The sequence below is a fragment of the Tasmannia lanceolata genome, unplaced genomic scaffold, assembly GCF_043159265.1.
Source record: "Tasmannia lanceolata isolate RefF3 unplaced genomic scaffold, GAP_Taslan_0.1 ptg000006l, whole genome shotgun sequence".
Taxonomy (NCBI): domain Eukaryota; kingdom Viridiplantae; phylum Streptophyta; class Magnoliopsida; order Canellales; family Winteraceae; genus Tasmannia; species Tasmannia lanceolata.
This window is the reverse complement of record NW_027518683.1, coordinates 30114468-30184487: the sequence shown is the minus strand read 5'-3', so window position 1 is coordinate 30184487 and position 70020 is coordinate 30114468. Positions and strand designations below refer to the sequence as shown.

The window sequence follows — 70020 nt, the reverse complement described above, 5'->3', positions numbered from 1 at the left end:
ATAAAACACCATTCACGTGTTGATGATGCCGAAATCCGCTCAACACGATCTAGCGGTGATAGAGTTAACCCGGTAAATAACTTACACTTACAGGGGACGTGTTAGCAAGCTTATAATCGGAAATCGGAATCACAAGTGAATTGAAAGGAAGGAGATTAGATTCAGAAGCGTTACCAACGAATATGAATGGGGAAGGATTGTGACTGAACTTGGTTGTTGCCAAGCTGCCTACATACCCCTTCTTTGACGATCAAGTCTAACGTAGTTCCATTATGAGTGCAAGGGTCCTTTTTTATAGAGAAAAGAATCCTCAATGGTTAGAATCTTACTGTTTTAGGAGTCTTTCCTAATTGGCCGACTTCCCCGGAAGATAAGCTTATATCTATTTTTTATACACATCTTATTTCCCTGAGCAAGCAAGTTGCTATTAATTGGACTCCTATTTAGGTGGAAAGCCACCGCCTCAAAGTACATTACCTCTTTGAGGGACGGTTTCCTAACCTAGGATGTTGCTATTTATAAGGAGAGTATAATATTTTGCCCTCTTTCCCGTAGGTCGGTTTCTGATTATTCGGAAGTACCACGTGTCGTTCATCAATGGTTAGTGCCGATTTTACCCCCAACATATTGCCCCCCACTTCCTTGAGCCATCTCTGGGTCGAGGAAGTAGTTTGGAGGCTCTTCCATTCTGTATGCGATTCACTCGGTACCGATAATTGTATGAACTCACTTTTGTAGTGACCAATCCGATCTTCAATATTGTCGGTTTTACGAGATGAGGTCGAGTCTCCTAAATGCGGGCTACATTCATTTTCTCATTCCTCGTCGCATATGGAACCGTCAAATCATTTTCGATATTTGAAACGACGGTTTTTATCATGATGACGCGACGGGAAGGGACTCCTTCATAATGGGCGTCGTTTTTGGGGCAAATGGCATTGTGTCATGTGGCAAGGAGGCAGGAAAATTCCAAAGGGCATTTAATTGTCTTTTCACCTCGTTTCGAATTCTATTTATAGGGGTTTTCCTCTATTTGGTCACCAAATCTTTGTGACAGTGACTTGCACCTTTCTCCTCCCATCTTCTTCTTCTTCTTTCTTCCCTTTTTATTCTCATCAACTGCTATGGATCAAGACTTGGATCTTTCCACTCCTGGGCTCTTTGAGGCCCAGATTGTAGATGTAGAAGCAATGCTATAGGCGGAGATCATCCTTACGCCTCCACCGGAGCCGCCAGTGGAGCCGATGGCCAAAAGAACAAGAAGAGCCTCTCTTGGAAAGGAGGTAGCGAAAGAAGAAGATGTGAAAGAGGAATGCGCTGCACTTCTCTCTCTTCCCCTGCCGGCGCCCAAGAAGAGGCCGACGAAGGTTGCTCCTCCATCTCCCGCCCCGTCACACGACGCTTGCGGGATGTATGACCTGAAGGGGCTTCGGCTGTTCGCCCGCAACTACAGACGCTCGGAGAGGCGTGCCAAGGATCGGAGTATAATGTTTGCGGCTCAATTCGTCAAACTATCGGGGGAGCTGTGCAATCTGGAGATGAAGGCGGCTCTTCTGGAGGAAGAGAACGCAGTGCTGAAAGCCTGCCTCGAGGATCTATCAGGCGACGCTGGTCCCTCGGGAGCTCCTTCCGAAGTGTACCCTACCGAGTGATCGCCTTTGGTACCCCCGAGTTCTGTTATAAAAAAAGGCAAGACATTGTTCTTTGCACTTCTCTTAGAGTCAGGGTGCAACTTCTTTTTGGTGGTGGCGTGGGAGTTCGGGCGATCTTCACCAACATTTTGATGATTTTCTATTCTGTTCTTTGTTTTTGGCCTTGAAGCCATCACATGTAAATGTTTGAACAGTTTAATGAAAACTTACTTTACTTGTATCTGCCAAGTAGTTTCTGTATAATCTTGTAATTCGTTCGCATAAGTTAGGATGCACATCCACCGAATCATGAGTTTTCTCACAGTGTCGCGCCTCGACTCTATTACCCGCATGCTAGGTTACTGTTAGGAGTATGGGTAAATGCATATGAGTCGGTTTCCATCCCAACATGGATCGTTACCGAAGCATACTCATACTCGGGGATACCTCTTTTAAAGCTTGCTCGATAAGAACCTATCTGTGAGAGGATAGAATCGGTACCGAGTCACATACTCGAATCTTTTTTGCAGTTATTTCCTTGGGAAACGATGCTTTTATGGTAACTGCCATCTTTTTCGGCGTAATGATAGGAGATGTGAAGCATCACCGTTTAGGGACGTGACATGTGTCTCCTTTTAAATGGTAACTTCGGTTTTTCCCGCCCAGCCTATTTATGAGGCTTTTTCGTTTTTTACTTTTTACAAAACCTTTTTAACTGTAGTTTTTGCTTCAAAGGTGATACTAAAACAACGGGATTTTTCTTATCTTGGGAAGGTTTACTCGATATCTTCATCCGTTCAAGAATCAGTAAGTTCTTCTCCATTTACTTTTACATTCATGTCCTTTAGACATGTCTGACTCTACAAACTCGCAAAACCTTTTTGGGGCACTGGCCATATGGGGAACTCAGAATCACCTCTTAGGGCTGATTCAAACGAAGAGGTTAGAGACGAAGCTAATGCCAGTGAGCCACCGGCTCCGGCGAAGTCTAATAAGAAAAGGAAATCCACTAGGAAGGAAAAAGCCCCAAAGACAACTAAGAAGACGAAAACCGACTCGGAAGCGACCGTTAGTGCCCATAGGCCCGAACAGATCCCTCCTAGTTTAATAATAAAAGAATCACTAGGGGAGCAACACATACTGTTGCTTAAAGAGTCGGCCGACTTTTTTGAGGCCATGGGAAAACCATAGATCATGACATTTTAGATGTCATTGAAGAGGGAATTTCTTTTTCAAGGAAATGCACTGAATGTGATTTAAAATTATTTTCCTTGAACTCAAAGGCAATTATTTTATTGAGTTGTGGTTTAACTCCAAACATATTTTACAATATTTCAAATTGCATCAATGCAAAAGATATTTGGACTTCATTAGAAAATATTTATGAGAAGAATAGTTGTCTCTCTTCAAATGATAAAATTTTTAGCGAAAAAGAGACTTCTCAAAAATCTTTTACAAAAGAAACTTCTTTCAAACATTCAATTTTCGAGTTGAAAATTCAAATTGAAAATTTTAAATCGGAAATAAGAGTATGTTTGAAAAGAATGAAAAATTAAGTCAGTTGAGCATATTTTTAATAAAGAAAAATGTTGACTCATTTCAATGATGCAATGCCTTTGAGAAAGAAATTAAAAGCCCTGAAAACACAAACATTGAATTTATTGAACAATATAAACATGTTTGTGAAAATGAAGAACAAGAAAATAAAAAAATCTCAATTAAGAATCAAAGACTTGAAGAAGAAAAAGATAAACATACTTCTAAGTCTTGTGATTCTAGTTATTCCACATCTACCAAAACATATTGCACTAATTGTGATAGATCTGGACATTACAAATTTGAGTTCAAACTTAGATTTGTAAAATCTGATAAGTTTGTTTGGATAAGAACATATACACTCCCACAAGCAAACTTGGATGGAACCAAAGAAATTTTGGGTTCCAAAGAATCTCATTTAAACTAATTAGTGAATGAGTTAGTTTACGGATTGTGCTAAAATGTTCATATCATTCACATTCATTCTAGATACCTCAACTCATTGATTCGTCTTTTGTATCTAGAATATATGAGCTTAATTGATATATCTTGTTATCCATGAATATAAATACTCATATGTGTGATGTTTTTAACTTGAAAGTATCTATATTCATTTTAGCTTAATAATCACATATTTTACCTGCTTTAGTCTAAATGTAATTCAATGCTATATTTGTGTTTAGATCATATTTTGTGCTTATTGAATATCTTTTTGAAAAATCCATCTAAGTGCAAAATTACATCACATTTGCACTTAGCATCCATAATTAGAAGGTCTTGCTTGTCAACTTTGCTAGACATATATTAGACACATGTCATAGGAATCTAGTATCATTATTGGGCATCTACCCATTATGATAGTTGACATACAATACATTGTGATGGAAACACTTATCTCCCTCACATTTTGGCTTTCTATTGATTCATTCACCTTTGTTATTTTATAGGTGATTTGTGAATGAAAACATAGTTGTTTGGACCATGGACCCTATGATTCATGTCATTTGGGTCCAAACTTTGTAGACTATTCATGGATGCTTAAAAATATCATATCTTACTCATGTTTACCCATAAGTGATAGACTATCATTTGCATGAGCCATGGATGTCTCTCTCAGACTTACTATTTACAGACTATTCATCCTTTGTTTGAGCTCTATAGATCTGTGCTAAATATATATATATATATATATATATATATATATATATAATCTATAGTTATTTTCCCTTGAATGGTATTAGCTCATGGTAAATATGGTAAACCTTATAGTTAAAAGCTACTCAATTGGTGCTTTTAGCCTTCTTACTAGGTAAGAGGGAGATTGTACCTTCATCTTAATTAAAACATCTAATTACTTTGGCCTCTAGCCACCATCTTAACCATGATAAGCCATATGTGCCTTGTATGTTATACTAATATATTATATGCACATATTTAAGGGGAGCATGGTTTGTTAGGTTGTCATATCTTTTAGTATCATATGACTACCTATAGCAAACATGCATTTGTAGCCCAAGGGTGGTTTGTCAATCATTCACCTTTAAATCCCTTGGCGCTTTTGTGTTAGGACAACCCTTTGGATTCATATCATTTATGAGTCTCTAACAAAGGGGGAGCTTTACATGTATATCTGTCCTTTCCATCTTATCATATGTAGGTTGATATGGGTATCACACTACATGTGATAAGCTCACCCATATGGAGCTTTATTGCTTCATATGTGTGGTAGTTGAGTCTTGTCATGTACTGTTACTCTGAGATCATCTCTCATTTATGACAAGTACCCTTAGCATGTGCCTTAATGATATATTCTTTTAGGCTTTATACTTATCTTGGATGAACTCATTTGATATCATCATTTCCAATGATAAGTATCATGTTCTAGAGTTTGAAAAATCTCTAGAACTCTTCCTCATAGGATCATACTTTTGTTGATCATCCTGTTTCCTATGAGTAATTTCTTATCATGTGTTTTTGAAGAAGAACATTTTTCATCGTGATAAGATTCAATGGCTATATATCTACAGACATATCTATAGCCATTGTGTATTGTCATGCCTTGTCATATAGGATTTATCTAAGGCCAATGACAATTGTTTGAGGGAGGGTTTATTCTTTGAGCTGGCAAAGTATCCTTCTTAATATCTTTGAGTTTGTCATGCCCCATTGCTCATCAGCTCGCTTGTCTGCAAAAGAAAAGACCAATTCATATAATTGGCTCTTCACAGCTTGTCTAAGGTACTTGGCTCTCTCCATCGTGCCAGATGTAATAAGATGGTTGATGTACACAATTTTTCTCTTTCCAATCATATATCTTTCCACAGTGAAGGATGAACATAGACTAAGAAAATTGATGATTCATAACTAAAGGCTGGCATGTGCATTTCCTGAATCCTCTTAAGGATTATGTTTTGATAAGAGAAAAAGATTTAAGTAACTTCGTCGGTCATTATTAGTAACTTCGTCCCTCAAATATTGGTGCGTGTTGTCTTGCCCTTGATTCGGATTTTCCGCGTTATTAGCCCTTTGAGTAACCTCGTTGTTCTGGGCCGGAATAGGCCTAAAGGTCAATTCCGGTGCCCGTCGGTCGTTTGCCTCCCCGTTCCCATGATTCAACCTGGGGCTAGTAATTGAAGCCAAAGGTCGATGATTTGCCGGCCTTCTGCTGCGAGGGTTTCTACCCTCAGGAGATTCATCTTGTTTTTCTTCTAGGGGTGGATTCCTCACCTCCGCAATCAAAGGGGGAATACTGACGTTTTGAACCATCGGTGGAGGAGGTGGTAAACGTCTTAATATTTCCTGAAGAACGACAGAAACGTCCCCAACTTGTGTCGCCAGTTGGTTAAACATAGTCATAGCGACTGGAGTTGTATCTTCATTGGTAGGCGTTTCCTCTGGAATAGGATTTCTTGGGATTGTGGCATGTGCTTGACTCCTGGTCATTACTCCTTCACCTTGTGGGTTGGCAATAACAGATTTCGAGACTATTGATCTCGAATTTGTCATTGTGATCCCACGGATGGCGACAATCTGATGATGCCGAAATCCGCTCCACAAGATCTAGCGGTGATAGAGTTAACCCTGTAAATAACTTACACTTACAGGGGACGTGTTAGCAAGCTTATAGTCAGAAATCATAATCACAAGTGAATTGAAAGGAATGAGATTAGATTTAGAAGCGTTACCAACGAATATGAATGGGGAAGGATTGTGACTGAACATGGTTGTTGTCAAGCTGCCTACATACCCCTTCCTTGAGGATCAAGTCTAACGTAGTTCCATTATGAGTGCAAGGGTAGAGAAACGAATCTTCAATGATTAGAATCTTACTATTTTAGGAGTCTTTCCTAATTGGTCGACTTCCTCGGGAGATAAGCTTATATCTATTTTTGATAGACATCCTATTTCGCTAAACAGGCAAGTTGCTATTACTTGGACTCCTATTTAGGTGGAAAGCCACCGCCTCAAAGTACATTACCTCTTTGAGGGACGGTTTCCTAACCTAGGATGTTGCTATTCGTAAGGAGAGGATAATATTTTGCCCTATTTCCTGTAGGTTGGTTTCTGATTATTCGGAAGTACCACGTGTCGTTCACCAAAAAAAAAAAAAAAAAATTTCTTCATCAATTATACATTAAATCCAATTCACCCCCCCCCCCCTCTCCAATACGTCATACATCGGCCTCTTTCGGAGCTCGGCTTTGGATTTCAAGAGATCATTTCCGATTAATAGGAATACCTTGTCTTTTTTCTTTATTTTGAAGAAAATACGAGGAAATGGGGTGGACGCTGAGAAAGGAGTCGGAAATATCATTTCCCATTTCTCACTGCATTCTGTTCGTGCATTGCGATGTCATTTTACATGGCCCACTTTAGACTTCAGAGTGGTGTGAAAGGGATACCGTAAGGTTTTCCCAAAATGAAAGAAGGGTAACATGTCATTTCACATAGCCCACAGTTTTATTTGAAGGCATTCCGGTTCACACGAGGAACATACCACTAAAATACGTGGAAACACAACTACTGAATCTTCTGAATTCCGGTACACACGTACGAACCAACCACCGAACCACTGAATCTTCTTGCTTCTGCCGCATCAGTTTCTCGCATTCATTTGATAACCGTCCACATGGGCACACGTACCTACGTGCCTTTAAAAGGCTCGGTAAAAGCATAAATCTCGTTTCCAGGAAAAAAACTATAAAGTAATCACGATATTTTCAATTTCTCGTGATCTTTTCCTTTATTTTTTCCAATCTTACTCCACCACTTGAAACACTAGAATAAGAAGACAATGACAGGCCCTAAACTGATTGTTAGTCCAAAACTGATTTTTGACCCAATATCATAAGTATTGCCACATGAGGATGGAACTGAGATCATGTTCATCAAGCTCATGATGATCTATAAGATGGTCTTGGTTTCACATACATGCTCCCATGTCTTGCCACATGGGGATGGGACCAAGATCATGTACATCAAGCTCATGATTATCTATAGGATGGTCTTGGTTTCACATACATGCTCCCATATGATCCTTTTAAATAAAAACAAACAAATATCTCTTGAGCTACTAATGGGACTTCAGTGTTTTAACACAAAATCCTGAAAAAGAACATACTGCCTAAGCAAATATTAATCGTACTTTTCAAGTAAAACAGACCCAAAATCATCATAGAACGATAACAATTATGCAACAAGCTTGCTTTCTTGGTAGCATCTCCAACCATTGTAGTGATCCCTTGTGGTCTCTACATTATTTTCCTTGGTTTGTCTTTTTCTTTGGTTAAGAAAAGACAAGCAAAAGGGGTGGAATGCTGAGACGGAAGGTGGAAATATCACTTTCCATTTCTCCCTACACTAATAAATTACGTTCTGTCACTTCACATGGCCTAGTTTAGAGTCATATGTGAAAGGGATAGAGCGAGGTTTCTAGTAAGGTAACCATGTCATTGCACACAGCCTTGTTTTATGGGAATGAATTTCGGTTCACACGAGGAACCAACCGGTAGCCACGTCAGTTTGGCACATTCATTTGATAACGGTCCACATGACACAAGTATCTACCCTTAAAATGCTCACGAAAAGCATGAATCTCGTTTCCATATGACCCACTAAAATAATTAAAAGGCAATGACCGGCCATAAAGAGGCAACCACATATAGTCCAAAACTGATTATTGGACTCGAAATTAAGGCCTTTTTTGTGTTGGGCTTTAAGAACCCATTGACTTATTATTGAGCTCAAAATTAAATATAGATTTAAGTCCAATAATCAGTTTCACGATTAACATGATCTAAAGAAAAATTAATAAATTAACCAGCTACTGTTTTGTTTAGCTTTTGCAGCCATTTCTTTCCCCCATGTAAAAAAGAAGTTTTTGCAAAAGAAGTCCTCTACTTTGTTTTATTTGCCAAAAGAGTCTTCCAGTTTCACAATTAGTTAACAGAGTCATCACATTTGAGCAAATTTTGAAACCATTAATTTGTGAGCAAAATACCCATGGTAGATTTTATTTTTTTTACTACCAAAATGTCCTTATATATATGAAAAGATGAAAATTACTATATAAAAAGACTAAAATACCCGCTATGCCCAGTGATAGGTTTTGATAGGGTGGGCCCATTTTTTTACACCCATGGATAGCATGGGCCAAAAATGCTAGTATCCATAGAAATTATATTCCCACACCCTTAATTCTAATGAATTCAGTCTGTCACATTCATTTGATAACGGTCCACATGGCACAAGTATCTACCTTTACAAAGCTCACGAAAAGCATGAATCTTGTTTCCGGAAAAAACTAGAACGTAATCACGACCTTTTCAATTTATGGTTATATTTTCCATTATTATTATTTTGCCTATTTTAGTCCACCACATGACCCACTCAAATTAAAAACAATGAAAGGCCATAGAGAGGCAACCCTGTTTATTTTGGATTTTGAAAATCGATTGTTAGTCCAAAACTGATTATTGGATTCAAAATTAAGGCCTTGTTTATTTTGGGTTTTGAGAACCCATTGTCAGTCCAAAACTGATTATTGGCCTGAAAAATCAGTTTGACTCACTATGGACATGGCCTAATGTAAATTTGAGGGCTCCATTTCAAAAAAAATGTAAATTTGAGGACAATGTCAGTTTTAGACTCACAATCAACTCAAGTCAACTAAGCTTTTGTCCCAAACTAGTTGGGGTTGGCTAATGAATCCTTTAGAAAAAATGTATGAAGAAGACGAAATGATCTACCCAGCTCAAACTGACTAAGTCTAATCTTGACACTAGTTGGGTTCGTCTACATAGATCATTTTCTTCCATTCTCTCCTATCCAAGGTCATGGTATCTGTTATGTTCCTACCCCTCAAGTCTTTCCTCATTGTTTCTATCCAAGTTGTTTTCAGCCCATACCTCTTTTTACTTCATCAACTTGGAGCGAGTAACTTCTTCTCACTGGAGCATCCAAAAAGCTAGGTTGGATATGTACAAAACATCTTAAGCGGTGCTCTCTCATCTTCTCCTCAATTTGGATCAATTCTCAAAATCCAAAACAAACAGGGACTTTATTTCGAGTCTAATAATCAATTTTGGATTCACAATTAATTCTCAAAATTCAAAACAAATATTTTCTAAAGAAAAATAAATAAATAAAATTATGCATTTTAATTTCATGGTACCTTCAAAATATAGCAAAAAAAAGGCCTCAAAACTGCAGCTCCACTAATGAATCAAATGCACCGAATGGGAGCCGATATTGACAGCCCCCTTTCTTCAGATATTTCCATCCTTCATTTTATTTTTTAACTTGTGAAATTGCTTCTTGAATATCACAATTACTGATACGGTGAAAATACGGTGAGGCCATTAGAACCTACCGCATGTCACCCTTACACCAAAGGAATCTAATTATGATTAAGCAAAATACTAAGACACGGCTGGGCTACGTGATCCCGCCACGTGTCATCTCCTCACCACAAAAAAACTTCATCATCACGATTATAGGCAAGATTACACAACAATGCCATGAGCGCCGTCGAACCAGGGGGATAACCCAATCCAACGAAAGAAGGTTTTCTCTCTAAAATGATGAAAGATCTACATGGCGCCCGCCCCGAGCGAAGAACCAAATTCTCCCTGAGAGCATCCGCCCTCATTAAGTCCCTAAAAAAAGGAGGAGACCAAAGGGGGGAACTACTCTATAAAATCAGGCATCATTAAAGGAAGCTCTAAACCGTTATTAAGACCGTTCGACCCTAAGTAAGAGAGGGAAAAAGGTGTTGGAAGCCCTATCCCTCCTCCTACCCTCTACCTCCAACTCATCCACCCAAATATCAGAGAAAGAACCCGTGCGTTGGTCCTGGTAAACCTGATTATACATCAGTCATTTCTTGTTGTTCATTATATTGTTGGCCCAGAATTTGACTTGAGTGTCGAAGTGGTCGTCCGGGACCCACCCCGGACCTCCCCGGCCCCTTTGTTTGTGATTGCAGAGGCCCTCTACCCACCGCGCAATCGCAAACCCAGATTCTGGCCCCATCAATTACCATAGAGGTTTAAAATAAATAGTGGGGTGACAATATCCAAACATAGGAGTGTGAATATTATATCTGCTGATGCGATTATAATAAGCACGCTCTAGTGTAGTAGATGCTTTTGGGCGATTTCTTGGACCCATGCAATATTTTGAAAAAAAAAAGAAAAAAAAGAGAGTTAGAGATTGGGTTTGTGCAACTAGACAGGTAGGGCTGCTTTTGAAAAACACCAGCTTCCATTTTCTGTAGCTATATGACCATTTCTTGCCCCATATAAAAAAGAGGTTTTTACAAAAGAAGTCTTCTACTATTTTTTATGAGGAATGCTAGACTTATAGGAGCCCTTGCAAAAAAAGTGTACAAGGGATTTCTCATTGGTCAATTTCCATTTATGTTGGCACAGAAAATTACAAACGTAACTGTCATAAATGAAAACTGACCAATGAGAGAGCCCTTGTACCTTCTTTTTTTTTTTTGCAAGGGCTCCAGTGAGTTTAGTATTCCTCTCGTGGTATTTGACAAAAGAGTCTTCTAGTTTCACAATTAGAAATTGAGCCATCAAATTTGAGTAAATTTTGCAACTATGAATTTTTGAGCTAAATACCAATGGTAGATTTTTTTTTACTCATAAAAGATCAAAATGTCCTTATATGAGAAAAGATGAAAATTACAAGACCAAAATACATGTGTGATATGTTTTGATAGGATGGGTCCCATCAACTCAACTCAAACCCATGCATCAGATCGAGCCCTTTATTTTGCCTTATGTTTTGATGGGATAGGTTCCACGATCTCCACACAAGCCCAGGTATATTGTGGCGCCCACAATTTTACACATCATGTTTTGATAGGGTCGGTCCATGTTTTTACCATCATGGGCCGAGAATGCTAATTCATATAGAAATGATATTGCCACACCCTTAATTCAAAACTTTTTTTTATGGGCTTTAATTAAAATTTTATGTCATGGGTATTTTTGGTATTTTACCTAAGATAATTTTTTTCTTCTCACGTGTAAGTACATTTTGATCTTTTTATGAATCCAACAAAAATTTACCAGGGGCATTTTGGTCACAAATTAAGAGATGGCCTCCTCTGTCAAACTAGAAGACTTCTTATGCGAAAGCCCCTTATAAAAAATTGCCGCTGTTGTCATCATCTGTACCATGCGAAAACGACATTGGACAAGACCCAGAAGTTCCCTTCTACCAGTGCAAATTGAACACGTGTAGAACCCATTTTTTTTTTTTAATGGAAACAGGGCGTGTGTACGGCTGGGATCATTCCAACGCTTTCTTAATGAAATAGGGAAGAGAGCCGTTTTAAACAGAAATTAAAACCGATTCCATTTCAAATTCCAAAAATAAACGGGGTTCCAAGATTCCATTACATAGAAAGCTCCGAAAATTGCAAAATAAAGACCCAAAGGGAGAAGAAGAAATTGCGGACGAAATGTTACAGTGAGAAGAAGAAAATAGGGAGAGATAGATCGATCTCCGATGCCGGAGACCCGATCGGATTCCGGCAATACGATGTCGGAGACAGAGATACTGTTAGGAAAATACGAGATCGGAAAGCTACTTGGATGCGGTGCATTCGCAAAGGTGTACCACGCGAGGAACATCCTAACAGCCCAATCTGTGGCAATCAAATCTATAAGCAAGAAAAAAATCATGAAAGGAGGTCTAATGGCGCACATTAAGAGGGAGATTTTTATCATGCACCGGTTGCATCACCAACACATCGTGAAACTCTTCGAGGTATTGGCTACGAGGTCAAAGATTTACTTCGTAATGGAATATGTTAAGGGAGGGGAGCTGTTTACTAAAATTTCCACCAAAGGTCGTTTTCCGGAAGATCTCTGCCGTAGATACTTCCAGCAGTTAATCTCCGCCGTCGGATTCTGCCACTCCCGTGGCGTCTTTCATCGCGACCTAAAGCCTGAAAACCTCCTCGTAGATGAGAATGGTGATCTCAAGGTGTCGGATTTCGGACTCAGTGCTGTATCGGAGCAGACCCGAAACGATGGGTTGTTCCACACATTATGTGGGACCCCGGCCTACGTGGCACCTGAAATACTAGCCAAAAAAGGCTATGATGCTGCTAAGGTGGATTTATGGTCATGCGGGGTAATTCTATTCTTGTTGAATGCGGGATATCTTCCATTTAATGATGCTAACCTCATGGTTATGTATCGGAAAATATATAAGGGAGAGTTTCGGTGTCCTAAGTGGACCCCGCCCGATATGCAGTGGATGATATTTCGTTTACTCGATACGAATCCCGATACGAGGATCACTGTTGATGAGATATGTCAGGATCCTTGGTTTAGAAAAGGATTTAAGGAGGTGAAATTCTACGAGGAAGATTTTGGTTACAAACATGATTTGGAGAAGGATGAAGAAGATCGGGATCTCAACGCGTTTGATATCATTTCATTCTCTTCGGGTTTTGATCTTTCCGGTTTTTTTGTCGATTCCGATAAATCGGGTCAAGATGGGGAACGGTTTGTATCGGGCGAACCGGCGGATAAGATAATGGAGAAGTTGGAGGAGGTGGCAAAGGGAGAGGGATTGGAGGTGAGGAAGAAGAAAGGGTGGAGGGTTGAGTTAGAGGGGCAAAATGGTAATTTTTCCACCGCGGTGGAGATTTATAGGCTTACAGAGGGTTTAGTTGTGGTTGAAGTGAAGAAGACCGGGGGAGATATAAAGACGTACGGCCGGTTGTGGAAGAAGAAGCTTAGACCAGCCTTGAGTTGCTTGGTCTTCAACCCGGAATTGCCGGTTGCCATTAACCAGTGACCGGTATTCCTTTTTTCACTATTTTTGTTTCTAGTGCTTTGTTCTTTATTTTTAGTGTTTGTGTAGGGAATAGCTAGAATCATTCCCGGGAATCCTCATCCACTGGTTCCGGAGAAGTATGTAGATAGTCATCTTGTTATTAATGTTTGGTTTACAGTAAAAAGAGTAGTGATAAATACAAGAGAGAGGATTGACAAGGAGAAGAACGGGGGAGTGAATTTAACACTTTCCCTTTACTTCTTAATATGTATTGCATGTTTCCCTTTTTCCCTTAAAATCAGGTTGGAATGGGTTCTTAGTTGTTACAACTTACAGGTGAGAAAATCTTGCCCCTTAAATTCGGTCATATTCAATCTAGTGAGCTTTTTGGCGTGGGAGAAAATCTCGTCCCTTCAAATTTGGCTGTTTTAAAGAGGAGCCCCCTTAACTAATCCATTTAAAATTCAAATAACAAAAGAAAAAAAAATCTGTCAATTTCTATTCTTTTCCTGAAATCTTTCCCTCTCATCCTGAATTCTCTAATTATCAAAGCCATTAATTAATTAATGAGATTTTATATGGTGCATTCCCGTATTTCGTATGGACCACATCATAGAATGATCCAAACCGTCCATGTGATGGAACCAAGGTTTTAAATTTTGGTTTCGGTACCAATTTCGGACCCCACTGAAACCCGAAATTTCAGGCCAAATTTCCGAAATTTGCTTAATGGCAAAATCAGAAATTTCGGAACATTTCAGTTTCGGTCCCCACCGAAATCCGAAATTTTGGATTCGGATTTCGGCCGAAATTTAAAGCCATGGATGGAACACAAGATAAATAGGTTGTGCCCAAAAAATCATTTCGATAGGAAGATCCTAGCCCTCCGATCTATTGAGGTTACCATAATATGCAGTTCGTCTATAGATCGGAAGGTTGGTATCATCCTATGGAAATTGTTTTTAGGCTATTTATGTTATGGCCCATCACATGGACAGTTTGGATCATCCTAGAGTGTGTCCCATACTGTACTTTTTGAAAAATATGGGACTATAAGGGTTTACACCATATAAAAACTCCTAATTTAGAATTTAGATTAGTGTTTAATAAAGTGAGGAAAGTGTTGTTATAAAAACAAAGGGAGTCCAGTTACCATTTCCCTTATAAATACATTTATCAAAAGTTGAAAACAAGGGACTCCATTTACCATTTCTCCTATAAATACATATATCAAAACATGGGTTTTGGGAATAAATGGAGGGAACCGGTCTTCCGAGCAAGAAAAAGAGGTCCCTCTAACCAAGTATCATAATGATCGTGTTGGATCTCATTTTGATACAAAGAGCAAAGCAAGGCACTTGGCCTTGTGGTTAGTGTCATTTCTAAATGAATACAGTGTCCGTGTGGGAACTGATAATTGATATTAATGAATTCCGGTATTTCCACCCATGCCGATCGCCCAATTTGAAATCAAAAAGAAAGTAGACATATACAACAAAGATGACACGTCCATTTGCATTATATTAAAGGTGCCAAAGATTCATTGACACTAGAAGAGACAAAATTGAAGAGTTTTTACATGTTGTCTATCTTAGAGTATCAACTCTGCAATGCGGTCCCTTGTTAAATTAAATTAGAAGATCCTCCTTGCTTTATTATTGCCTATTTTAGATTCAATCTTTTCATACCGATACTTTTTTATTCAAAATTTTATTCCTAAAACTCTCTCTCTCTCTCTCTCACACACACACACACACACACACACAGGAAAGCCAGAATGCCAGTCATATAATGGATACTTTACTTTGTACTTTTCCATTCCTTTGACCCTTAGCTAGGAGTGTAAATGGATATTTGAAAATTCAATTACCGTCCGCATCCGAATCCGTTTAAAGTGAATATTATCCTAATCCGTTTCAAGCGGATACTATTCGAATCCGTTTATGAGATATCTGGCTCTTAGCGGATGCGAATCTGGTAAATGGTATATCCGATCCGTTTAACATCCGAATCCGAGAAGTACATCATCTTTATTTAATATTAATAATATCATCAATATTTATTTTAGTAATGACATACTATCTTTTGTTTCTAAAAGAAAAGTGAATTTTGTTTTGAATTTTTTTTTTAAATAAACAAAAAAAAGGTGTTTTGGTTGGGAAATGGAGTGATCTCTCATTTTAAGGGCATTCTTGAAGCAACAAATGTGGGCTGCAGAATGAAAAATACAAATGGATGATGGCGATTGAAAGAAGATGGCATAGCTTCTAGAGAATTTTAAAGCACAAAGGCCATCTAGGTAATTGATGGTAAATTGACGGCTCAGATCAATTTTCCAACTTAGGGTTATATAAAAACCCAAAATGAAATTAAAAGAGGGGACTTCTAAGGTTTGCAAGGAGAAGCAAGAGAGAGGAGAAAGGAGGAGGCCAGGACACCATCTCCGGCATTCCTTGGTGCCCCTAACCTCCACCAAAATCCACCGCCGCCCCTCTCCACCCCCATCACCGCAAGTCACCTCCATCTCTAACCCAATCTCCATCTCCATTCCCATTTCTCTTCATCTTCCACCATCAACACTCCCACTTCCCCTGTTCAAAATAACCCAAACCCATTCCATCATATACACCAAAAGAAGAAAAAAGAAAAAATACCCACACCATCATCCATCCCTCTCTCTCTCTCTCTCTCTCTCTCTCTCTCTCTCTCTCTCTCTCTCTCTCTGCCTTTGTTTTAAAAAGGAAGAACAGGATCTCACATATTTTAGGGCTTGAGAGTTAATTTTGAGAAGGTAGTGGTATGGTTTAGAAAATTCATTCGAGGAGTAAGAAGGAGAAGAAAGAGAAAGTGCTGCAATAAAATGTTCGAATACACCTGATTAATTGATATGGATAATATCCGAATTTGAACAATATCCGCAGGAATCAAATTCGGTAATAGATATTAAATATCCGTCGCATCCGAATTCGGATAGTGTATACTGTAATTGAATTCGAATATAGCCATATCCGCTTCGAATTCAATCTGTTTACACCCCTACCCTTAGCTTGTCTATGACCAGCGCGTTCATGTCCTCTTTTATTTTTGTTCATATCTTTTTTATGTTTTTGGGCAGACATTAGCCACGATTTTGTACCACAGGTAATATATGTGGGGACTATCCGACCGAAGGAAGTACCATGTGCAAGTGACATGTGAGTAATGGAGAAAAGTACGGAATGTTGGCTGAGAAAATACGGATCACAGATACCAATTAAATTAATTTTGAAACTCAGGTGATTCTTCAAAAACGGGTGGAAAAAAGACCCCAATACCCTTCTGACATGATATCAGAACAAGATAGAGCCCTCGTATGTTGCTGCAAGACGGTGCTTGCATGATTCTCCTTGCAGGTTCCTTTTCCAATAGTATTTCTTTGTAGAGAAAATCCTCCTGCATTTAATGCACGTCATGCAAATCTCGTCCCCATTAATGTATGGACATTGGCGCTGCACAAGGCTCTTCTTTTGGTTAGTTTGAATGTGTATTTGAACCGGCATAACTTTGGGTTTGTTTCTCTTAAATGGCAAAACTACCCCTTTCATGTCATGTGGCATGTAGGGATTTGTTCACTTCCACTCTAGGTCCCAAAATCGGTCTCCATAGCAGCACTCTTTTAAATATAGAGGCCATTTGAATACGTGGATTTTAGAAGCTTCGATTTCATCAAAATCATGAATGGGAGACGAGAAAAAGGAGACCAGCCGTCATTTGCTAATTTCTAGCCCTTCTTTCCGACAATAAGAGGGTAGGCGACCCTCCCATGTTTCCAGGTTTTAGAAATCTTAGGATGGGGGAGCGATTTCTAAAACATGGATTTCTTACTTAAAATCCAAGAAACGCTGCTAGGACAGCATACAACAGCTTCATCATGAACCCTCTTTTACGCGGTTTTCAAACTAAAACCGGATTCTCAAATCCACATATCCAAACGGCCCATGGTGTTCATGCTTTTGTGGTTATTTTAAATAATCACATCAAGCTAAGACTTATCTATGGTGCAAGGTTTTAAAACTGTCGTGACGAAAATACTAGCAGTATACTTGTTAGGATTTCTTAGGATATGCTAAGATTTAGTATTAAAACTGGTGGATGTGACACATAGATGTTTCAACTTTGGGCTAGCGTTACATTCTACTGCTTTAGTAAGAATACTAAAATTTCTTTTGGCCTTAATATTGGAAGTTTTCTAGAGCGTGGACTTCCATTCACCAGTTATTATTGCATATAGAAGTGGGAAAAGCTGATGAAAATAAACAAAAAATAATCAGGAGTACGCAGACAAGAGTTGGGTCCTTAGCTTAAATGGTAAAGCCTTTTAAGAAATGATGTCTACCGATTTCAAAAGATGGCGCTTCGAATCTACGAAGATCCCTAAATTATGAAATTCTTTTATCCATTTTAAAAGTATTTACCAATATAATATTTGAATCCATTAGGAGAGCACATAAACCTCTTGGGTAATGTAAAAATTGAAGGTTAAACTTTTAATACTAAAATTGTGCCCGGTATAGTTGGAGTCTGAAAGGATGTAACCTGTGGAATGAAGCATTGAGGCAGGTTTGGTTTTTTAGTTGTACTCAAGATCTCCGTGGGAAGATCGCAAAGGTTTAGAAATGGCCATTGTCTTTTGGAATCAGTAGGGGGTGAATAGGTGACATTATAGATCTAGAGCAGTGGAAGCATCTCTGGATGACTCATGGAATTTCTTGGATCATGGTGCTGATGGAGCTTTTTGGGATGGAGGATTTTTGTAATGTATAAAGAAAATGTCAATCTATAGTAACTATAGCTAATAGTGGTCATGTGGATATTGCTCTTTTGTTTGTTCTTATGGTCTAGCTGACCTCTCATGCTATGTAAATGCGAGTTGGGAGTCCTGGTCCCCAATGTAATTCTCATGGTATGAATACAACTGTCAATTTTCAAAAAAATAAAAATAAAAAGACTAAAATTGTGCATTTCTTGCTAACTAACGGGCAACTTCAATTCCCGCATGACTGAAGTTCCCATCAAAGTTCACATGAGTCCACAAGAGCCTAGATGTCTGTACATTCAATGAGAGTTCACACAACCTTCAAAACCCCGCGCGACTAAAGCCCCCTTTAAGTACAAACCGTAGTCACAAGAAATCGCAGGTCAGATAACCAGATATGATACTTAGTGAACTACATTTCTAGTAGATAAATTGCTGTACTCTTTTGGCTTTTCTAGATATTATAATCAAATGAAACATTAATGAAGGGGACGTGGTATCACTTGTTTTGATAGTGGCACTCTTCACCCACTCTTCTCGTGTGGCATGTCGCTAGCTTTTAGGGCATTGTTATGTTGGGTATATAATATAACCCATGTATGTTCTAATATAAGCCCAATAAGATAATGGACCGGTGTAGTGGGCCTATTTGGGCTAGAGCCCACTAACCTATTAAAACCCTAGTGTATCTAATATATATAGGGGCTGGAGGCAACAAACTTGGTATTCCAAATTAGATACCTTGGGTGTAATGCTTCAAGCAACCTCTTGCTTGACCTAATTACTCTAACAATCTTGAAGCATTATGAAAAACCCTAGCCGTTTTTCACTCTAGCTCTTTTTTCCTCCAAATCGTTTTGATCGTTGGTATCTCTCCTCTTCCACCTTCGTTTATGCCTAAACCTTTATGTGTGGTAGAGTAATTTTGATTGTTAACTCATACTATTTTGTCTGTGCATATTTGATAGATGGTATGTATGGTTTGAGTTTAGAAAATGAGATTGTTAGTCAGGATAGTTCACCGCTCATTGATCATAAGTTGTTACACAACCGTTTGGGACATGTAAACTATCAGAAAATGATCCAACTTACTAACACTCATAAGATACCATTACATATGTCAATTAAATTTGACAAGTGTGAGAGTTAGGAGTGATAGAGAAGGAGAAGATACACATTGACAGGGTTCACGGAATTCTGTGCCTCTTAGGGCGTAATCCTTGACACTACTGCTCCTCTCTCGCCTCAATCAATTGGCATAGGTGAGTGTAAGAACCGGACATTAACTTCAGTGTTAAACTCCATGTTAATGTCAGCTGGCATGCCTAGTTGCATTTGGGGAGAGGCAGCTTTGACTGCAAATCACATCATAAATCTCTATATGCTCCTCCATGTGATAGAGTACCCAAGAATTTGGTGAGGACTTTGTGACCTACCAATTGGAGAATGATCCATTATCCTATCGGGACGTGATGAGATCTAGGGACTCTATGTTGTGGGCAGAAGCCATTCATGATGAAATAAGCTCTCTGTTAGAAAATCTAACTTGGCAGCTAGTCGATTTGCCAAAAGAGGCTAAGACTACGGGCTGCAAGTAGATATTTGTATGTGATTATACAAAGTTTGTTATGGTCTTAGTCAAGCACCTAAATTGTGACATCAGAAATTTGGCAAAGTAGTAAAGAGCTTTGGGTTTCTGACATATAACTCGGATAAATGCCTTTACTATCGTTTTGTGTCGAATAAGGTCATGATTATTTGTTTGTATGTAGATGTTGATTCTTCTTTCCAATCTCTTTCTGTGATGAGAAATGTGAAACTGCCCTTGGATAAAGACTTCGACATGAAAAGACCTAGGTATTGTTAACATCATTCTTGGTATGAAAGTTAGTTTTTTGAAAGGCAGGAAATCACCATTGGCCTAGCCCATTATATGACCAACTACTTTCCTTTTTGAGGATGCAGTGAGTGCAAACCGATTGAGACACCATTTTAATTATACCAAGAAGCTGATCTCTAAGGAAGAGACAGTGTGAGTCAGTTATATTATTCTAAACTGATTGGTAGCCTCATGTTTGTGTTGCACTAGGCCAGACAAATGGTAGCCTCATGTTTGTGTTGCACTAGGCCAGACATAGCCTTTATAGCTGGCCTGCTGAGTCATTTTACTAGCAATCCTGGCCATGAGCATAGAGATGCCCTTATGAGGCTGATGAGATACCTTTCGTGTACTCAAGAGTATGCTCAAAACTATGATGGCCATCCACTTCTCGTGGAAGAATATTCTAATGAATCATAGGGATCAGAATCAGGGGACAGCAAATCTACTGCTGTCGTGTGGAAGTCAAATTGGAACTTTATGCTCTAGCTTCAGTTGCAGATGAAAGCAGAGGAGATAAAGATTTTGATCATGGTTATGGACATTCCACTGACCCAGTTAAGGATTAGTTCCTTAAGTGTGTTCTGTGATAATCAAGCTACAATTACGATTATGAAGAACTCAATCTTTAATGGTAAGAGGAGACATCTTAGGCTGAAACATGTCATGCTGAATTATCTCATTGACACGGGATTATCACTTTGATTGATGTGAGATCGAAGGATAATATGGTCGATGCTCTCGCCAAGGGACTGACCAAAGATCGAATATTCAAAACTGTGGAGGAGATGGGGTTAAAGTCTGTATAGACATGACTTAACCTACATCCATGTTATTTTGAATCTTCGAATCTCCCTTTTGGCCAAGATAGGCACTTGATATGTTTCGACGATGTTTACAGTTGTTGTGTGTCATTCCACATTTGATGACATGTCCTTTTTGGAAAAGGTTGTACACTCCAAACTTGATGATATAGCTTAACTCAAATATGGATAAGATGACTGTAACGTTCCAAAAAGAAACATTAAATGGTTCTTTGCAAAAGAAACTATTTGGTCTTGTTCTTTAATGAAACTTGACAATTAGGAATGATTATTTGCAAAAGAAGCTATTTAGGTTTTGTTCTTTATTGAAACTTGACAATGATGCTTATGGTGAGAGTGATACTGATACTTTTTCAGCCATTTTGAATTGAACTAAGTTCTTCTTCAGGTAGAACTAGATACTTTCGTGAATTATGGAATTGTACTAAGTTCTTCTTCAGGTAGAACTAGATACTTTAGTGTTTTACACAAATGATTGGATTCATTTTCATAAAATCCATATTTGGTAATTCACAGGGATTGGCGAAAAAGGAGGAGCTTGTCTTGATTTGGACTTTGATGAAGATGGCTTACTTGATGAGTAAATCTTCTATAGTCATAAAGACTATGCTTACATTTCAGTATGCATAGAGTTCACTTTTTTGTGGAACTTTATTTTGGATCTCGATGAGAATCATACCTCATGAATGAATTCATCTAAGATCAGTGGGGTTCACTTATATGTGAAACTACCTTTTGGTTGAGTTTAACTTGTTGTATATCTAAAACTCTTGGTTTGTCATAAAATGATTCATGTTTTCAGTTGGATTATAGATCTTTTATGATATAAACCATATGGTGATGTGGATGATTCAATATTTTGTTTTGAACATTACACTATCTATCTATTGGATTATGCTATATGTAGAACATAGGAGGAGATTGTTGGGTATATAATATAACCCATGTATATTCTAATATAAGCCCAATAAGATAATGGACCAGTGTAGTAGGCCTATTTGGGCTAGAGCCCACTAACCTATTAAAACCCTAGTGTATCTAATATATATAGGGGCTGGAGGCAACAAACTTCGTATTCCAAATTAGATACCTTGGGTGTAATGCTTCAAGTAACCTCTTGCTTGACCTAATTACTCTAACATGTTACACACTAACGACTAACTATGAAAGTGTAAACGTAGACAGGAGATTTTAGGGCATTGTAACACCCTCTAACAACTAAATAGGAAAGTGTAAATATAGACGGGAGTTTCATTATTAAAACAAGGGACTGTGGATGCCATTTCTATTAATGAAGGCAGATTGAAACTGGATGCAACTAGATTTTTGTCATCAGACATTGACCAACTAAAGCATTCAACAGCTCAACAGCAACTCTAACCATGCTACCTTCACTTTGGGAAGAGAGTGAATGCTGAACAAGAGTAAATCTAATCTAAATCTGAGCCCCCTCAACATTTTTAACTATTTTATATGATCATGCAAAATATTGAACTAAATATAAGAGTAAGAAAATGTAGATCTTACATGGATATGCATGAAAATAAAGGCGGAGTATCCGTGTAGAACATGTGTGGAATTCCAATACTTCAGGTTTCATTCCGACGCTTCTAGATCTCTTTAATCTATTGTTTTCTCTAAATACAACAATAGATTTACAATTGGTGAAGTAATATATTTGCCCTGTTTCTATACTTGGGACTGCATCCGCATGTATTTATGACTACTCTTTTACACTAGAGGGGGCTGTCCCAAGTTAAAAAAATGTACGAAGATATCATTTCCCTAAAATTATCACATGTTTTGAATTTTATCTATCCTAATAATACATTTTTGTTAAAAAGAAATAAAACATTAAATTTACTCAACATACTAAAATTCCCAATATATACACATACTATCATGTTAATTAAAATTAGCCGAATCTACAAATCCATTCTCTCAGGTTAGCCAAATCCGACACTCGATACCCGTTTCGGATTCCAACACTATCCATACTCATGCAACATAGGCACAAACCCAAACCAACCATACTAAAGTTTATTATGATGTTGATCAGACCTCCATGGTGAGACAACAGCGAATGGTTCGCTAACGTCTATTAAGACACCACTTTTGAATTTAGACATTGGTAAAATATTATCTTTTAATCAGCATAATCACTTACACAGTCACTTTTAAATATTTTATTTATGAATTACAGATATTTATTTTTGTTACTATATGCTTCGAACGAACTGCAGCTTCAGGGCCATTAATGAATGCTTCCCAATCATTCTCCTGATCCATCCAAGCATGAACGGTCAAGAAGCCTGAGTATGAAACTAATGAGGAGAATATAACTTCGTAGAATGTAGAAGAGATCCTATTTAGATTTCAACCAAGCTGGGTACATCTCAAATAATTGCAAAGAGAGCTTTAAAACAACACATACCTGAATCTCATGTTCCACGGAGAGCACGGACTCGATCTCGAATTAACTTCCTTTCCCAATCTGCTAGACCCCCAAAAGCATGTTCTGGTAGGCTCTCGAATGGTTCTTTCCAAGGGTCATTCTTTGCAAGATCATAAGTAGCCCCACGAATTGCTCTCTTGTTAGGCCCACAAGGCCTCTTTGATGTAAGTGTATTGTAGGCTGTTTTCAGCTGTTCAGTAAACATTTGCATGATTAAAAGTAGTGCTGAAAATAGGTCAAATGTTAAAATGGAAGTGCAAGGACACCTGATCTTTTATGAAATTAAAAATCTGATGGAAATATTCCTCATCTTTTAAGTAAGACCCCCCAAGCTTATTAAATTGACAAAGCTCAAAATCTTGGATTTGGAGGACCACCTGAATATATGGGTAATAACAAAGGAGATAAATGATGGAGCTACTAATGTCAGAGTTGGGTCTTGTCAAAAGAACATGCAATGTCTTTGAACATGTCTTATGTATAAAATGAGGAAAGTAACTCTGGATTTTCTGAAGTGCCAACTTGAGACAATGAGAGAAGTCTATTTCAAAAAATAATAAAAGCACCCATTAGGTAGTATAAACTACATTACGAGAATAAGAGACTCATGAGTAACATGAAAATTAAACAGACATATGCGTCGATGAAATAGAAACGCATGTTGTAAATTAAATGTTTTATTGTACTATAAATGCTGAATTTCCTTGATAATTTATGAGATAAGGCATGGGCGGGTTAAATATCTGAAGTTAGAACTTACATCCATACCACAAAACCAGAACATGTAAGCAATTGCAACAGCAGGAGCCCTCCCCAGTCCGGCAGTACAATGAACATAAACTCTTCCTTTTCCCTCGGAAATAGCCCACTCCAAAGAAGAAACTGCTTTCGGTAATTCTTTTCTCAGCGAATTTGGATCAAAGTCCCTTGCCTAATGGGGCATATACAAACATTAAAAGATCAGTGGGAATTAAAAATCGAAGGCAACTGTAATGGGAATTTCTGACAGTAGTTATTGACTGAATATTTTTTTCCAGTCACATAGATAAACAATAAAGATACCATTCAAAAATAAAAAAGATAAACAATAAAGATGTACAGGCAAATGGAAATATTCATTTAAAAAAAAAGGAAATAGAAATATTCATTTAAAAAAAAAGGAAATAGAAATATTCATTTAAAAAAAAAGGAAATGGAAATATCAAACAGGCAAAAAGAAATTTATGAAAGATTAACGGAATCATAATGCTCCTTTGAGGATGATAAATGATGTTCCTATGATTTAAAGATGACATAGTTAACATTTTAGAGTATGAAAAATCTCACCGTTGGATTATTTGCTAAATGTGGAAGGTATGCTAGATTAACTAGGTTTTGATTGGGTAGAATAAGATCATATCTTCCAAGATTTGATTTGGATTGATTGGGCCAGCATTGATCTCCATCAAGATCCCACCACTGCTGCAACTCCATACCCAGATGTCCTGCTCTTAATCTCCACCGCCTTTGCAATCCTCTCCTTCCTCTCCATTTATCCTCCTTCCACACCAAGTTCGCATTCTGGTAAGCCTCATTCCGCCTCCGACATCTTCTAATCCATCGCCAGCAAGGTCTTCGCCTCCAAATCTCAACTGGTCTTGTGTGAGAAAAGCTACATAAAAAAGGAAAGAGGCGCACTCTTTTTATGGTTTCTATTTTTTAACACATGTCACTCACCTTTCTTGTTTCTTACATCAGTGAAAACCCCACAGATCCTATTTCTTTTGACCGATAGTCCTCATTTCCATTTACAGGCAAAACTACCAAAAAAATTGATAGTGGCATTTATTCTTACTTATTTGGTTTTACCCCCGATTCCCCCCCCCCCCCCACACACACACACACACACAAACCCCTCACCCCTGCGCCCCCAAATTTAGAATTTCCTCAATTTAGCCAATGCACCCACATCCTTTGTCTCATGTGAAAAGCCTCCTCTATCTTTAGTAAAATTTGATATGCACACTCCTAAAAACAATTCTTACACTCTTGATTTGCCGTCATTGTATTTAGTCTCTAGTTGTTGCTCTTCTCTTTACATAATTTTTTTCTACTCAAACATAACTTTTTTTGTTGTCTTCCAGTTAAGGTGCCTCATATGAGGTGCGTTTTTCTACTCAAACATAATTTTCTTTGTTGTATTCCAGTTAAGGTGCCTCATATGAGGTGCGTGACTGGAATATTATATCTTTTCAGTTGAGGTGCTTCATTTCTTTTCAAGTATGTGCCTAAAAGAGAATTCAAATTACATGAGGATCGGTATTCAAAACCAACCTATGATGTCTTGCCCATTGAGGCATGGTCCATAGTGACCCATATTCAGAAGGATCGGTATCCAAAACCGACTTATGAAGACTCGCCCATCAAGGCTAGAGTCCAATCAAACCCACTAAAGTTCTTTGGGGCTCATCATTCATTCGACATATTCTTCAACAACGGCGGCAATCATCATCTTCAACAACTTGGCGACAATATTAGCTGACATGTTCAGCAGTCAGCAGACATTGGTCATCAATGTTCAGCATGTACTTCAGAAGATTCCATTTTCTTAATTGGGGAATTCATTGTAAACAAACGTATGTAGATTTTTCAATCCACATACGTTGGCGGGGGTATGTTAGAGTACGAAAGATCTCACTGTTGGATTATTTGCTAAATGAGGAAAGTATGCTAGATTGGGCAACTAGGTTTTGATTGGGTAGAATAAAATCATATCTTCCAAGATTTGATTTGGATTGATTGGGGCAGATTAAGCAGGTAGGCCAGATTAGGAATAGGGATTATCTTCTTAAATCTTATCATTTATCTCTTGCAATGTTCATGGTTTTAAATTTTCACGAAATTTTCTTGAAACGTTGAGATAGCCTTCATAATTGTGCTTTATATGTTAGAAATATTTTAAATTTTAATATAAAATTTCAAATTGCTCTCTTAACTATCTTCTAGCAGTGGATGTTTCTCTAAGATGTTTCAAGATTAAGGTATTAACTACTGCCATTAAAACTATTTTTAACATTAAAGCCCTGTTCGTTTTGGATTCTGAGAATTGATTTTGAGTCCAAAACTGATTATTAGACCCCGATCGAAATATTTCCATTTCCATCCCCACCAAAACGAAATCTACATGATTTCCTTTCACGTCATTATTTCCCCAAAATTTTGACCGAATTCCTAAAATTCGACTGAAACTTCCAAAATTCGATCGAAATTCCTAAAATTCGACCAAAACTTCCAAAATTCGACCGAAATTCCCAAAATTCGACCGAAACTTCCTGAAATGGTCGGAATGATAAAAAAAAAATGGAAAAATGTTATTATTTGCATTTCATTTGATTTCACTAATGCAAGGAATGATATTTGGTGGGCAACATCATTGAGCTGCAGAGCAAAGTAACCGTATCTTATGCATGGGATCTCAGATTGAAATGGGACCAATAATACCTCGTTACCCTACGTAGTATTGACATAGAGTTGGTGTACTTAGAGGAGAGACTGGTCATTGTACTTTCTTATACTTCTTTATATAGTACTTCTTTATTTTAACTTTACTATTCTAGACATGCGTGACAACGCTTGTCAATAGGTGTTCAATGTGATTAAGCCATTATGAATGATTTTGTTGCTTATGTGATGGTTTCTAAGTATGTATACGTTTCCATGATTTTGTTGCTTATGTGATGGTTTCTAAGTATGTATACGTTTCCATACGTTTCCATGATTTTACAAGATTACCACCGAAACCGTAATGTTTCCATTTCTGTGCCTACCGAAACTGAAATCAAAACCGAAATTTAAAACCTTGGCCATGTTTATCTCCTAAGTGCTTTATAAAAGCACTCATTGAGTTTAATCGTAATCAACAAAAGATTAGTGGATTCTCTTGTTTTCATCATACCACTTGCCATAAAAGACTAGCAATTACTGATATAACAGAAACTATCAAAAGCTAAATATTATACTTCAGTATTTTTAAGGCTCCTTGATTCTAGCCATGTAACTGATCCTAACATGAAAAATAGGACATCACGCACCCAACATCATCTCAAAAATAGAAAAAAATGCAGAAACATTGAGTGAAAGTGGAAACTAGTTTAGTCCATCAGCATCACACAAATTCCATTAAAAACTGAATATGGGTTTGCTCTTACTTTACAAGATTATTTGCCTCCTGATGCAAATCAAGTGGGCCCGGAAATTCCCATAGCCCCCTAAATCACTAGAAAATGAACAGTAACAAAAAGAACGCAAAAAGAGCATTAGGCCGAGGTGATGATTTCATCATCACCATACCGCCATGATATCAACAGAGGAAAGCAACCTCGGTTCACCCAATGATATTTTTCAGTTTAGAAGAATATGGGTATTTTTCATCATTTTCAGACTCTTCAAGATGTGTTTATTGTAGAATCCATGTTTGGAAGGTTTGGGTTTCGTAGCTAGCAAGTTAATTGAAATGGATTTATTCAGTTGTTGGGATTTGAATTTAACACTGTTTTTATGGCTGGGAGAGTGTTACAAAGTTGCTGAATTGAAAGAGTAGGATATATATCTTTGCTGTTGGATCAAATATCAAGGGTGGTACCGCCTGCTCTGGACTTCACGCTCGGGTACCATATAAAGCACTCTCTCTCTCTCTCTCTCTCTCTCTCTCTCTCTCTCTCTCTCTCTCTCTCTCTCTCTCTCTCTCTCTATATATATATATATATATATATATATATATATATATATATATAAAATTCCAACCCTTTAATCAGCCCTATGTTTTGTTTGTTGAGTCTTTCATAGTTGGTTTCTAAAATAACCAAAAAACCCCTTGACTGTATCCTTAGTTTGCTTACATTAGCTAAGTAAGAGGCAGAGAAGAAGATGGAAGAGGAAGAACGCCGTAGAGATAGAGAGGTAGAGACACATATTTCTAAAATCCTAAGATTGCAGTGTATTCCCTACCGATTATCAGGTGAGCAGATGAAACATTATTGTTCAGGTTTCCAGCAGCGGACTGGCAAGGATATCTTTGGTTGGAACAAACGGAGTCAATGCCGCTTTGCCCGACCAGGGAAAAAAATCCAAAAGGGGTTTTCTGCTCCACAAACTGACAGCACTCTAGGCTGGCTTGCTTCCAAAGAAAGCGAGTAGAAGGTAATGATTCTTGAGTTTTTGACAAGTGGGGTATGAAATCTGTCAGGTTCTCCTACTTTATGTGAATCCATGTGGAAAAGCTTCATATTAGAACCAGCTGAACTTTATTGCTTGTATAAGTGTGAACTAACATATGTAATTGAAAGGACATAATAAATCAGAAGCTTTTTTTATGTTTGCAAATGAGTAGGAGCTGAAATCACTGGCTTGAAAACATAAAAACAAAGTCAATTTGAGTAATCTTGTTTTGTGCATGTCAAATAAAAGGAAGTATTAATCAAAAGACCAAGACATAGGAAGGAAAAAGTGAAAAGAAGGGGGACATAGAACTGAAGAAAAAGAAGAGCAAATAGGGAATTTGTAGGGTGTGAAAAACTCAAATCCATGACTCCCTCAAAGTTAATTAAATGAAACTGATTTAGACCCTATGACGTTATTTCAATTTTTTTCCAATATTGACCCTAAAATATGTTTGTTATGGCTTGTTTGAGGGACATGATGTTATTTAATTTACCCATCCCAAACACATGGTAGGGTTAAAAGACGTCAAAAACGCATTTTTTTTCACACATTTGTGAAGACAACTGTTTCTCACCAACTTTTCATTCAAGCTCGGAAGTGTTACTGTAGATATCAAATGGCAAATGAAAAGGCTTTACGAAGATTACAAGGAAAAAGCTCAGAAAAGTTGGTAATGAAAGATATAGGAAATCTATAGGGTATGCCTATGGAAGAGAGGGAGGACGATGAGGATGAAGAAGAAATTGCCACTACGAATTAAAGGCGGAGAAAAAGCCATGGAATGGAGTGGGACTGGAAAGAGAAGGAAAAAAAAAGGTTAAGATGATTTTTTGCTCCACGAACAAGCCCTCAATCTCGGCTAAGCATAAGAAGGGCTTTGGCTATGAAGGAACTACGAATTAAAGGCGGAGAAAAAGCCATGGAATGGAGTGGGACTGGAAAGAGAAGGAAAAAAAAGAGGTTAAGATGATTTTTTGCTCCACGAACAAGCCCTCGATCTCGGCTAATCTATAGGGTATGCCTATGGAAGAGAGGGAGGACGATGAGGATGAAGAAGAAATTGCCACTACGAATTAAAGGCGGAGAAAAAGCCATGGAATGGAGTGGGACTGGAAAGAGAAGGAAAAAAAAAGGTTAAGATGATTTTTTGCTCCACGAACAAGCCCTCGACCTCGGCTAAGCATAAGAAGGGCTTTGGCTATGAAGGAACAGGTTGATCGGGCTACATGGAAGTTGGTATGGTTTGCTATAATGCCAATGTCCCTTTCAATGATTCCAAGTCTACATATTAGCAGCGAATGTTTGATGCAATATTATCCATTGGGCCTGGGTATAGAGCATCATAATACCATGGGACGAGAGAGAGAGAGAGAGAGAGAGAGAGAGAGAGAGAGAGGACATAGTGCAAAAGTTACATGAGTCCTTGGTTGATGTCAAATTCTAATGGGAATTCACTGGTTGTTATCTTATGACCGGTGGTTGGACAGGCATTAAGCAACGCTCGGAAATTAACTTCTTTGTTTATTGCCCCAAAGCGATAGTTTATTAGATCAATGGATGCATCAAGAATAGTGAAGAATGCTGATGCTTCGTTTGATATTTTTTACACTAGTATTATTAGAAAAGTGGGTCTAAAGAACATTGTGCAATTTGGCAATATGCCTCGTGTGCAGCCTATTGCATAGATCTTATGCTTAAGAACCTGGCTAGACCGAATGAGTTCAACATTAATATGAACATCATAGAGAGAGCTCGAAAGATAACTACATTTATCTATAATCATAAATGACAGTTGCGCCTTATGAGGAACTAGGAGAGACTTGTGTCGTCCTGCTTCGATGAGGAATGCGATGAATTTCTTTGCCATACAAAGTCTTGTGTCACATAGGAAAGCTCTTCAACAAAATGTTGGTGTCTGTTGACTATGTTGCTAGCAGTGTTTAAAAACTCAAACTCAACCAAATCAATGCAAAAATGGAGTGGTCGCATTTTGGGTCCAATATGGCCAAGACTCGACCAAGTTTTGACCGAGCCGGCAAACTTTTCATTTTCTTCTTCTTGTTCTTTTTCTTCAGATTGAGCAAAAAAAAAGAAAGAAAAGAAAAAAAATAGAAAACGGGGAAAAAATCATGCACTTTTGTTGATCTTCTTGTGTTGGTCAGGGAATGTCATTGCTTCCTCTTTCCCCTACCGATGCGGATCCCAAACTGCTACTGTCGTCGTCTGCAACTACCGCTTGCCACTACCTACTGGTCATCACCGCCTGCCGCTATAGCTTATTGTCAGTTGCTGTGAGAAGGAAGGGAGGAGAGATGATTTTGGGAGAAGTAATAGTTTTAGCCTTTAGGCTTTAGTTAGATTTGGCCACAAATGTCTGGCCTAAACTTTAACGGTAGTAGAATGATATTTACATCATGCTTTCTTTGTCTTTTTACATTATATGAGTTTTGCGTCTTTTGTTGTATGCCATGTAAATACAACTATACCAAAATATGCAGTGCGACCCATATAATTGGATGGTCCAAATCATCCATTTGATGGGTCCCGTTTTAAGTAGTTTGCGCTTCGAAAATATTCTCCATAGGATGATTCTAACCCTATAATAAGTATAGATTTAAAATAGATGACAATGTATAGGAACCTCCACACCCTATTTAAGTTGGGCAGGCCTAATAAATGAATAGTTTTGATCATGCAATAATGTTGGTCCCATTTCTGTATTTGGAATACTTTTATGTACATGCAAATAGTGTAGAAACCTCTAGAGATTGGAGGGTAAGGATCATCTCATGAGTTGAAAAACGAGATATCTCTAATCTTGCCATAAACTGGATCAAAATTGATGTGCAGCTAAAGAAAAGATAAGATGCAAGAAACATTGACGCACAAACCAAGAAACACCAAATTAACATGGCTCGGTAGTGTGCCTACAAATGCTTAGCAACGAAACCATGGCCAAGGTTTTAAATTTCGGTCTCGGTTTCGGTTTCGGTCGACATGAAAACAGAAGCATGTCGGTTTTAATGGAAATCTTGTAAAATCACGGAAACGTATGGAAATATTATCAAATGATGAAATTTCAAGATGAATGCCGAAATGCTAGAATAAGCACAAATGAATACTTAGAAACCATCACATGAGAAAGAAAGCCATCCACAATGGCTTAATCACATCGAACACCTAGCGACATGCATTGTCGCACATGTCTGGAACAATAAAGGAAAGAAAGAAGTACAATGTAATGAAGTATAAGAGAGTACAATGACCAGTCTCTCGTCCAAGGCCTCAATACCACATAAAGTTGGGAGGTATTATTGGTCCCGTGCCGATCTGACATCCAATGCATAAGTTTGCCAATGAAGTTGCCTACCAAATATCATTATCTATATTAATGAAATGAAATGCAAATAATAACATCTTTTTTTTACGTTCTGATCACTTTGGTCGAATTTTGGGAATTTCAGTCGAATTTCGAAATTTTCAGTTGAGTTTTTAGGGAAATACTTAAAAGAAAATCATGTAGATTTCATTTTGGTGGGGATGAAAATGAAAAATATTTCGGTCATTTCGAAGAAATTTTGGGGAAATTAAAACCATGACCATGGCTCCCAGAAGGCCATAACGCACCTTTTATGAATGGCATGGGCTTAGATACAACACTAGAGAAGATGTGGATAGCATTTACATAGGGACAAATCAACCTAAGAAGGTGAAAGGAGCAATTAGGTGAGGTTACCGAATTTGCCATCCGCCCTCCGACCCGCTATCCGAGGTCGCACGATCCCAAACGCGGTTCACTAGCAACTCGGATCACCAAGAATGACGACCCGCGGGAGAGAAAGAGAGATGCATATAGAATAAGAGAGAGAAGGAGAGAGAGCTACAAATTTTATATATTTTGGGTTGGATTGGAACTAGAGCTTTCCTTTTTTTTTAAATATGTAAGGCATCCATGAGGTTTTTTTTTATTCTGTTAATTAAATGGATGTAGTATGGACTATGGAAGGATATTCATATATTCTAACTGGAACTTTCTTTTTGAAAAAAGAATATGTATGACGCACATGAGGTTTTCATATTTTGTGTCTTAAATGTATGTAGTGTGTACTATGGAATGACATTCTTGTACAAATATATGAAATTATATATATATATATATATATATATATATATATATATAGAGAGAGAGAGAGAGTATGTGTGTGTGTGAGTACTGGAACGACCTGAATTAGTGCTCCAAACCGACCCGCGACCCCGAATAGCGAACTAACGTAGCATACCCTTATCGTACCGCGTAACAGGCCACCATCGTACCCCGTACCCGTTTCCCATACCATGTACCGGAACGAATCGCGTTCCAGATAACATTGGGTTGAATCCCCTATATGGAGAAAGTTGGCAGCTTGTGCTCCAATGGGTCTCATCCCACCTTTAACCGTGTGTTTCTTAAAGTGCACACACACACACACACACACACACACACACACATATATATATAAATGTGTTTCTTAAGCTCACCAAACTTATGGTGAGCTTAAGCGCCCAATCACATTGGGGCCTACTTTGTTAGGATGATCCAAAGCATTCATTTGAAAGGCCCTTACATAGATGGGGTGTGTACCAAAAATCAGCTCCATAGGATCATCCTAACCCATCCATTTGTGGAGGTCAAAATGGACAGACATTATTTGTCCACAAATCTGCCCATTTTTGTCCTCCACAAATGGAGGGGTTAGGATGATCCTATGGAGCTGATTTTTGGTACACACCCTATCTATGATAGGGCCTTGCAAATGAATGGTTTGGATCACCACAGAAAATGTGGGACCCATGTGATTGGGGCACTTAAGCTCACCATAAGTTTGGTGAGCTTAAGCTCACCAACACTTTTCTCATATATATATATATATATATATATATATATATATATATATATATATATATAGAGCAAAGTGTTCCTGCGCAGCTGCTCAGTTAGCTTAACTGAGCAGCTGCCCCAAAAAACTCATGTGGCCCCATATTTTTTGCGTGATTCAAAGCATTCATTTGATGGGCCCTTCCATGGATTGGGTGTGTACCAAAAATCAGCTCCATTGGATCACCAATGGGTGTCCATTTGTGGGGCCAAAAATGGACAGATACTGTTTCTCCACAAATCTGTCCATTTTTTGCCCCACAAATGGACACCCTAAGGTGATCCAATGGAGCTGATTTTTGGTGGACACCCTACCCATGAAATGGCCCATCAAATGAATGCTTTGGATCCCACCCAAAATGTGGCCACATGAGTTTTTGGGGCAGCTGCTCAGTTAAGCTAACTGAGCAGCTGCGCAGGAACACTGCCCTCATATATATATATATATATATATATATATATATATATATATATTCTGGGTGGATAATTGGTACATATATATTCTGGATGGATAATTGGTGTGGGAATCCCTTGGCCAAATCTTTTCCGTACCGCTACACTCCGGCAATCAACCCAAGGGCTTCTATAGATGGAATAGGTACCTGTAGGGTGATTACTCTGCTTCTAAGGAAAGGAATTTCTTTACGAATCTCATACAAGTTGTCAGGTCCCAGAGATGATTAGCAATCATTATTTCTCACTTGCTAATTCTGCAGGTGAGTTGGTTTGGATTCCAGCTAAATATGGATTCTTCTCCGTGAAGTCTTTCCATTTTATGAAGTTACATATAAATGATAAATAAGTTCATTTAATCAATTTACGCTCACTAGGTTGAAATGTGGTTTAGTTTTTATGGGCCTAAGCTATAATGTTAATGTGGTTTTTATGGACGAAAGATCCATCTGGAAAAAAGATTAATGCACTTGAGCAACACACAAAGAACCTTCTCAGCCCGCTACTCCCTTCTTCTCCGTGAAGTCCTAGTATGTTTTATCCTGCATTAGCCCCTCAGATACGAGATTTCACAATTTTGGGAATCTTTTGTCCCTAAAGCCAAGACCTTTCTTTGTGTCTTTTGCAGCGAAATTCTCCTTGGGGATGAGATGATCAAGAGAAATATTTGTGATGATCTCAATTGCATTTTTGTAGATTCCTGGTGAAACCCACTACTCATGTATTCCACCACTGCCCTAGGCAGTTCAGGTCTGGAGCTATTTCTTTGGTTTGTTTAATGTTAGTCAGAATGCATCTGATTAATTAGCAGTCATGTCGCTATGTTAATGATAGCATAAAAAATCAAAGAAAAAAGAAACTTGATTTCTTACGAGAATTTCTATTTCTACAAGCTTTATGGTCAATGTGGAAGGGTAGAAATGAATATTTAAAATAATTAACTCAATAGGTAAGATTGTTAATTGGATAATTTTTAAGGTATCTACGAATAAAAAAGGTTCACTAATGTGATGACCAAGATACCATGTACGATTGGCCTCGAATTAGTGTGGAGAGCCCCTCTCAACACTATTTGCAGGCTTTCGAAGGAGTTAGGTCCTCTTTGGAGATTTAGACAACTTTTTCAAGGAGAATTTTGATGTTTTGAGAGTGTGGAGTTTAATTTCTCTCATATTCATAAAAAAAGGCAATACTTATGCGGATAGACTAGAGAATTAAGGTTTATCATATCCATGATTGTTGATTTGGCATGATATGCCTGTTTTGTAGCATATCTCAAATTGTGTTTCCAGAAACCCACATAAAAAATCATTTTTTCTGCATAACACACTCATCATGTTTAATAACCCTTGCACCTAAGAATCTGATTATCACCGACTATTACATTCTTAATCCCCGCACAATTTTTCTTCTACATCTAGTTCAAACCTTTCAAAACTCTTCCCAGGCAACAGTATCAAATCTGTCTGGTGGCATCACCAACCAAAACAACAATTACATTGCCACATCTCTGAAATGTATATCATATTTATCATTATTGATTAGGAACAATATGAATGTTTTGCCATTAAAAAAAAAAATGCATGTTTTGCAGCATATCTGAAATTGTGTTTCTCCAGAACCCACATAACAAATCTTGTGTTCTGCAGAACACACTCAAAATTATATGCTTATCCCTCGCACCTAAGATTCCAATGATTACATTATCTTTCCCCACACAATTTTTCCGTTGCTTCCACATCTAGTTCCAACCTTTCTAAACTCTTCTCATGCGCGTATCTAATCTGTCCGTGGCATCATGAAGAAAAGCAACGATTATATTGCCACATCTCTGAACCGTAATAAAACAATGATCATGTGCAAGTTTCCTAGGTGAAGGCTTACTATAGTGTGGTGTAAATTTCATTAAACTTTCATAGGGATGAGACCAAGGTATCAGAGGGAGATAGAGAGAGGAGGGGGATAAGTATACAAAGCCCCCCAAAAAATATGGATGAACTTATATAAGACAAGGCACATCAACTCAAAGAAAATGGTAAATCTCCTTACTCACCCCTTCATCTCAGATATAATAGGCAGACATGGACTTAATCATTAGAAATATGACACATATTTCAGGCCCCACAACCTAATGATTATCATTATAAACATGTAAGACATGACTGCACTTCTGCCCATACTGTGCAATTGAAAAAATCAAGTAAAACCATAACCGACTCAAATTCGTGGTAGGAAATCCACCCTCTATATATTTTAAACATTAAACTTACCAGTTAAACTTCCAATACCATATGATTATAATATCATAATCTCCATAGGTATCCATTAATCATAAAAATAAACATAATTCCCTGAACCAATAGACCTCATATTCCGGAAAACAAAAATACATATCCCAAGGTGAAAATTAATAGCACTACCGGTCATTTTTTATGCCATACACTGCTAAGCATAGCTAACTGTAGAGCTAGTTACTCTCTACTATCATCAGAATACATTTTCAATGTAGAAAACAAAATCCAAGGACTGTATGTGTATCTTATCACGAACCAACAGTAGACCCATCTACAAAACAACATAAATCTTGTAAAGACATTTACACAAGACGCATCCTCTGGATCGCACAAAAACATATATTCTACAAATTCAGAATAAAACCCTAAGCAATAGAAATCTATGCAAGAACATGGAACCTGCAGAACGACAGAACATCTAACGTACAACCACACAAGAATCCTAAATTTAGATCGCTAAGAACTAAGAAAAGAAAGGAAAGAGAGAGATTTTAAAAGAAGAAAAAAAAACTACTTCCAGAGCTTCGTTGAGGCATGATTGTGCCCCTCTGCCCACCTAGGATTCCCATCATCAAAGTACATTTATAATAACCATCACCGAAGTACATTTGTAATAACACCGGAAAATGTAATTTCCCATCACCAAAATACATTAGGAAATAAGGATAAGGCTATTGATCTAATGGAGATAATTAATCCAGTGGGGCCACCTAGAACCTAGAAGTTGGGGTGATGCAGTCTACTACAACTAATTTATCTTAATTTCCAAACCCAAATTTTCACTATGGACTTTTGATCATGGTGGAATTTTTCTTAAAAATCTTGGGAATGGTGCTTTTCTCTCTTCCCTCTCTTTCTTCTCTCTATATATTCGTAATGACATCCCTTACCTATTCCCCTACTCTCCGAGTCTATGCCGTGAAACCAAACACTGCCTACCACTAATCTCTAAGGTAATTCCAGACAAATCCAATGCTTGTCTTCTCCTTGTTGAGTTCTTATTCCAATACTTTTCGAATCAATGCGGCACATCCAAATAGACTTCAGAGAAATGTGTTCTAATAGGCCCACCGAAAATGCTCTAAGAGAGATCAGAGGGTTGCCCAATAGGTAAACACTGTAGAATTTTCGAGAAGGCTTATAATGCAAGGTTTAGGATATGCCACGCCCACAATCCTTCAAAAATGTAGCAAAAGAACAATGTCTGTTGATAGCACTCATGTAGCCTAACTTTTAATCTCAGCTCTAGACCTAAACTGCAAAAGGCTCAGTCCTATTTTAAAAACTCGACATATGAAATCCCAAATACAAGAAAAAAGAAAGAAATTGAAACCATCTCTTAAGTTTGTGCAGCTAATGTAAAGCATCCCCCGCTCCCCATTTGGTCCTACAACTCCAAAAAATAATGGTGCCACTGTTCTTTGTTTAATAACTTATGTAGATCTTTTAAAGTACCGAAACTACTGCTAAATCCAATTCCCAATTCTTAAACCCCCTTTCTAAAGGTTTCAATTATAGAACGGTGGATCTACAAGCAATCACTACCTTTTTAAGTCCCACCATAATTCAAAACTCGACAACCCTAAAAATTCCTTATTTTATGAGAAGAGGAAAAAATCTAAAAGACTTATTGAAAACGTTAGTTGTATCACTTATTGATGGGACCCACTGAAACCCTTTCGATCCGTCTTGTTCATCGTGTTTTTTTATTTATTTTTTTCTCTTCTCCTAATTTTCTTTAACCTTCAACTTTTGTGCATGAAGGATCCTCTGCATCAGAATATATGAGCAATAGACCTATATTGACAATGAGTTAACATGGATTCATCTTCATTTAAAAAAATGTATAGACATACTCAGAATTCAGGAAAAGGCAGACAAATTTGGACCTTTGAAAAAAGTAAGAATGTATTAATTCTCTCTGAAAATTAGAACTTTGACAGAAACAAAGGGTGCTTACAGGCCTTCTCATGTGACGGATACCAAGTTCTTTACATTTATTGATGATGGATTGCAAGTCAATGCCCCAATACTCTATGTCCTTGTCCTGTTGCAAGTTTAGTATGTAAGCCACATTCTCCTCTTGTTTCAGATGATCAATGTCCTCAGGCTTTTGAGGTTGGGAACCAACGATTAAATTGTCAGTTATGAGCGTGTAATTCATGCCTGAAAGTTGTTACCCAATAGAATGTTAATATTAATAATTGAGAAAGGCTATCTTATTCGAAATTAATCAAAACATACATAAGAGTAGAGTAATTAGAAGCCAGAATAAAGAAAAAAGAGTTTGTCTTCAGAAATGCATTATGAAGCAGTAGTAAAACAGAACCTTTCCACCAAAAAAGTGCTTTTTCAAAACTCTTAGAATGGAATCTCTAGTAACATAATGAGGAAAATAACTCCACGTGCATATTGATATCACTGAGATTCAGAAATTTGCCACATGATTGAACCCAGAACCTAAGACCTTTAGTATGAAAAGAAGAATATGAATAAACTGAACAAATATATGTTTTGAGAATATATCAGTGGATGACCCATGATCTACTCTGAGTATTCCAAAAGATCAGACAATCATAGTTCCCTGATAGATCATATATAGCCAAAGAATTCAAAGTACTGTAGAAAAATCCTCAATTTGTAGGACTATAACAAAATGTCATGATCATTTTTGCAGGAGTCCCAAGAAAGAGGACAGCCAAGAGTTACATAATAGACCAAATGTTTGAAAATTTCAAAATAAGAAAAAATTAAAACTGGAACACCCTCATCATTGAACTCCATTACAGGAGAAATAACCAAATGCTCATGATTTACAGACCCTATTTATAATAGCTAAATCCTATAAAACTCTCCTGATGCAAGGGATTGTATTCACCAACTACACCTAATTCCCAAATTTAAGTAATTCCTCTTAGGATTTTTCCCAACTATAGCTTTAGAAGCAATGGGTAAGAAATCAAAGCACTTTGACCATAAACACAAAACCATGACAACTTCTACATTTCCTTGTTTTTTTTTTTGAATGGTAGTACATTTCCTTATTATTAAATAGAAACCATCATAATTACATGGGAAATATCAAATACCCATATTTTCAGAAGTTTTATTAAATAACCCTGATTTGTAATACCTAGTTCAAGTAGATACATATGAAACTCATGGAGAAAATTCATCAAAAATTCCAAATTTGCCTCTCCTAGTGATTCGTCTAAGCATTGTGTACAAATCTAGATCCAGCACTGAAGAATATGAAATCAATCCGATTTCTATCATAAATAGTTAAATACAATACCATCTTTCTACATTCCCAACTACATAACTACCACAAGTCACCTAAAATAAAAATAACAATCAAACCCATTTGGATCAAAATGACAAAACCATGTGACTTTCCCCTTACTAGTTAAAAAACAAGCACGAGTGAATTAACAAACAAAACCTACATTAAGAAAAAATAAAGAAACACAAAAATACTAAGAAAAATTTAAAACCAATAAAGAAATTGACCTAGATCGTGATGATAATCATAGGGGTTCCTCATCATCCTCTTCATGGCTGTGTTATACTCAGCCATTTTGCTCTTAGAAATGCTGCTGGAGTTTTCCTCGACCCCACTACCTGATATTTTGCAAGAGATTTTATTACTCTGACGAAACTTGATAGATAACGTGGAATTAAAACGAGATTTGTTGCTAAAAAAAGGCTCATTGTCCAAAGGTTTAAGAGATGGGAAAACTGAAGGAAGGCAACTATTGCAAGCAGAACCCATCTCTCTACGACTCTACCCTCTCTCCCTCTCCTCTCCTCTCCTCTCTCATAGAAGAGACACCTCAGATGCCCCAGATATTTTAAGGGAGGTCATATATTTCCCCTTTTCTTCAACGTACCACCCCCTCTAGTGTATTTATAAATTATGATTCTGCTCTCATTTTACACTGAAGGGGGTGGCTCGGTAAAGAAAAGGACCCAAATATATCTTTTGCTTTTTTACAGAATTGCTGAAGTGGGCCAATCAGCAGTTGGTCATGGTTTTGGCAAAGGTATACGATCCGTCCCTTTTTCTTTATTTAGTTTTTCTTCCCCAAAATGTCACTATCATGAGCATGTAAAGCTACTAAGAGCTTTTAATCCAATTCCAAACTAACAAAAACCAATTGTCTCTTTCTCAAAGGTGGCTGAGAGATTAGTAGAAGTCAAAGGGAATTGGATAAGTAAGGAAGATAGGGAGAAGGACAATGGAAGAGTGGTATGTAGTGTTTGGTTGTGCAGCAATCTTCGAGAAGATTAGTGGAAGATGTAGGGGTGTCATTACCAAAATAGAGAGTGGAAGAGAGAGAGAAAGAGAGAATAAGACAAGAATTTTCTCTTCTTCCTCTCAAGATTCACCAAAATGATGACAGATGGGGAGAAGATTAGAGGAGGGAACATTTTCGCCACATAGGCACCACGTAGGAAAGAAGGCAATTATTATGTCTGGAAGATGTCTAGGAGTCAAAGAGAGTTTTAATGCAAAATGGCAACCAAACATGTGTTAGGCAGATTAGTAAAAGATCATCGACGTTTCAAACGCTGATGATCTCCTTGCTTTGAGCAACCAAACAAGGAACGTCAACATTTGGCACATGGAAGGCCAATATAGGAGCTTCCTTGGATACTTTTTGCGGTAGAAATCTCAACGGACTCGAGGAAGATGATCCACGCTGAGCCGACTCTGAGACTGAGAGGTCGACCCGCTCACAAATAAATTCGTTGGGAAAGAGGGCCGAAGTTGGACTCTGGGGGACTCTTCGATGCTAAAGTCAAACATGTTAATAGCAGTACGAGCTAGAGAGTAGAATGCGAACCAAGATTATGAGATGCGTACCTCGAAGTCTGTCCTCCTTTTATTGACTAAGTCTAAAAGCCTTTAAGGAATCTTGCCTTTGGTGCGCTCTTTCCTAATTAGGCTCATTTCCTATAATCTCTTTCCAAGTTCATCTTTCGGGTTATCGAGAGTAAAGGTTTCTAAGAATACTTGCTAACACAGTTTTCAGTTTCTAAAAGGTTCGAGTAGTGAAATTACCCTTTTGTCCTAACCATCTTCAAGTCTTCAAGTGCCATGAGTTAGTTCCACAATTGTTGGCTAATTTTACCCCTCAACATATTGTCCCCTACTTCCTTGGGTCATTCTGGGCCAAGCAAGTCACTGCTTGCTCCAATCTGTCAACCATAAGGGCTTGATAGCCTCAGTTACTTCAATTGAGCTGGGTCGTTTGCTTTGAAGGACTTGACTTGTTGAGCTCGATCTAGAAAGTTTGCCCTAGGCTGCTCGGTTGGGGCAATTCGGTCACAACTGCTTGCATTGGAGGTCTTTGCGAGTAGAGCTCAGCATATTGACTTTGATTAATAGAGATCGGTTGGAGGAGGTCGTCTTCCAGGAATCTTTCTTCCGAATTGACTTGGGACAGTTCACCTCGGTCCACTGAGGTCGGTATGAACATTCACCTCGATCCGTTCAAGTTGGCTTGAGATGTCTTTATTAACCTCTTGAGCACGGATTGAGATCTGCCTTTTGTCTCGGTTCGCCAAGATTGGTTAAGGCCATCCTCTCCTCTGTTTGATTAGCTAAGAGTTCTGCCTTCACCTCGATCTGATGATGTTGAATGATGTTTTCTCTACTTACCCCTCCCTAGGCTTAGCCATTCTTGCTTGGTTGAGCCTTTTATGGGGAATTGAGAATGGTTAGGTGAGTCTGGTATCTACGATCTTCATCCAATTAGAGTGCATTGCACTGTATGCCCATCTCCATGCTTGAAATAATATCCTACTTAGTCTTATCGATATCCAAGCTGGATGAGACAAGTTGGATCTTATCACGTCCAAGCGGGGTTGACCAAGCTAGCATTCTTTAACTTGTTGTAGCTTAGTGAGTTTTCATTCGGCCATTTTCGCTTGGTCTTATCGAGATCCAAGCTAGATGTCCCGAGTTGCTATCATTTATTCCCGATCAAAATTATATGAGATGTCACTTTCGAACTTGCCGAATTTTCATGATTCTTTCCTCTGCTCGTAACGGGAAATCTTGGGGGGATTTACAAATTCGGAACTCAGGTCTGTCTAATCGAACTGCAATGATAATTCTAAAAGTTCCATGCGCTGGTGACAGGTGTCTCCTTGTTGCTTGGGAAGCTGAAGAGTCACGAAATGGGTCGCTGATTTAGGGTTGAACTCCTTTAAATAATGGTAAGGTCTTAGTTCTCTCCTTATCCTATTTAGAAATCCTCTTCATAGAGCTCGGTTCAGTCATCCCAGCGTTCTCAATTTCAAATGTGGTCAAGTGAGGTCAGTCTCTTCCTCTTTTAGAGCGGTTGAGTTAGATCGGTCCTTTGCCTTTCAGAGCGGTTCGTTTAGCCCGTCTTTCAAATTTTCTTGCACGTTCCAATCACCTTATCTTTAAGTAGCCTTTCTTTCTATTAGCCTAAGGGTTCAACAATGTACACCTTAAGCTTGTATTTTGATTATAACAAGCCCAATTTGATGATCTAATTAAACCAATGGACTAATGATTTAAATGCCTCCAAGTTTGTTCTTCTAAGATCAAATCAAAGATCGATAAGGCTAGGACCAAAATACTGTAGTTGGAGCTAGAAGAAAAGATCCATTGGAGCTAAACCTTATGTGAAGGATGGTTGAAGATTGAAGACGTTAAGAGAAGATCTGTATTTGATTTTGATTGTAAACTAATCTCTCATAGGTACTTTTAAGTAGATGGCAAAAAGGCAATAATAGTTGTATTGAACCTTAATTTATAAATGAAGTTCATGACATTTATTGGGTACTATAAAAATAATGTGTGATGTTCTTTTCTAACATGTTAGACTGTATGTCCTAAAAGACGGTTGTTTTTATATTGAAACCATTATTTTATTATTTTGTGACATTTACTGTGTACTTTATTGGAGTGTGTGATGTGCTTCTTGACACGCGTTTGCCCTTGGGTTGCATCGTAGGATAGGTCATGCACATAGAGATTATGTGGCAGCGAGATATGACATTCCAGTTCTTTGCAGACCTAGAATGTTCCTGGTTGGGGTTAAGATTGGACATCTAGCACCTATACACAACCGCGATCAAACATGTCTCCATACACGCATTGGGGTGGCCTATCTCGGTCACTAGGATAGTTGACTCTAAGCAGGTGGAATGGGTGCGATGATTGGATCACACATTGGATGGATCACTTTACAAAATAACCTGTGGACATAGATTTGTGTGGAGTTTGATCCCCCGCTAGCCTTCAACTGGCTCCCTTGTGTTGGATATTACTGATTTTTTCTTTTTAAGTGCATTTTACCCCCAATTCCAAAGGAATCAGTAGGTATATGTAGACACCCCATTTTGTCAAGACGGACTAATGATAAGCTGTTCAATGACGGATCCTATGATGAGTCCGGAAGCTTCTTTGGTCTTTCTCTCGATATGTCTCTCAATATCTCTATAGGTTTTTCTAAGACATAAAGTTACCAAATGTAGACACCCAATTTTGTCAAGGCAGTATTAGTGATAGGTGTCGCGAGGAAGAACCTTATGATGAGTCCCAGAGCACCAGTTGTGATTCTCTCAATTCTCTCTTTAGGGAATTTACAAAAGGAAATGGTTTTCAAAAAACCTTGTTATCCGGTAGAAACAACCGGAAAGAACATTTTTATAGACCCGCCTTTTTTCGGCAACCAAAATGCCTGTTTCTACACAGCACCTGCCCCTTTTGGCAAACCAAATAAAATTTTGTCTCTCAAAACCAAGCAATATTAGGTTCATTAGAAAGTACGTGAAACAACAAATCCAATGCACCTGACCACGGGTAAATCGGAGTTCAAACGAAGAAGTTATGCTCGTTTTAAGAAACCCGGGGAAGAGACAAACTTCCATGGGAACCGAGGACCCCCAAAATTCGTCCCACACGAATTCCAATTCATCCCAGACGAATTTTGGTTGAAATTACCAAAAAATACCCCCCCCCCTCACTTCCTATAAATAGGAGGGGGGTAAGGGTTTTTCATTCCTCTCTTCCCTCTCTCTCTCCTCTTTTGGATTTTCTCTCCCCCTGTGTGATTGGATATACAACCCTGCTTGGGTGATTTCCAAGGTGAGGCATACAACCCTGCTTGGGTGTATTACTGAAGCCCCAAACCTCTGTTGAAATTTAGAAAAACCCTAGTTAGCTTGCCTTTTAAAAGAGAGAAAGTAGAGAAATACTAGGTAGCTCTCACTGGGCGTCGGCACTCCGCCGAAATTCCAAAGGTTCGGAGCGACATCCTCTTTTTGCACCTTTGTTCTGTCGAATTTCGCAGAACTACGAGCTACTTTTTAATAGTGTTCTCCTGAAATCTAGACAAACTCGAAGGCGATTCGGCTATTCAGTGCCGTTACGCCGCCGATTTCTCCGTAGCCTCAGAGACCCCTTTCAAACAAGCGCGGTTACGCTGCCCAATTCTCACTGGTAAGATATAATTTATTTATTTTCTAGTTGTGTGTTTACAAAACGGGTAGGGCGGGTTTCATCATCCGTGATGTCAAGCCCCTCTACCTGCCCTTTTACTACTTTATGCTATTTACCTTTCAGTTGAGTATTTACAAAACGGGTATGGGTGGGTTTCATCATTCGTGTTTCATCATTCTTGATGTCAAGCCCCTCAACCTGCCCCTTTACTACTTTCCAGTTGTATTTACAAAACGGGTATGGGTGGGTTTCATCATCCGTAATGTCAAGCCCCTCAACCTGCCCCTTTACTACTTTCCAATTGTATTTAAGAAACTGTTATGGTGGGTTTCATCATTTCTAATGTCAAGCCCCCTACTTGCCTTTTACTAATTCTAGCACTTTACTGTTTTCTGTACTTTTACATTTGCACAGTAAGGTACGGGGTTCAGATGTCAAAGAGACTTGTTCCGCTACAACCGAGCACTCGAGACAAAAATCCCTCCGACTTGCTTTTTACTTTCTGCACTTTAGTGCTTTATGAAAGTAAGGTATGTGGTGGTGAATAAGTTCTCCGGCCCACAACGAACTTATATAAACCCCGCTATCTTTCTTTTGTTTTATTTTCTGCACTTTTCTGCTTTATAAAAGTAAGGTATGTGGTGGTGAATAAGTTCTCTGGTACACGGCGAACTTATATAAACCCCGCTATCTTTCTTTTGTTTTACTTTCTGTACTGTCATTTTCTGTTTGATTTTAGTTAACCAGTGTTGTGAGTAAGTTGCGATGTCTGGATCCTCCGTAAGCAACTTACAATACCAATCAGGTTAACTATCGCTTATTTTCGGTTTCCTTCAATACATTCAGAATTAAGCATAATCTAATAAGGGAAATAAAATCAAATCCTTTTATTTTAAATCCTTCCAAAATGCCAATTTAAGTTAAGAGACCGGATTAAACCGGGCAAGAGGGGTGCCTAAAACCTTCCCCAATTGTAACCACAACCCTTACCTGGATATTTGTAAGGACCATGCCTTAAGCAAACAGAGTAAAATATAAGGTTCTAGGCCCAAAGCAAAGGAACCCCTGATTACTATTCTTCCAAAGAAATTTCAGTCGTTACTCATCTCCTTGGAAGAATAGTCACAGGTCCTAGGCCATAACCTATGTGGCAACTCTGAGTTTCTCTAACTTGCGAAGTTAGGACTACGGTCCCGAGTTCGCAAGTAGCGCAGATCAAATAACCCCCCCTGAAAACCTGATTGTCGTGATCCCCTGTCATCCTGCGCAAACACGGAAAAAAACTGACTCCCACAGACTGGCGACTCTGCTGGGGAGAACTTCTAAAAACATGATAATCCCTCTCAAGCAGAGCCTATTATCAAATGAAAAGGTTGTAGCTCTATCTAGCTAAACTGGCATTTTTTAAGAATTTGAAATCAACTAATTTGTTTTTTCTCCTTTCTTTGGGTTATCCTTAACCCGATATAGCCTTCAGGGGTATTCACAAGTTGCGAACTTTTTCACAAGTTACTTTCTAGTACATGTACACTTGTTGCGCCTTTTCTACATGGATTGCTAAGAGCCAATGCTCAAAATTGTCGCCAAATTGCACAAAATGCCCCGGGAGGCTGTAGACACCCCATTTTTGCTCCGCCTTAGTCAACAAAGAAGTCAGTGTTTTCCTATCGGTCCTTCGGTGCTTTCCATTCCCGTTTCCTCCTCTTAGGTTTTCTTGATCTTTTCGATCATTTCTGCCGTGTCTTGCATTCTTCTGCCAGGTGTTGAGAATGATTATTCACAAAAATCGAAGCAAGAGAGAATTTGGACCCATTCGGTGGGCCCGCATTGAACATTTGTTTAAGATTTAGATCAAACAGGTGTGCCTTGCATTGTTCTTAATGAAGAATATAGCTTTTTGAATTTATCGGGATCCAATGAATAAGATCAATTTCCTTGGTGGGCGTAATGTATTTTTGCCAATCTGATATGGACCCATCATTGTGAAAAATTAAAATTTAAAGCTGTGGCTCGTCAAATTGGACAATTTAGATCGTCCCATGGGAGTGACTTAGCGGGCCCACCAAAATCTTGATGAATGGATCTCACGGAAAATTTGGCCAAGGAATGGGCCTAGCATTTGGTTGTGGGATTCAAAATCGAGCGGCCTACTCAATATGCGTGGGGCCCACCCAAAGCGATTCAATTTTTCTTCTTCTGAGTCCATATTTAAACATAATGGAAAAGTTTTGCGGGGCACCCATTAGGCAATTTGAAGGGTATGATCTATTTATATTGAAGCCCGTTAATTGGAGGGTTTGAATCATCCAATGGAAATATTTTGGGATGCAATTTATATGGTGGCTAATCATGTGGGCGGTTTGGATCAGTCCATGGGATTGATTTGCGAGGGCGCAACCCAATTTGCTGTGGGGTATTAAATAGATGGCTAGGATCAGTTTCTAAGGATGGGATAGGGGAATGCGAATTATTTTGCGGCCCAGCAAATTGACGATTTGGATCATCTATTAAATAAAGGAAGCAGGGCCCACTATTGCCAAAATGGGGAGATATGGACGTTCATATAATTATGGGTTTTGATCAAAACAGTGGAGTCCATCCAAGGTCATTCCAATATTAGTGTCAAGAGGATGAATGTCTTTGCTAAAGATAGAGATCATGAAAACAGCAACCTACCTAGCATGGCAATAATTACCTTTAATATATATATATATATATATATATATATATATATATATATATATATATATATATATATATATATATATGGCAATTAGGATGTGGCTGGAGGAAAGAAAATCGAAAAAAAATGGCAGCAACCCAGCTTTCTATTTTGCTACGGAATTACTGTCGTTTTGAGAGATTTCTAAAAAAGAAAAAAACAAGAAAAGGAGGGGGAGCATCGGCTCTGTGTTAAAAAAAAAATCCCCACCATCCTCTGTGTTCCATCTCTCCACTCTCTCCCTCAGTTTTGGATCATCCCACAGCAGTGATATCCTCGGGCTCAAGAAAAAAAAAGAAAAAAGAACGAGAGCTCCCCTCTGTTGAGACGTTTTTTCATCTTCCCCATGATCCCTCTGTTTCTATCCATCTCACCCTCTCTAGCTTAGTTCTTCCCCACTCTCCCTCTCTAGCTTAGTTCTTCCCCACTCTCCCTTTGTTTCTCTATCTCCTTCATCTATCCCCCAACCCCTTCAGCCCATTAAAAAAAAAAAGAAAAAAAGAAGAAGAAGAAAACCAAAAAACAGAGCGCACTCTCTGTGCCTCTCTCTCTCTCTCTCTCTCTCTCTCACTCTCTCTCTCTCTCTCTCTCTCTCTCTCTCTGTTTTCCACCATCCTTAATCCTCCATCAACTCCTTCTCTCTCATCTCCCCTCTAAACCTCCCTCAACAGCAAAAGCAACAAAAAAATAAAAAAAGAGAAAAACAGAGTGTCGTGGATCATCTCTGTCATTTTCTCTCTCTCTCTCGGTGATCGAACAACATCTCTTCAGCCGGCCACCCTCCATCTCTCGATCCCTCACTCACTATCCCTCTCGTCTCCCCTCTACACCTTCTGTCACAACAAAAAAGAGCAAAAAAAAAAAGAAAAAGAAAAACCAGAGCATGGCTTTGTTTAAAAAAGTGCATTGGCCGATACTCCTCTCTACTCCCCTCTACTTCTCTCACTATCTCTCTACTCCTCTCACTCCCTCACTCTCCCTTGGCCCCTCTCTGTCCATCTCTCAAAACTCACTCTCCCTCTCACTCGATCTCTTTCTCTCGGTCTCTTTCTCTCTGTCTTTTTCTCTCGGTCTCTTTCTCTCTGTCTCTGTCTCTCTCTCGCTCTCTCTTACTCTCTTACTCTCTCTCGGCCTCCCTCTCATCCACCTCATCCCCATCAGCAGTGAGAAGAAGAACAAGCAAAATAAAAATAAAAACGAAGAAAGAAAGAAAGAGGACGGAGCGGATCGAGCTTCGGCGGGATTTTCGGACTCTGCGGCTCTCGGATTCGGCGAGGATCTTCACCGTAGGTAGGTACACTGTTCTCGGATTTTTTCAGAATTATTTGGTATATTTTCGGATTTTTGCATGATTTTTAAGCATTTAAAGGAATTTAATTTAATATTAAATGTGTGTGCTTAAAATCATGATCTACATGGTGTTTCGAATCCGTTTCATCCCAAAATTTAATACGATGTTCTACTTAAATAGAGTAAAATAACTATCGGATCGGATCGGACATCGGATCAATGGTTTTTTAGAATTTGAGTGAAGAGTAAAATTTTATTTAAAATATTGGCTGAGAAATTACGAAATTCGAAAAAATAGCCATCTCCGGATGATCTATTTTTTAGAATTTTAAAATTTTCTTGTGTTCATCACATCAGAACAAGGTTGGAGGACGTTTTCCGGAGTCGTAATTTTCTCGAAAATCGTGTTTTAAAAATAGAAAACTCTTCAAAAATATATTTTCGACAAAGAAAAATAAAATATATATTAAAAGAATTCCAAAATTAATGAAATTTCGTGGGAAAATAATGTAATGCTGATAAATTCTACCATGAATTTTTGAGAATTTTTGGATTTGTTTTGGTATGTTATTTTATGCTTTCTTTGAAACTTATCAGATTTTGGGTGAATTGTTACAGACATCAGACCACCATTAAAATTCACAAAATTTTTACAGTTGTCTTATATTCTATTTGTATTGTTTCTGTAAAAGTTTCAAGTGCTTTGGACCTTGTTTCATATGGGATGTAGTGTTAATTCATAATCTAGGCTGAAAATTGAAAAATCCGAAATTGATAGTAAATAGTTTCTAAAATTCATGAAAATCTCACAGCATGCTATATTTACTCATATCTTATTTCTGTAGAAATTTCATTGAATTTAGATTTCTATTTCTAATAGTTTCGGTGTTATTTTTGCAATCTGATCAATTAATTGTTAAATCAAAATTAAATATGAGCTTAATGTAAAAATCTGTAAAAATCTTTCAATAATCTACATTTCATCATATCTTGCTGCTGTAGAAGTTTCAACTCATTTTTCACTTGTAAAATCACTCATATGTTTAAAATTGATAAAATTCATTGAAAATCCGAAATTAATTGAAAATCATCTGAAAATATCTAAAGAACCTTAAATCTCTGTCACATATTAACTCCTTAACCCATTAAAACAGAAATCTTAGGATCTTTAGATTTCCCTGGAAAAATGGCCAGCGCATCCATAATCGTATCCCTATTGCACTCGATCTTTGACAATTTGAATATTTAAGCTATAGCACGTTGTTGGCTCCGAGGTTACTGTCCACGGAAATCCTGAGATATGCCAGGCAATGAGGTGCTATAACCTAAGTATTAAATTGCGCAAGGAAAGAGCGCACGATTCCCTTCCTTGGATGCTATTCTGGGCCAAAATTGGTGAACCCTAGAACCATTGGTAATCCTTGAATGTCCAGAAACTGAAAATCCTTGAAATCTGAAATTCATTAACTTCAAGAACTTGAACCGATTTGTCTTGTGTCTTTCGGAACCGTTGGATTATGGTTTCCGATATAAGAACCATTAGAGCCCAATTTAGGAACACTGGTGTCGTGTCTTGTCCTAAGTTTTAGGGAGTCTTAGGTTTTAAGGAATCTTAGAGTTAGGAGTCCAGCCTCATCACGTATGTTTGCTATAGATAGCAACCGTACCATAGGTCTAGTTACACTAGTCGCCCAATCTTTCCCTAGGACAAGCCTAGTAAACTAGGATGTAGGCTAACCTGCATTAGTCTAAGGAACAACTTGCATTTAGATAAGAATCATATAGCATCTTAGATGAAATCCTAGGATAATAAAATCTTCAACTTGAATTAAATAACTTCTCTCAAAACTGTTGAAATAGTCAGTCCAGTTTAGATCGGTGTCTTAGATGAGTTAGGCATAAGTAGCTTAGCTTAGGTGCACCGAACTACGTCGACTCTGATCCCAGTGAGGCTTGGGTACGTAGGCAGCTTGGATGTCTGATGGCATACCAACCGCGAGTCGGCTCCACAACAAATTGTGGGGTTTTGTATATTAATTTTCTTGTAAATGCTTAATTAAATCACTTAGGATTTTCCATGAAATTAGAATTTTAGGAGAACTTTTACTTAGATTGAATTCAAACCAATTAAGAAATCAAGATACACATCTAGGATTCACATTGAAATTAGATCATAGGATGCATGTCCTGTAGTTAGCACATTAATAGAGAGTTGAATGAGCCATTTAAAATAAATTTAAAAGAGTTAGCTTTTGAAATTGAAGACCGATTATCGGGCAGGAATGGTGCATGTGGTGGATAAATCCCCATACCTTCCATTCTTGCAACCAGGTAGCGAGTCTAGATTTCTGGTTAATTACGAGTCCTAGATCTCACATCTAGGTGGCGACTCTGTCAGTCTCTTTTGTGTGGAATTCGGATTGCCTTAGTGATCCCAAGTTCACATAAAAGATGAATTAAAATCAATAATTAAAATGCACACGCCAATCGCGTGGGTACGAGAGACCAAGAGAGAGCGTGGCGGCTCGCGCCCCACCCCTCTCGCGGGATCGGGGCCCACAGAGGCACCTAGGTTTACCCCTTTGTTTTAATTTTCACTCACACACCGTGGGAGTTCATCGCCCACTTGCATACCTATTTACCCGGGAGTGACTAGCCTGGAACGAATTCGGTTGTATTTGGGATTTCATCACCTGGATCTGCTGGTCTCACATCCATTCGAGGTGAAAGCACCACCTCTTTGCACGTCGCCCTTGTTGCGGCATTAAAACGATGATGTATTAACTTCACGCCGCGTTGGGTTACCCATGACATGTGTTGTTTAATCACATTGGCAAGAGGGACCTTCAAGCCTACATCCCCTGCATAGCCCAGCACATTACACAATTAGATGTTACCATATCCTGTCTAAGGACATGTTGAGCTTAGAGTTAGGTAAGTGTAAGCCCAAGGGTTCCCATGGGTAATAATTCATCTTACCTTCTTATTTTGATGCTAGCAAACTAAATTGATTAGCTTTTATGGACTGATGTGTTGCTTTGAGGTGTTGTGTTGTATACATGAATTTCATGTCATAATCGCCATTACACAACTCTTCATAACACATGGCTTGTGGATCAAGAGACAAAGGAACAAAGAGCTTGCACCTACATTGGAGTCATCACCATTTGGAGATGATCAAGTCAAGGAGCTCAACATGTAGATCCCACAAGTTCCCTAGCAAGTGTCAAGGAGAAGCTTGAAGTTGAAAATGCCATGGTGACACCTCATGTACCTCAACATGCATTGAAGATTGGAGGACAAGTCACAAGAGCCAAGACAAAGTTCAAGATGTTCATTCAAGCTAAAGAAGTCCAAGGAAGTGCAAAGGAGCCAAGACATTCCAAGAAGACTCAAAGTTCTTACTTTTAGAATGTATATTGAGTCCTCTTGATTTTATGTTTAAATGCACCTTCAAAAGGTTTTCAAAATGGTTTTCATACCTAAGTTTTGACATCTTTGAAAACCATACATACACTCAAATATGTGTTTAAAAACCTAGGACTTAAGCCCAAGACCAAAGTCCAAAGCCCCTGGAATTTAAAGTTAAAAATGGAATTTTACTCAGGGCCAGTCGACCGGGCTATTCCGGGCGACCGCGGGATGCTACCTGGAACTCCAGGGCATCTCGAAATTTATTGGGCTGGTCGACCGAGGTAAGCCGGGCGACCGTGGATATGTTTTCTGAAAATCCATAAAACATTCAGGTTGGGCTTGGAGGTCGACCGCCATAGGTCCGGTCGACCGTGGTAGTGTTTTTGAGCCGAAAATTAATTTCAAACAGGTAGCCCTTGCCAGGCGAGTGCCCTAGGGCTGGTCGACCGCGCCGGTTTAAAATTTAAAATTCAAATTAAGAGCCCGATAAGGGCGGGCGACCGCTGTGCCTCGGTCGACCGCTACGACATGAAAATAGATCTGTTGGGGCTTGCACATGTTGAATTTTTCAACTCTGTATTTTACAGTTTTACCCCCAAACGGTCATATTTCCTTGTGGGCTATATATACACTATCCAAACCTTTCTAAATAACCTTTTCGCAATATTAAATCCTATCTTCTTGAACCTAAACTTTTATATGAAAGGTTAAAACCTCTTTGAACTTGTATTTGTACATTCTATCAAGAGGTACTCCATAGGCTTTACATTTTATCTTCCTTGGAGTGTTTGTGAGCTCTAAAAGTTGTAATTAGCCTATCTAAGAAGCAAAGAGAGTTCTTATTTTTATTTCTTCATTTGTTTGTGAGGGTCTCCGATTCGGCCTGTTAAGAAAGGTGAATCATTGTAAGAGGGATGTGCCTTCGCAAGGCTTTGAGTGAAAAGGGTATGATCCCTTTGAAGGAGAAGTTGGTGTACGGCTTTGAGATTCGCCCGTTGAAGAATCTTATTGGTTTAGTAGAGATCCCAAGGAGGAAAACTTGGAATAGTAGAGTAGGTCAAGTTGTGACCGAACCAATATAAAACTTGTGCCTTGTGGATGCTTTCTTATCTCCTTCTCTTTGCACTTTGGTGATTGGTAATCTCTACCTTTTACTTGTGTTTATGTTTCATTGAACAAGGCTTAAAGTATATAAGCATAAAGTCATATCTAATCCCTATCCTACATTATATTTATTGATTGATAAAGGGTTAGACTTGGTAAGGCTTAGTGGGTAAATTGATTTTAATAATCCACTTAATTAAGCCCCAAACTTTTAATTACCCAATTCACCCCCCTCTTGGATTGTCACCTTGAATTTCAGTAAACCTACCAGTTACTCTCGAGAGATGTGAGCGTCATCCAAAATAGGGATATACTAAACCTTTCGCCCACCTTGGGCATGTTGAGCGAGTCTAGAAAGGTGTCCCCAGGTTGCCTCAATTCTTGCTAGGGATGTCATTACCCTGGCCCGATGTACAAACGGTCGCAACTTACTTTTACCCAAGATTAGAGGTTACTTTTAACCTTTATTATTCTTGTCCAGAGTCATGGTTGCAAACCCATACTGTCGAATTCCTTGGATAAGCAACATTGTACCCTGGAGGGATGTTTATCCTACGGCTAATACGTTTAACCAGAAGACCCTCATTCTGTTGCCATCTTTCAAAGATTTTGCAATCCCTCAATCACCTCCTTATCCAGACCGTCTTGGTCTCAGCCTCATCAGGCTCTACTTTTTATAAAGTTCAAACCCGTCCTGACCATCGTTAAAATCAAAGCGGCGGAGCTCTGCTCAAATAAATGTTCAGATCATCCTGGTCTCAGCCTCATCAGGCTCTACTTCTTCTTCAAGCCTAGCTATGTCTCGACCATCGTCATGGTCAAGACGGCAAAGCTCTAGGTTAAACCCCTGTTTAAGTTTGTCTCTCCACACAGAGATAGACCTTCCTAGAATTGTCATAGTTGGGACGACAAAGCTCTATCCCAATTATCTCTGTTGAACCCCTGTTTGAGTTTATCTCTCCACGCAGAAATAGACCTTCCCTGACCTCTGTATGGTCAATAGCGGCGAAGCTCTGCCTAAATCAACCCATCTTCTAGTACGAAGAAACCTCTATCATGACTGTTGTTATGGTCACAATACGCGAGCTTCGCTCAATTCCAATTCGTCTTCTTGAAAGGTTAGACTCACTTCAAAACCATATGTTATGGTTTGTGGCGGCAAAGCTCTGCCCAAATCAACCCATCTTCTAGTACGAAGATAATTGTGTTAGGACCATTGTCATGGTCATAGTACCCGAGCTCTGTTCAAATCAAGCCAGCCTTTTCTGAAAGTATATACCCTTTCCAGGTCTTTGTTATGGTCAGTAGCGGCGAAGCTCTGATCCCAGGTCAGGCCATTGTTATGGTCACAGTACCCGAGCTCTGTTCAAACCCATTCAATCTTTCTAAGGAATTAGACTCATTTCAAACCAACCATCATGATCAAATCAGGGGCAGAACTCTGCCCAATTTGCCTTCATCTTCTTCTGAGAAGATGGCCCTTTCGTGGCTTATATTGTTATGGTCTAAGTGTCAGGGCTCTGTTCAAATGAATATGCCTTCTCGTGAGAAGGTATACCTGTAGACACCCCATTTTGTCTCGGATCGAGGTCCACAATACCCAGCGAAACCTTTGTCAGCCAAAGTATCGGACCTCTGTCCGCTTGCCATCCTGAGATCAAAGTTATCTGAACCCTGTTCAAATTCAATCTGTTCGGGGGTATTTTCCCAGTTCTCATACCGCAGGGGCAGACTTTGCTCTCAACCCTCGCTTGTCAAAGATCCGTCCAAATTTTTTTTAAAGTTAAAAAAATAATAATAATAATATTTAAAAGAAAACTTTGTATGGTTCTTCATTGCGTGAAAAAGTTCTGAAACTAGTGTATGTATATTCCCATATACAGGTATAAACTTCATACACTTGAAACCATTGCACCTGAGAAATCAAAAGCCTGGTCCCGTATCAACTCTCGTCTAGAAAGAACCTTGGATTTACCGAGTCCTTCAATTCCTACTCACTCGGTAGAAATTTCAGAACCTTCCAGTCCATCAACTCCTCTTGCCATCATGGCAGAACCTATAGACCAGTCTCAGGCTATCCAAGAACTGCAACAGGCAGTAGCTGAACTCACTCAAAACTTCCGTCAAGTCTCGGAAGAAAATGATGTGCTAAGATCATCTCTTCAGGTTGTTGTGGCACCTACTATACATCAACAACCTATTCCTCCTGTTCAAGAAGCCATACCAAGCCAATCTACGGCTCAACCTTTGGACCCATCCTTAGAAGAGCAGTATGCTGATGAGAATCATCCCCTTGCGAAGGTAGTTAAGCAGTGGGAAGATAAGTTTGCCAAGGTTAATCAGGACCTCAAAGTCATTAAGGTTCAGAGGTCATCATGACTCACCATGCGAGATGTCTCTCTGTTCCCCGATGTACTTCCCACCAGCTTCAAGTGGCCAGATATTAACCACTACGACGAAATCGGCTGTCCTCGTTTGCATCTCACAGTGTTTGAAGGCATGCTCCGATCACAGAAGCTGTCTCCGAAACAGTTAGCATTGGTCTTTCAGATGTCTCTAAAGGGTGTGGCACAGAAATGGCTTTTGAATTTGCCTGAATTATCGACTATGGGTTGGGACCGCATAATGAGTGAATTTATCAAGCAATTCTCTCATGAGGACGGAACAGAAATCTCTTGCTGGGATCTCCAGTCCACTAAGCAAGAACCTATGGAGTCTTTCTCAGACTTCATAAAACATTGGCGTCAGAAGGCAGCTCAGATGCTCAAACAACCGTCTGAGGAAGATCAGATAGACATGATGCAACAGAACTTAACCCTTTCCTACCAGCGCCCTATGGCCTTCCAAAGTTTCTCAAGACTCAAATATGTCTTTGACATGGGCAACAAGATAGATGATTCCATGGCGAGAGGATTGATTCCAAGATCAGTACCAGAGTTAAAGGGTGCATACTCTAAGAATCCTGAATCAGGGACAGAAGTAAAAAATGTTTCAGCCAAAGCAAGAAAATTAGAGAAAAAACTGCCACCACGGTCCCACAGGGAATTCTCCGCATTACCATCTGACGTTGTCACGGTTATGAGGATTCTGATCAAGAACAATAAGATCACCGCTCGTACACCTAGCCCTCCCCCAGATATACTATCTATAAACTACAAAGAGTGGGAATTCTGTGAATATCATCAAGGAAAGGGTCACCCGACTGAGAAATGTGTCTCCTTGAAGTATGCCATCCAGAAACTCATCGACAAGGGTGACTCATCATCCCATCAGGGGCAGATATTACTCTCTAAAGGTCGCACCAGCAAAAGGGAAAGCATGGGCATTTGCGTTTTCCCCACAAAGTATGATTACCGATGCTGGCAACGCAGAACCCTCCAACTGGTCAGATACTTTTATCCCTCTCCTTACTCTTCTGGATACAGACTTCTCCTCCTCTGAGTCAGACTCCTTTTTCGATTCTGACTCATCTTTTGAAAGAGCATCAAATGTAAAAGAGCCCGACAAGGGCGCGTCAGTCAGTTCTTCTTCTGATATATTTTACAGATCAATAAAAGAATTTTCTCTGTACTCACTTTTGTCTCTCGATTCTTCTGAAGTAAATGCTTTAAAATATAAATGAAAAACCCTCCTCAAAAAATTAGGATGCAGACGAAACTCCCCTCAAGGTTAAGGAATTAACTAAGTGAGAGGAGGAGCTCCAAGTAAAACCTTTAGAAGATGAGTTTGAAACTATTAACATAAGCGCCGAATCCCTGCTTTAGGATATTAAGATTGGCAAAACCTTATCCCCTGAAGAGCGTCCGAAATTAACCAAATTGTTAAAAGAATTCAAAGAAGCGTTTGTCTAGTCTTGCGAAGATATGCAAGGATTAAGTAAGGAAATTATTCAGCACCATATCCCTCTCTTCCTAGAAGACAAGACAAAGAAGCAAAAGCTCAGAAGAATGAGACCAGAATTGTTTCTCGAAGATCAAAGATCAAGTAGCTAAAAGCAGAATTTATAAAATGTGTTCAGGTATCCTGAGTGTTTAGCACACATCGTTCCAGTACTCAAGAAAGATGGAAATGTTCGATGCTATGTCAATTTCAGGAATCTCAACAAGGCTTGTCCAAAGGACGGCTATCTAAACAGTGGAACACTGAATATCAAGAAGCCTTCAAAAGATCAAGGGTTGTTTGTCATTTCTCCTAATGTTGTCACTAGCTGTCGCCTGACAACCATTCATCAAAATTCAACATCATGAACACTACCCTAAAGTTTATCAAAGACAAAGTTGTAGCAAGAACAGTTAACTGATGCACCTACTGAAGATGTAGAGCTAAGCCGTGAACTTCCAAAGAGGGGGATATGGTGTTTAGATAATATCGAACTCATGTCTTCAATCTAAGGGGAAATTTTAGACCAAACCAATCTGACCCGTACATCGTTGATAAAATTCTGTCCAGAAAAGCCGTCAAACTTCTTGACCAAAATGGAGATAGAATTTCCAAACCAACTAACCTTGATCAAATCAAAAGATATCAAAGGCTTCCATGCGCCGATTAGAGCCCAAAATGACTCACCTACAAAATGCAAAAACCCTTTAAAGATGCCTTCAAGCCATGAACTACGCGGACCTAATCCCAATCTCTTTGGGGTATGTAGGCAGCCTGGCAAAACTCAGGTTCGATCATCCTTTTTGGCAAAGCCAACAGAAATTATCCCCCCATTTCATCATTTTCCCCACAGAAAGGCCTCAAACTATGCGGACCTGATCCCAATCCCAATCCCTCTTTGGGGTACGTAGGTAGCCTGATCATCTCAGGTTCGGTCACATTTGGCGAAGCCAAACACCCAACTAGTTCCCCCGCAAAAAGCCTCGAACTACACGGACCTGATCACAATCCTTCTTTGGGTTACGTAGGCAACCTGATCATTTCAGGCTCGGTCACAGTTGGTGAAACCAACAAACCTTTTTCAGGATCCCCACAAGTCTTCCCAATGTCCAGAACTAGAAGATCTGATGATCTGCTAAGTCGAAAACCTAAAAGGGTGACTTAGGCAAAAATTAGGATCATCTCACCTGTAGAAACAAAACAAAAAACATGTTTCTAGCAAAAGTAAAGGTGCAAACGGTTTGTTAAGTTGAAAATCCGCAAAAAGGAAAACTTAATTGTTGGCGAGGTTATACCTTTGAAATGTCCAAATGAAGAATTCTTTGGTCCAAAACAAGATGAGTTAATACTTCAAACAATCTAAAGGGTCTTTGGAAAATGATTGAAAACCAGAGGTAGGGAACACTGCCTATGCGTAAGAACATTTAACTCATCTATCTAGGATTCGACTTACCTAAATAAATCAAAAGCATTTGTTTCAGTAAAATCAAGTCTCCCTCCTTTCCTCCCTACATGAGAATTCAGAAAAGAAAAGTTTTTTTCCCTCAGCTGAGTCAGTTGCCCAGCAAAGGTAATCATACGTTGAAGGAAAACACGGTGAATTCTCCTATCTCAGAAGATCCAGCTCAATACTCCAAGTACAGGTCTCAGAAAATCAAGATCCAGCTCACTACTCCGTGTACAAGTCTCAGAAAGTCAAGATCCAGTTTGGTACTACGTGTACAGGAAAAGAATGTTCAGAAAGACATAACCTCGTGATCAAGAGCGCTCAGAAAGAACCCTCTTTTCATTACAACAAAATTGCTATTCTCGTTTCTTACCATGTATTAACTTTCTCTTGTCTATGGCAATAAATACACTAGGGGCATTTTGTATTATTAGTCATAGAAATATGACTAATAACACAAAATGCATGATCAAAACATAAAAGAAACCATGCCAGGGGCATTTTGCATTATTAGCGAAGATTATTAGCTTTTGCTAATAATGCAAAATGCTCAAAATCAATATTAGCCTTCGCTAATAATGTAAAATGCTAAAAATCCAAGTCGTTTAAAGAACTATACTAGGGGCATTTTTGTATAAATACCCATCTAGAACAGATGTCTATTTATACAAAAATACTCTTTATTTTCAATACAAATAATACAAACAACTGCAGATAAAAGCAAACAAACAAAAAACTGATCCATATATCAAATGTATGCCTGATCAATCCAGAAGATAAAATATATCTCATCCCCAACTGGGGGAATAAAAAATCATTGTTCATCAGTAGGGTCTGTCAAACCCTGCTCCTGAAGATCTTGGACTACATCTGAGGCGGACGACAGGTCTACTCTCAGCTTGGAAACCAAAGACTTCCTTAACTCTGGAGATCCCTCAGCTGGCCTCTCTCCATAGTGGTGCTCTAGGAAGCTCACTATCAAATCAAGGAGTCCCGAAATTCCTTCCATTTTCAGCTCGTTTCGCTGATGTTTCAGCCATTGATTCTCAGAATCTTTCAGCGATAGATCAATCAACTCTTTGAGCACTCTTTGAGTCTTCCAAGCACATTTATTCGATGTCCTCCCAGCAGAGTTGAGTTGTTTTTTCTCCCGAATAACCAAGGATTCATATATTTTTCCTGCAGGGTTTGTATAAAGCATGCTCATGGCAACCAAATGCCTCCCAAAAATCTTTTCCATCGGGATTCCGAGACCCTTGGAGGCAATCCAATATATCTTGCATCATCCGTGGCAGAGTCCACTCACTCCAAAGGAGTCTCATACCATGTCAAAATCTAATCCAGGGCACGAAATCGTTCCGATTTCTCCTTAGCTGAGTGTATCAGCATTCACTCCCCATTGGAAACATTCCAAGGTAATGATCTGCCATCTGAAACCTCTCTGACAGAGTCCGGTTTACCCTCCAATGTCACTCAAAGACTCTTATGAGAGGCCTCGTCATCGTGACACTTATCCAAAAGATTGGTAAACCCTGATTTATCTCTCGCAAGATCAAATACCAAAGCCATTCTCCCCAGTAGAGTTAAGATAAACAAACGTTTGTCAAGTGATCCCTGAATGAGAACCCTTGCTCGGGCGATCCGTCTGTCAACAGATTCATCAAATCATGGTCAAACACGACCGATTCCGACACTGATTGATGGATGTTTACATCCCCTTCAGAATCAATTCTCCAAGCAGCCGGTATAAGATCGACTCCCTCAACATGGTCAGGATTACCATCATCAGAATCAATCCCGATTGACTCATAGCCAATTTACGGCATCCAAGGAACCTTACTAGCTCCGATAGCTCAAATGGTCTTCCTCACTAGGGTCGAGGCAACACTCTATCATAGATCCTACTATCACCAACACCCACATCTCCATAGAGTCGTTCGAACCTAGTCTTTTAAGAAAGGATGTATGTTCCCGGATTCTCCAACCAAATCCCGAGCGGACTTTGTACCCAAATCCCCAGCGGCGTTTGCAACCAAATCCCAAGCGGACTTTGTACCCAAATCCCTAGTGGCGTTTACAACCAAATCCCCAACGGAGTTTGCAACCAAATCCCCAGCAAAGTTTGTACTTGCGTCCATAATAGAATTTGTGACCAGACCTGGTTTTCAAAACCAGCAAAAGCCCCATGAGGCATCATCCCCAGGGAGTCGTTCGAATCCAGTCCTTAACAACAGGCATACGTTCCAAGAGTCTCTAGCCAAAATCCCTAGCGGAGTTTACAACTAAATCCCAGACGGAATTTGTACCCAATCCCTGAACGATACAAGCTCACTCGCTCGCTTGGTCGATTCCATTGGCCCTGACTCACTCACTTGCCTGGTCGATTGTGTGGCCTTGGCTCATTCGCTCGCCAGACCAATCCTTAATCAACACAAGCTCACTCGCTCGCCTAGGCGATTCCATTGGCCCTGGCCCACTCGCTCGCCTGGTCGATGGTGTGGCCTTAGCTTGTTTGCTCGCTAGACCAATCCCTGATCGACACAAGCTCACTCGCTCGCTTGGTCAATTCCATTGGCGCTGGCTCACTCGCTCGCCCGATCGATGGTGCGACCTTGGCTCGTTCGCTCGTCAGCCAATCCCTGATCGACACAAGCTGTAAGCCCAAGGGTTCACATGGGTTAATCATTCACCTTACCTTCTTGTTTTGATGCTAGGAAACCAAATTGATTAGCATTTATGGACTAATGTGTTGCTTTGAGGTGTTGTGTTGTATACAGGAATTTCATGTCATAATCGTCATTACACAACTCTTCTCAACACATGGTTTGTGGATTAAGAAGCAAAGGAACCAAGAGCTTGCACCTACATTGGAGACATCCTCATTCGAAGATGTTCAAGTCAAGAAGCTAAATATGAAGATTACATAAGTTGCCAATCAAGTGTCAAGAAGAAGCTTAGAGTTGAACAAGCCATTGCTGACACCTCATTTACCTTCCAACATGCATTAAAGATTGCAGGAGTCACAAGAGCCAATTCATAGTTTAAGATGTTCATTCAAGCCGAAGAAGTTTAAGGAAGTGCAAAGAGCAAAGACATTCCAAGAAGACTTAATGGTATACACTTTAGAATGTAGTTTGGAGTCTTCCTGATTTTATGTTAAAAGCACTTTCAAAAGGTTTTCATACTTAACGTTTTACATCTTTGAAAATCATACACACACCCAAAAATGTATTTGAAAATCTAGGACTAAAGCCCAAAGACCATGGCCCAAAAGCCCCTGAACTTTAAAGTAAAAATAGAATTTTTACCAGGGCCGGTCGATCGAGGGTCTCCCATGCGACCGCGGCAAGCTTGCTGGAAATCCAACTCTTGCAGGAAAATAGCGGGCTGGGCGACCGCGGAGGTGTCCCTGGAAAGCCATGAACATTTTTTCATGGGTTTGGGCGGGCGACCGCCGTGGTTCGGTCGACCGAGATAGGTTTTATGAGTCGAATTTTGGAGCAAACAGGTAGCCCTCGCCGGGCGACCGCCATTGGGTCGGTTGACCGCGACGGTAAGAAATTTGAAAATACAACAGGGCACCCGATAGGGGTGGGTGACCGCGGTGGCTCGTCGACCGCGACGGTCAGGCAAACTAGCCGTTAGGGCTTTCGCGTGTTCACTTTTCCAACCCAGTTTTTTACGATTTTACCCCCAAACGGTCATATTTTCAAATATACTATGTATACATGATTAAAACCTATCTAAACAAGCTTTTGAACATTTGAGAAAGAAAAAATCCCATTTCTCTTTAAGCTTTAACTTGAAAATCAAAAGCAAAACCTCTTTGAGCTTGCATTTCTACATCTTGTCAAGAGGCACTCCATAGGGCTTTTCTTTTGCTTATTTCTTGGGAGTGATTGTGAGGTTAAACTTTGTAATCCACCTATTAAGCGACATTGAAAGTTTTTCACTTTTATTTGTTCTTCATTGAGGGTCTTCTCTTTGGCCCGTTAATAATTGTGAAGATGAGGGTCTCCAATTCGGCCTGTTAAGGATAGTGAATCCGGCATATGACGGTGTGTCCCCTCGTCGAAGGCTTCGTGCAGATGGACTTACGCTTTAGCCCTTGAGAAAGGAAAACCTTGGTTATTGTAAATGGTTCATTGATCTGGCCTTGAAGGAGGATCGAGATAGTGGAACTCGCGCGTAGACGTGAAGAGTGGAGTAGGTCTTATGATAGACCGAACCACTATAAATCTTGTGTTCATTGTCTCCTTCTCTCTTCCTTTCCTTCTCTTGCACATGTGGTGATTAATAATCTCTAACCCTAACTTGTTTATGCTTTTAATGGAACAAGGGGTAGTAAATGCACTTGATTGAAATGTTTAAACTCTAATTGTATTACAATATCTATTTGAACAACAAGGGTTATCAATTGTGCATGATTAGAATATCAAAACCCTAGCTTTCATTGATATTTCTATTTGAACAAGGGTTAGACAAATTAGTGCTTAATTAATGGATTAACTTTTAATCTTCCACCTAATTAAGCCTAAAATTTCTAATTGACCAATTCACCCCCTCTTGGGTTGTCATACTTGTATTTCATTTGGTATCAGAGCTAAGGCTCTTAAAGAGATTTTTAAATTTAAAAATCTATAAGAGAAAGATCCGTGACAATCCAAATGGACTTTGAGAGAGGCCGATCCTCCCTAATTCCTCCATTTTTTTATGGAACGAATTATGGAGCTTGGAAAGTGCAAATGCTTGCCTATATCAAATCCATAGATTATGACATCTTAGATGTCATTGAAAGGGGATTTTCTATTTCAAGAAAAAGTACTAAAAATGATTTAAAATTATTTTTCTTGAATTCAAAGGCAATGATTACTTTGTCTTGTAGTATAAATCCAAATATTTTTTAGAAAATTTCAACATGCGTCAATGCAAAAGATATTTGGACTTCATTAGAAAATACTTTTGAAAAAAATGTTTGTCTCTTTTCAAATGATAAAATTAGTGGACAAAAAGAGACTTTACAAAAATCTTTTGCAAATAAAAATTCTTTCAAACATTCAATCTCCGATTTAGAAAGTCATATTGACAATTTGAAATCGGAAGTAAATGAAAGTTTGAAAAGAAAGGAAAAATTAAGTGAATTGAGCAAAATTTTGATAAATAAAAATGATGACTTAATTAAAAGATGCAATGCCTTTGAAATAGATAATAAAAGCCCTGAAAACACAAACAAGGATTTAAATGAAAAATATATACTTGTTTGTGAAAATGAAGAAAAATTGAATGCTAATTTATCTCAACAAATAAATTGCCTTGAAAGCCTAGTAAATGAGATAAAATTAGTAATGAAGAACTCTTCATAAAGTACAAAATATTGCAAGAAGAGAAAGACAAACATATTTGTCATGTGCATTCTTATGGTTCTTCATGTTCCTCATCTACCAATTATTACTCATGTACTTATTGTGGTAGATTAGGACATCACAAATCTAGGTGTATGTTTAGATTTGTGAAGTCAAACAAGTTTATTTGGATAAGAAAAGATACACTCCCTCAAACAAACTTGGGTGGAACTAAAGGGATTTGGGTTCCAAAATTTCCCATTAAAACTACTCATTGAATATGCTAATGCAATGGGTTGTGCTTTAATTGCTATATCATTTGAATTCTCCCTAGATACCATTTCAATGTTGCATTTATTGTATCTAGATCACATGTGCTTAAACGATATATCATTTCATTTTTTAGCTTAGATACTCATCTTTGTACATGATTTAATAGAATGTATCTTTGCTCATTGTGCTTTAATGATCACATCATATCCATGCTATAGTCTATAAGCCAAAACAATGTTATACTAGTTGTAGACTGTATCTCTGTACTTTATTGGATATCATTCTAGAATTTTTAGTCTAAGTGCACACACTTTATCTCATATCCTCTTGCACTTAGTATTCACCCACAAAGAAAATCCACAATAGAAAATTTCAAAGTGAAAACCATATGTGTGCTTCGATGAAAATCAACCACTCATTGCCCTTGAGTTCAACTTGATCTATCAAGTCCATTTCCTTCATATTGAGCTCTATCTAGGGCAAATTTGGCACCTGCTAGATGTTAGGACATTCAACTTGTTTGGGATGTCATCTCTAGCAAAATTAATGAGTTAAAAGCCATGTCTTAGGAAATTCACTCAAATCCGTGCTTAGCCATCTTTTGTGCTCTAAGTGAGTAAACATGTCTATTACTTTGCACCTAGTTGTCCTTCAAACCCATTCTTATGTGCTTAATGATTATCATTAAATGCATAAGAAATCTTGATGGGTTAAAATTGATGTGTTCCAAAAAGGTTCAAAATGAATATACTCTCATGACTAAGATGAAACTATTTAGTCATAGTAATTCATTTGGAATGCATGTGTCTAAGGTGTTTATTACTTGATATTCTCTTGAAATCCTTGGATTATTCCCTACTGTTCTAAATGAATATTTTCTTTATAGAGAATTGAAAATGCGTCTAGATTCAATTTATAAAACTCAGTTGAGTAAAATTAAAAATGTCTTAGGAATCTAGTATCATTGTTGGGCAGCTACTCATTATAGTGGTTATCATGTAACACATTGTGATGGCAACACTTGTATCCCACACTTTTTGGTTTTCTGTGAGCCTATAGGCACTTTGTGCTTAATGCCTTATCTTTGTATAAGCGGTCTGTGGATGTAAAATATAGATGTTTGGACCATGAACCTTATGTGTCATGTTCTTTGTGTCCAAATATGGTAGACTATCCATGAATGCTTTAAAATATCATATCTTGCTCATGATTACCCATAGTGATATGTTCTCTCACTTGCATGAGCCATGGATGTCTCTCTCAGATATAGTCCTTCATAGTCTATTTTTCTCCTATCTGAGTCCTATAGATTTGAGCTAAAATAGCTTATCTATATAATCTATAGGTTTATTCCTTTGTAAGGCATTAGCTACATGGTAGAGATGGTAAACCTAAAGTTAAAAATCACTCAATTAGTACTCTTAGTCCTCTTACCTAGTAAGTTGGAGAGTGTACACTCACTTTAATTAAAACATCTAATCTCTTTGGCTTCTAGCCAACATCTTCACCATGACAAGCCATATGTGCATTGAAGTGTCACTTATATATATGATATATATATGCACATAATTAGGGGTTGCATGGTCTGCTAGGCTGTCATTTCTTTTGGTATTACTTGATTACTCCTAGCTATCATGCATTTGTAGCCCAAGGGTTGATTATAAATCATTCACCTCAAAATCCCTTGGTGCTTTTGTAACGGACAGCCCTTTGTATTCATACCTTGTATGAGTCTTTAACAAAGAGGGAGCTATACATGTAATATCTATCCTTTTCTATCTTATCATATGTTGTTTGTCATGTATAATACATTAAATATGATAAGTGCACTCATGTGGAGTTCCATTGCTCCATATGTGGTGTTTGGGATTTTATCCTATGCCTACATTTTGAGATCATCTCTCATTTATGATAAAATCCCTTAGCATGTGCCTTATTGATATATCATTTTAGGCTTTATACTTATCTTGGATGAACTCATATGGTTTCATCATTTCCAATGATAAGTATCTTGTTCTAGAGTTTCAAAAATCTCTAGAACTTTCCTTCATAGGATAGTGCTTAAATTGATCATTTCATTGCCTATGAAGTTCTTTCTTATCATGTGTTTTTAAAGATAAGGATATCTTTCATCATGATAAGATCCTGTGGGTATACTTAACATTCATATATATAGCCGCTCTGTATTGTCATGCCTTGCCTTATATGTTTTACCAAAGGCCAACGACAATTTCTTGGGAGAGAGTTGACTCTTTGAGCTTATCATGTCCCATCATCTCTTCCAAGATTTCAGTTTCGGAGGACTCCATTCAGATCATAGGTCATTCGCAGCTTGTCTAAGGTACGTGTCTCCTTCCATCATGCCAAATGTAATAAGATGGTAAATGTACTCAATTTTTCTCTGTTCAACTCTATATTCTTCCACAGTGAAGGATGAACAGTGACTAAGGAAATTGAAAATTCATGACTAAAGGCTGGCATGCGCACTTCATGTTCATCCTCTCAATGATGACCATTTGAAGAAGGAGAAAAATTTAAAACAAGTACCCAATCACTCAATCTGAAAAGATTTGTCAAAAGATGCTCCCTTACATGGAAGAAAGGGTCAAGGGTTGATCAAAGCTCTTCTAAACATTTATCAGTAGAAGAGTACCGGATAGAAGAATGCAAAGTTCAATTTTACTTTCTTCGAGAGATTTCCAAATACAACTTTTATCAGTTCAAGATGTATTAAATTGAAATGTGATATCAATCTTCCATCATTTGATCATGTATATGGAGCATTATAGTTTTATCTATATATACATGATCTTTGGTCGCCATGGATATATACCTTATTGGTTTGATTTTTTTATCCATGTGTTTATTAGACTATACTCTTTTCATTGCCATATCTCATGTCTAATAATCATATATTCAATCTGTGACTATAATTTGAATGGGGCAAATCTTAAATGGTTAAAGGTGTTAGCCCAAATCAATTGTCCTATGTGACTTACACTACTACATTTAGTATTCTTGCACATAGTCAGGGGGAGCCCTTGCATTCTAGGGATAAACGACTTGCAAACTTGAAAGTTGTATTATAGTTCAGAGTATATTCATACTTTGGAAGAGACTTGTCTGCATTTCGTCAAGAGAACCTTAATATGAATGTAGCCCAAGAGCCAAATCAATCACCTTCTTAACCATAGTTCATTCCCATGCTCTATTACATAGGTTTCACCTAGGGCTAATGACAAATAAAAATGGGAAGAGCCAAATGGTTATACATTCATGTTTATATAGATCATTGTGATGTGCTCACATAGTTTATTGTCCCCATACTTGTCCTTTTCATGCAAATATTTAGATAAAAAGGGCTTATCATGCACTTTACTTTGTTTTCTATTTTGATAAGCATCATATGAGCCTGAATGTCCCATCATATACCATTTATATAGCTTCTATAAGCTACCATTGATCTTGACCCCCACTTGCACTATCACTTGTGAATCCCTTCCTTTTTGCTGTTACCAAAAGGGGGAGAATTTTGGGAATTAATTAGGTAGTCCATTGTATATGAACCATAAGATTTACATTATCATTTTATACTTGTGCATATAGTGAGGGGGAGCATGGCTTCATTCTTTATAGTATTTAATGCTTATTCATATATTTGTTTAATATCTCCTGCATCCATAATCATTTTTTTTGCCATCATAAAAAAGGGGGAGAATGTAAGCCCAAGAGTTCCCATGGGTTAATCATTCACCTTACCTTCTTGTTTTGATGCTAGCAAACCAAATTGATTAGCATTTATGGACTAACGTGTTGCTTTGAGGTGTTGTGTTGTATACAGGAATTTCATGTAATAATCACCATTACACAACTCTTCTCAACACATGGCTTGTGGATTAAGAAGCAAATGAACCAAGAGCTTGCACCTACATTGGAGACATCCTCATTTGAAGATGTTCAAGTCAAGAAGCTCAACATGAAGATTCCACAAGTCGCCAATCAAGTGTCAAGAAGCAGCTTGGAGTTGAACAAGCATGGGTGACACCTCATTCACTTCCAACATGCATTAAAGATTGGAGGAGTCACAAGAGTCAAGACAAAGTTTAAGATGTCCATTCAAGCTGAAGAAGTACAAGGAAGTGCAAAGAGCAAAGACATTCCAAGAAGATTCAATGGTATACACTTTAGAATGTAGTTTTGAGTCCTCTTGATTTTATGTTAAATGCACTTTCAAATGGTTTTCATACTTAACTTTTTACATCTTCAAAAACTATACACACACCCAAAAAATGTGTTTGAAAACCTAGGACTAAAGCCCAAAGAGCATGGCCCAAAAGTCCCTGAACTTTAAAGCAAAAATAGAATTTTTACCAGGGCCGGTCGACCAGGGGTCCCTTGGGCGATCACGGCAGGCTTGTAGGAAAATAGCGGGCCAGTCGACCCAATCAAGCCGGGCGACCGCGAAGGTGTCTCTGGAAAGCCTGGAACATTCTGTTATGGGTTTGGGCGGGCGACCGCCATGGGTCGGTCGACCGAGATAGGTTTTATGAGCCGAATTTTGGAGCAAACAGGTAGCCCTCGCTGGGCGACCGCCATTGGGTCGATTTACCGCGACGGTAAGAAATTTGAAAATATAAAAGGGTCCCCGATAGGGGCGGTTGACTGCGGTGGCTCTGTCGACCGGGACGGTCGGGCAAACTAGCCGTTGGGGTTTTCGCAGGTTGACTTTTTCAACCCAGTTTTTTACGGTTTTACCCCTAAACGGTCATATTTTCAAATACACTATATACATGATTAAAACCTATCTGAACAAGCTTTTGAACATTTGAGAAAGAAAAAATCTCATTTCGCTTTGAGCTTTAATTTAAAAATCAAAAGCAAAACCTCTTTGAGCTTGCATTTTTACATCTTGTCAAGAGACACTCCATAGGGCTTTTCTTTTGCTTATTTCTTGGGAGTGATTGTGAGCTTAAACTTTGTAATCCGCCTATTAAGAGGCATTGAGAGTTTTTCACTTTTATTTGTTCTTCATTGAGGGTCTTCTCTTCGGCCCGGTAATAATTGTGAATACGAGGGTCTCCGATTCAGCCCGTTAAGAATAGTGAAACTGGCATATGAGGGTGTGTCCCCTCGCCGAAGGCTTCGTGCAGATGGGCTTACGCTTTGGCCCTTGAGAAAGAAAAAGCTTGGTCATTGTAAATGGCTCATTGAACCGGCCTTGAAGGAGGATCGATATAGTGGAACTCGCGCGTAGACATGAAGAGTGGAGTAGGTCTTGTGATAGACCAAACCACTATAAATCTTGTGTTTGTTGTCTCCTTCTCTCTTCCTTTCATTTTCTTGCACGTGTACTGATTGGTAATCTCTAACCCTAACTTGTTTATGCTTTTAATGGAACAAGGGTTAGTATATGCACTTGATTGAAATATTTTAACCCTAATTGTATTACAATATCTATTTGAGCAAGGGTTAGCAATTGTGCATGATTAGAATGTCAAAACCCTAGTTTTCATTGATATTTCTTTTTGAGCAAGGGTTAGACAAATTAGTACTTAATTAATGGATTAACTTTTAATCTTCCACCTAATTAAGCCTAAATTTCTAATTGACCAATTCACCCCCTCTCTTGGGTTGTCACAGTTGTTAGCCCTCCAGGGTAAGTCCGTTTCACCACGGTAACCCTCCAAATTAAGATAAATCAAATCCATGCAGTGATCCTGCAAATCAAATCAAAGCCCGATCAAGTCCGTTTGTGCGCGGTATCTGGTCGAAATCAAG

At 38.6% G+C, this 70020-nt stretch overlaps 1 protein-coding gene and 1 pseudogene across 3 annotated transcripts; one reads left to right on the top strand and one right to left on the bottom strand.

Moving 5' to 3' along the window:
- Nucleotides 1-11996: 11996 nt before the first annotated feature.
- LOC143878548 (CBL-interacting serine/threonine-protein kinase 14 pseudogene) lies at nt 11997-13804 on the top strand (annotated as a pseudogene).
- A 9282-nt stretch (nt 13805-23086) lies between these two features.
- On the bottom strand, nt 23087-40169 carry LSF2 (dual specificity protein phosphatase (DsPTP1) family protein). Of its 3 annotated transcripts, none has more exons than XM_077380822.1 (5): nt 39800-40169; nt 38250-38455; nt 24189-24359; nt 23408-23618; nt 23087-23297 (listed from the first exon to the last, which is right to left on the bottom strand). In XM_077380822.1, the coding sequence occupies exons 1-4, from the start codon at nt 40059-40061 to the stop codon at nt 23415-23417; spliced, it is 843 nt and encodes a 280-aa protein (XP_077236937.1). In that variant the 5' UTR covers nt 40062-40169; the 3' UTR covers nt 23087-23297; nt 23408-23414. The 3 variants fall into 3 exon arrangements, with proteins under 3 accessions (XP_077236937.1, XP_077236936.1, XP_077236935.1); XM_077380821.1 differs by having other exon boundaries at nt 23087-23253; XM_077380820.1 differs by having other exon boundaries at nt 23087-23285; nt 39800-40168.
- Between the last annotated feature and the right edge of the window lie 29851 nt (nt 40170-70020).

Bases quoted from the DNA above. Each gene is read 5' to 3' on its own strand.
- LSF2 (XM_077380822.1), bottom strand. From the start codon at position 40,061: ATGGGTTCTGCTTGCAATAGTTGCCTTCCTTCAGTTTTCCCATCTCTT. The intron at 38,456-39,799 runs GTCAATTTCTTT...AACAACTTTCAG, and splicing joins TGATTATCATCACGATCTAG to GCATGAATTACACGCTCATA. The intron at 24,360-38,249 runs GTAAGCACCCTT...ATGCCCCATTAG, and splicing joins TCCGTCACATGAGAAGGCCT to GCAAGGGACTTTGATCCAAA.